This window comes from Erpetoichthys calabaricus, chromosome 1, assembly GCF_900747795.2.
Source record: "Erpetoichthys calabaricus chromosome 1, fErpCal1.3, whole genome shotgun sequence".
NCBI lineage: Eukaryota > Metazoa > Chordata > Cladistia > Polypteriformes > Polypteridae > Erpetoichthys > Erpetoichthys calabaricus.
This window is the reverse complement of record NC_041394.2, coordinates 235,108,519-235,180,607: the sequence shown is the minus strand read 5'-3', so window position 1 is coordinate 235,180,607 and position 72,089 is coordinate 235,108,519. Positions and strand designations below refer to the sequence as shown.

The 72,089-nt window shown below is 38.6% G+C and overlaps 1 protein-coding gene across 1 annotated transcript; it reads left to right on the top strand.

The window, feature by feature from the left end:
• Window positions 1-17,739: 17,739 nt before the first annotated feature.
• On the top strand, window positions 17,740-57,988 carry LOC114660163 (prosaposin receptor GPR37-like). Its single transcript, XM_028812676.2, has 2 exons — window positions 17,740-19,606; window positions 56,274-57,988. The coding sequence occupies exons 1-2, from the start codon at window positions 18,671-18,673 to the stop codon at window positions 57,087-57,089; spliced, it is 1,752 nt and encodes a 583-aa protein (XP_028668509.1). The 5' UTR covers window positions 17,740-18,670; the 3' UTR covers window positions 57,090-57,988.
• Window positions 57,989-72,089: the final 14,101 nt, after the last annotated feature.

The window sequence follows — 72,089 nt, the reverse complement described above, 5'->3', positions numbered from 1 at the left end:
AATTTTGGACAACTTGGGATTGAAAAAAAAATATATTTAGCTAGCCAAATTAGCTCTTAGAGATACAATTTACATCCCTCTAATTTTTTCTCCATAACAAAGGAAACAGAATCCTACTATGGTAGCATCTGACACAAGGAATGATGCAGTCAGTTCATGGCAGGTGACACTGACTCGCCCACTGACACTCATTCGTACTATTACAATGTAGAGCCATAACCTGTACATTTCTGGGATATGAGAGTGGAACACAGTGCCTGAAAAAGACCACAATGACCCAGCAAGAGCATGCAAACTTCAGACAGTCACCAGGTAGCTTTAAGAGGTAGGAGCATTAAACCCTGCGCCACTATTCTACCCTGTCATAATATAATATACATTTCCCAAATTCAGGGATAAAACACCACCTTCTCTGTTTAGGAACCATCCACTAGACACCTTTTGCTAGTCCACTGTGAGAAGTCTTTCATTTCAGTGCTAGTGGAGTAATTGCTTTCAATATGATGGATATGTTGATCCCTGGTGGTTCTTTAACTACACTGGCTTGCCATTTATCAGTGTGCTGTCCTCTTTTGTCTTTGCCCTGTGGCACTTCTGCTCCTCACAACCTATCACCGTATCAAATTCGCACATAAGGTAAATAGCAGACTTCAACACAATTGTGTGTGATCAGTTCAACAAAACCGTTATTTTATTCTAGTTAGTTTTTTTAATATTCAAAATTTAAATATTTCATAAAATACATATTTCAATGTGAGTACATCCTGTACAGAAAGCATTCAGTTTTGATTTATTAAATCAACATAAAAAGAGATTAAAGTGAGAGAATTATGGCACAATTCTGAGAAAGTGACAGTGCAGAAGGGCTTTGTTACAACAGTAGGGTTAATAAGAGCTCCGTGCTGGATATGGTCAACATTTGACTGATGGGGGGTACTGATCCATTATAGTTAATATTTAGAACCATTTAAATTGAGTTTTTTTTTTAAAGCATTTTTTTGTTTTTAAGTGCCCTTCCACTTATGCACTGTGTTCTACAATAATTACAAATATATTAAGACAAAAGTAGGTCAACATAAACACAAAGCATAATGTTATAATTTAAATGGAGAAACATCTGTGACAGCATGTCTCAAATTACATACAAATTTACAGACACGTATCACACACATTGTAAAAATAAGAAATGTAGAATGCAGGTTACTAATTGAACATTTCCTCCTCAGTAGCTTGTTGATTATTATCCATTAAACTGTACATAAGGAGTCCTCAAGTTTAGACCTTGACATCCACAGCAGCTACATGGTTTTTTGACAACCCAGTTTTTTAAGCAGAAGGCAATCCTTGCTGATAACAGGGCTTGTAATTTAATTATATGTCCTTCATAATGTCTCATCAGGTCAAACTTATATTATAGATTATTTTTCCCAGGATATTATCCAAGTAGTGCCCATAGAGCAGTTTCATAATTCTCAGCCCTTCACTTTTTTCCTCTTCCATTCCTTCCCAAATTGTTAATTGACCACTGGTTAATAAATGCCGCATTTTAAGACTAAAAGAAGCAATGAAGGGGTGGGAATCTTAACAAGTGAGTTAATGAGAACGAAGGCAGTAATTGGTTTCTCATTAAGAACTTGTGTTGAAATCAAAACATGCAGTCCTTGTAGCCCACCAGGACTGGGCTTTCATATAAAGCAGTGGTTCCCAAATTCAGTCCTGGGGACCCCCTGTGGCCGCAAGTTTTTGTTCCAACCAGATTCGCAATCAGAGATAATAATTGATAACAACTGATCTAATTTAATTAGCTGGTCTTTTTTCTCTTCATGGATTCTGCATTCAGAAAAGCACAGCAGTATGGTTTTTACATTTATAAGACATTTAAAAATATTTATATTTATTCTAAAGCTTTTAATGCTTAACTCTCTTTTGTTGTTTTCCTGCTATTTTCCCCTTTTTTGGTGTAGTTTCCTCCCTTCATTTGACTCTATCTATGACAATTAACAACCAGCAGAGCAGACAACTGGGGCCTCGTGTATAAACGGTGTGTACGCACAAAAATGTTGCATAAGCCCATTTCCACACTCAAATCACGATGTATAAAACCTAAACTTGGTGTAAAGCCATGCAAATTCTCACGGTAGCTAAATGCTTGGCGTACGCAAGTTCTCCGCTCGGTTTTGCAAACTGGCGGCACCCAGCATCAAAGCAGTGCTAATGTTCCAGTGTGGTTTCCCTTTCTTTTTAGGTCCACATCTTTGATGTGGCTTTATAAATACACTGAAATTAACTGCATATTGTTTATTAGTTTAATGCATCTGATTGTAATTAACCTGTACCAATATAATGGTCCACAGAATGGTCAAACTATTCTAAATAAAATAGCTGCTTTAGTGTTGTTACTCTCACTGCACCTTCTTCTTCTTCTTTCAGCTGCTCCCGTTAGGGCTTGCCACAGCAGATCATCTTTTTCCATATTACTCTCACTGCACCACTCGGAGTATTTATATCACTGTATCTGAGTGGGGAATCACAGCTCTACAGCAGCTGATTGGAAAGAGAATTATCAGTATACAGCATCAAGCACACGCTGCCTCAGCCATGCTGTCTATTGAACTGCTCTCATACGGCAAACGCTTCAGAGCCTTTCCTGTACGGACCTCACAGTTCAGAAACAGTTTCATCCCAAGAATTATAAACACACTCAATCAGTCCATCAAGTGCTCCTTGTAGAACTGTTTGTACTTAAAAGTACAATTACAGTAATCCCTCGCTATATCGTGCTTCGCCTTTCGCGGCTTCACTCCATCGCGGATTTTATATGTAAGCATATTTAAATATATATCGCAGATTTTTTGCTGGTTCACGGATTTCTGCGGACAATGGGTCTTTTAATTTCTGGTACATGCTTCCTCAGTTGGTTTGCCCAGTTCATTTCATACAAGGGACGCTATTGGCAGATGGCTGAGAAGCTACCCGGCTTACTTTTATGTCTCTCTTGCGCTGACTTTCTCTGATCCTGACGTAGGGGGATTGAGCAGGGGGGCTGTTCGCACACCTAGACGATAAGGACGCTCGTCTAAAAATGCTGAAAGATTATCTTCACGTTGCTATCTTTTGTGTAGCTGCTTCCTGAAACGACATGCTGCACGGTGCTTCGCATACTTAAAAGCTCGAAGGGCACGTATTGATTTTTGATTGAAAAACAAACTCTGTCTCTCTCTCCCTCTCCCTGCTCCTGACGGAGGGGGTGTGAGCTGCCGCCTTCAACAGCTTTGTGCCGCGGTGCTTCGCATACTTAAAAGCAAACAGCCCTATTGATTTGTTTGCTTTCCTCTGTCTTTCTGACAGACTCTGCTCCTGACGCGCACTCCTTTGAAGAGGAAAATATGTTTGCATTATTTTAATTGTGAGACGGAACTGTCATCTCTGTCTTGTCATGGAGCACAGTTTAAACTTTTGAAAAAGAGACAAATGTTTGTTTGCAGTGTTTGAATAACGTTCCTGTCTCTCTACAACCTCCTGTGTTTCTGCGCAAATCTGTGACCCAAGCATGACAATATAAAAATAACCATATAAACATATGGTTTCTACTTCGTGGATTTTCTTATTTCGCGGGTGGCTCCGGAACGCAACCCCCGCGATGGAGGAGGGATTACTGTACCTCACTGTAAACTTGCGATACAGTTATAATATTGCACAACCTGAGCCACTTTATAAAGCACGTATTTACATATGATGATGATATCATTTATAAGATGAAATGCAGCAAAATATGTTTATTATATTATACAGATAAAACTTTAACTTCATTTAAATAATCTATATTGTTAATAATTAAACATGTGAGGAAATGGTGCCGCAGTGCTAGTGAGGAGCTGGGGCTCCGTTCACGGATTGTTCCTGCCTCACGCTGTATTCTTACTGGGGCTGGTGTGACACTGGAAGGATAGATGGATAGAGTAATTAAACATGTACTACAAAGATATTTCAAAGTTCCTTAAAAGTTTTGAAGAATCTGCATTCTAAGCTTACAGATGGCTTAACGTCTATTACAGAGCTGATTGTGTGGCGATTGGGTATTTGGAGAAAGAAAAGTAAGGACAGGAATTGGGGGTTAGTCCATTTGAAAAAGACAGTACTGCTGCAATAAATTATTTCATCGAAGGTCGCACACGGCGCAGCAAACATCTTGCGTGAGGCATGAACAATCACTGTGCCACCATGTTCAGATGTTTAATAACATGCTTTAACTCCTACCATCATGAAAATTATATCAAGTATACATCTCAGTATTTTAATTATTCAGAGAGCTGTAATATCACAAATGTAATGGATTCTGTGTCCTGTCAGAGGAAGAGAAAGCCCATTTAAGAAGCACGTAGTGATTTACACAAATAGAGCACATAGAATATCAAATAAAAAACAAAGCATTTAACGTGCTACTTTAGTTACGATGGGATTTGAGAAACTAGTAAATTAAGCGATTTTAAGATGAAGTTTATGATGTTCTACTTTAATGACAAAATAAACAATGTGATTAAAGTGGAAATTTCGAGATTAAAGTTGACATTTCGAGCTTTTTTCCCACTGTGTCCCTATTTTTTTTTTCTTTTCTCTGCACCCTAATAAGACAGACAGACAGTGGGCTACGACTCGCCTTTTCATAGCAACTTTGATATCTGACAACTTCTTTTTTATTTCGGGCACTATGCGACTTTGTGAACTTGAGCTTTCGAGTTCCTCCAACACTCTATGTCACTCGATCAACTTCCTTCTGTTGTTTACACCACTGTTTAAACCAACAAATAGTTCGTTTTTCCTTGCCTCCACTTGGTATTTGCTGAAATTCTTCTATTTTCCTCCATGCTTTTGCCATTGCCTTTTCACAGAACACTGAGCTTAAGGGCTATTTATATTGATTTGCATATTCAAAGAGGCATAATTCTGGGAGGAGTTTGGGGAGTGGCAGCAGGTGCGTGCACGTGCGTTACTTTTCAAGCTGACTGGGATTTATGGAGCAGAAGAACGTGGAAGTTGGCGAACGCACAGATTTATGCATCTTGATTTTTTTGTGCGTATGCACATTTCTGTTTTTGCCCTTATGCCATGTTTTAATGTGAATTCTACACACGGCGTTATGCATGAGGCCCCAGGACACCTGGAAAAACAGAATGAAAATCTGGATGAAAATACTGTTAACAAGTTAAAAAAAATAACTACGTATTTCCCATATAACTGCTTAGTACATTTTTATAAAAAATTACCAAACTTAGTTTTGTAACTTCTACACTGACCCCAAAACACATAAACAGGGAAATAATGACTCATTTAATTAGGCTAGGAGTCCATTGAAAAACAGTGGTTGGTTGGAACAAAAACCTGCTGCCTCAGGGGGTCCCCAGGACCGAGTTTGGGAACCACTGATATAAATAATACAATTGTGTATATCTACTATACAGTACACAAACACAGATTTAGTATAGATCAATAAAGCACAGATTTTGTATTAGTATAAATATGTTGCAATGTCTGAGTCCCTGTCTTGCACCCCAAAACACAAGGCTGAGTCTCAGTACTTTAGCAAAACCAGCTTTATTCTGCTTGAATCAGGAACACCACAGTTATATATTGTAGTGGGATCTGCCACTCTCCTGTACACCATCACAGCAATCAGCTAGGGTCGTGGCCAAGTAATACTATTCCCTGCATTTATAATGTTCCTTACATCACCCATCGACAATGGGCACTTATAGCGTGACCACAGTCGGGTCAGATTTGCTTTCCAGTCCTGCGGTTTCCCCGGCAATGGAGAAGCTGTCTTCCATAGACGCGCTGATCACACTTCGGGTTGCCTTCAAAGACAGAAAGTATAAAACTGGACAGGAGGGAAGAATGTGCCTCAAAAATAATGCGAAAGTCTGAGAAGCAGGCTTTACGGGAAGAGGGAGCACAGGTGATGAGCGCATCAGACATATGTGAACACAGAGGAAAGGTGCAGAAAGTAAACGTAAGGCTAGAGATAGCAAATATTTTTTTAATTAATCTGTTACCTGTGTTTGACAGATACCATGGCTAGTGGCATATATATATATATTGTAGCAGTTATGAGTGTAGTCCACCTCTCGAACCCTCAGGTACCACTCTAGACACCAGGTAAAAGTATAACAACCTTTTATTTTGTTGTCACACAGTGCACCAAGCACCCTCCACTCCACACTCATATAACAATACTTCTCTCTCTCTAAACAAACCAATCCTCCTCGCCCAGACACTTTGCCACCCTACCTCCCAGCTCAGCTCAAATGTCTGGGCTCACCCAGAGTCCTTTTATAGCTCCTGACCCGGAAGTGGCCCCAAGCCAAACCCACAAGTCTGTTTTCCTTCCGGGTCAGGGCAAAGTCCTTTTCTTCATCCCGGGAGCACATAGCTTCTTCCAGTCACGTGACTGGGATGCACTCCCGGGTTATAGGGCAGAAAAGAGTCCATGAGGCCCTTCGCAGCGACTCCTGGCGGCCCCCAAGGTATCCAGCAGGGCTGTGTATAAAAACTACAGAGTCCATGAGGCCCTGCTGGAACTCGGGGCACCAATATGCTGTCCGGAGGGCTCCTCCTAGCGGCCTGGGGGTGAGGGCCGGACTGGAAAGCCGGCAATCCTCCACAGTTCCCCCCTCTCAGCGAAGCCAACTGGGGCGGAGCGTTGGTCCCCGCGAGGGACGTTCTCCTCCAAAAGGACGCGTCGTCCGGACCCTGGCGACGATGTCGAGACCCCCCAGCGAACCTTGGGGGAACAGTGTACCAGTTAACCCACCGCTCCCCTGTCCTCCGGGGACAACTTCGCCATAGATGGCCCGGTTGACGGCAGTTGTAACACCGCCGCCGTCCTCCTGGTCGCCTCTCCTCTTGGGACCTAAAACACCTTGGAAACTCCGTCAGGGTTAGCTCCGCCCTGTCCTCCGCCAAGGAGGGAATTATGGCCGCTTTGCTGCTCTCTGCCCTTTTCTTTATATTGTTAGGAGACCCGCATCTCTGTGTGGGGATCTCCTGCTTTCTCTGGGGCTTGTGCACAACGTGAGGCTCTCTATGGAAGAGAGAGAGCCTCTTTGCTGTTTGCACGCCCGTTGTCCTGTGTAAACTCGGAGGCGGCGTCATTAGTACCGTATCGCTCCGGGTAACGGCACTATTCAGCTGTCCCGGGACGATCGGTGCTTCCCCCGCCTCACCGGTAACCAACGGCAACCCCTTTTCCACGCGGGTCGAGCTTTTACGGTCCGCGTTATCCCGGAGCGGCGTCTGATATCGCCGCCCCGGTTCTATCGGATCGCTGCCCAACCACTCCGTCATGGTACCACATTCTATTGTCGGAGACACAGCGCTTTGGCAACCGCAACTTATTAAACGCGGTGCCGATTCACACTGCGTCCCCTTATCATATACGGCGCAGAGTTCACTCACCTGCACCGCCGAATCAATCGAGGCCGGGGCTTCACGGCCTAACCGCCGAAGGTATTCCATCAGTCCCTTCAACGGCGCTTCGGCTGCAGCTCCCAGCTCTTCGACACGCTCCTTCACCTCCTGTAGTCCCTGGAAGAAAGCGTAAAGGGGCGCGAGACATTTCTCGAGCTCCTGTAAGTTTATAAAGTTTTTTGTTTCGGTCGGCAGTAAGGCTACTTCCTTATTTAGGTCACCTGCCGACCGGGAACCAATGAGCACGTCCACTCCTGGCACGTGCTCTGCTGGGCTTCGCGAAGGCTTCTGGGACTTGGAGTCTTCTGAGGGACGGGTGGCTGCAACAAGCCGACTGAGGTCTGCCTTATTTTCTTTAACGGCAGATCCTTCAGTCACATCCCGCCCCTCTTTGCCTTTATATAATTGTGGCGCTGCTTCGCTCGCCGTCCCCTTCCCTTTCAGGAAGTTCGGATCCGTCAGGGAACGAATGATCTCGCCTAGGGACCCAAACTGACCGTCACCTTCCTGGCGTCCATTGCACGCGATCACGCGACGTGGGGCGGCGAATAGGCAGGTCCCTTCCTGGTCAGGTGACTTCATAATTTCCTTACGTTGGTCCCAGCCTGCACCAGGACGGCCCACGTGATCGTTCTCTGCGAATAGGCTCCCCAGGTGTACATCCACAGACTCCTCGCCCTCGCGGCCATCTTGCCAAGGTATGAGGCATGCATCTTCCTTATACGACGTCCCGAACCGCTCGGTTTCTGCAAAACAAGATAACACAGTCCCTTGCGCTTCGGGCTTTATCGCAACACATACCTCTGACTTATGAGGGATTGCTTCAGGCTCCAGCACAGTCCTTTCTTCACTGCTTTGCTGTTGCCTTAGCTGGTGCTCTCTCACAGCGCCGATTTCTTCCCTGGCTTCCGTAGGACCCGTCAGGTAAGACCACAGCGTCTCGACGTCCTCCGGTGGCCACATTTCTGCGAGGGTCTGTATGTTCTGGGCTCGCCCATTCTTTCTTTTGGATTTTTTGCCCATCACGGTCCGATGGCTTGCAGTTGCAGCGTTCTCTATAGTGGGGGTTTGTTGCACCTCCGCGGATACTAGAGGGACCTTCTTAGGGTTCTCTGCCACAACAATTTGAATTATTAAAGCAGATCCTCTGCCAACAGACGGCCAGAGACTCCTGCCGACTACGCCAGTGTAGCAGTTATGAGTGTAGTCCACCTCTCGAACCCTCAGGTACCACTCTAGACACCAGGTAAAAGTATAACAACCTTTTATTTTGTTGTCACACAGTGCACCAAGCACCCTCCACTCCACACTCATATAACAATACTTCTCTCTCTCTAAACAAACCAATCCTCCTCGCCCAGACACTTTGCCACCCTACCTCCCAGCTCAGCTCAAATGTCTGGGCTCACCCAGAGTCCTTTTATAGCTCCTGACCCGGAAGTGGCCCCAAGCCAAACCCACAAGTCTGTTTTCCTTCCGGGTCAGGGCAAAGTCCTTTTCTTCATCCCGGGAGCACATCGCTTCTTCCAGTCACGTGACTGGGATGCACTCCCGGGTTATAGGGCAGAAAAGAGTCCATGAGGCCCTTCGCAGCGACTCCTGGCGGCCCCCAAGGTATCCAGCAGGGCTGTGTATAAAAACTACAGAGTCCATGAGGCCCTGCTGGAACTCGGGGCACCAATATGCTGTCCGGAGGGCTCCTCCTAGCGGCCTGGGGGTGAGGGCCGGACTGGAAAGCCGGCAATCCTCCACAATATATATATATATATATATATATATATATATATATATATATATATATATATATATATATATATATACGTAAAAAGATATTTACACAATGAGCAAAATGTAATACAATGTATTGTTAAAAAGTTTTCAAACAGATAAATGCATATGCATTTCAATTTAATCAGTATTTTAGCTTCCAATATTGTTTAAATGTGCAAGAATATTTTATGTCGACATAGGCTCACGATGACACTGCATTACAACACAATGATTGACATACTGAAGAAAGTAGTTTTTCTACACTGCAGTCTCTCTTAAATTAATTTAAGTCAAATTATCATTTTTGCTGATCTTCTGTAGCAGCTCCTAACAATATTGACATAAATCTCTTGGATGTCACATTTAGCAATGTTAAAACAGAAGATTGTATTCTTTTAAATAGGGGTAATATTAGTCTTTGGGGTCTGTTGCCTTCATTCACCTACCCTTAAGTTAATTTTACTCCACCTCACTATTTTACAGTCAGAAAATGCTATGGCTGTTTTACTAATACAGTTACATTAAGTTCCTTTAACGTTAAATGAACAGGTCTTTGCCCCAAACTGATTATTTTTGAGTATTGTCCACTGGAGACAAATACATTTGAGTGATTTGTCATTTTTGTTCAGAACTGTTTCTATATTTTCTGGAGTATTTTTCTTGGCAGAGAATTACATATTTACCTAAAGTGATTTGCATATAGGAACTCCTCTTTTGTGGGTAAGATTATGCAAAGGGTCCCTAAGGATCCTCACACCTTTACACAGCTAGAAAGAAAGATAAAGACGATTATTAAACTTGTTTTTTTCTCCAAGTGCTGCAAGTTTTGTTATTGTAGAAGCCAATCTATTGCACCTTCTTTTGTTAAACTGGTAAACCTGTTGCACACCCTAAATCCCAAGAGAAACTCCTCTTACTCCTGGAGACAACATGGGTAAAGAAATTTGACCATTACATTATTTTCATTGTACTAATGTTTATAGTTTACAGCTGTAAAACACTAAAAACATATTTTTAATATTATATATATAATGATTTTATCATTAATGTTAAAATGTAAGCAAATAATACTTACAAAACTACATTACACAGACAATTATTTAGAGGTTCCTTGTTCTTGAATAATTGTAAAATGCATTTTATTTACAGAGTCAAATAGTTCTATCTAATATAAATGATGGTAGAATTTAATTGTTTACTGCATTTATTTTACTGTTACAAATATCACAGTGGTCTTTGCTTCTGGCTTCTTCATGATGGTTAAATAACTGGCTGTTTAGTCTTTGCAGCTTCTCTTCAGGAAACCCACAGGACCACAGGATGAACACACAGAATCCACATTGGTGCTCCTCCAAATTATTTTGAATGTAATATAAAGAACATTCAGAGTTAAATATCCTAACTTAGATTTACATAACAAAGAAGCAGATGTCTATTTGCACATCATAAGCTCTCCCAGACTTGATATAACTTACTTGCATCTTCCAAATAGGAACATAAAAATATCCAGATTTAAACAAACATAACAGTCTCAACCCCAGTTAATCCAGTTTTGGGTCATGGGGGCTCACAGCCTATCGTTGGAGCACTGGGCAAAAGGCAGGAAATAGTCCCATAAAGGGAACCAGTCCAATGTATGGCAGGCACACACACACACAATTTGAGGCCTCTAATTAACCTGTCATGTCGTTGTGGATGTGAGAGGAAAACTCACAAGGAGAACATGCCGAATCCATACAGACAATGACCAGGAGATGAATTTAAATACAGGACACTGAATCTTTGAGAAAACAGCAGAATCCAATGGGCACATGGCAGGAACTAAACTTGAGTAAGATCTGAGTCCACTGGAGAAGATATATATTTAAACATCTGCACAAGGCCAGTTCAGAGACACCAATTAATCCACAAAATGGAGTCCCCCAAAGCAATAACACAGAACATTGAAACAGGTATCTAAAGATAAACTAGCTGGGAACATAAGCAGGGTCCAAGTGATGTGAAGCAATAAATCTGCCACTACCCTACACATTTCTAAGGAATTTTTAATTAACATACTATGTAATGCTGTGCCACATTTCTTGAAAATTAAACAATCTTGAGATAATAGTTATACAATGAAATCCTGAAATGTCCTTGAAAGCTGATATTATGGTTGATGAGTTTTCCAGTGCTAAACATTATTATTTGTTTCCATGTACGTATAGTAAGCTGCAAGCAATTTACAGTATGTAATAATTTCTTGGACTTGCTCTTGATACAATATTCTTCCCACTAATATCTGATTATTCACATTTGGTTGCTAGTGTTGTGTCTCATTACATTTTTAAGCAACAATCTTCTTCCACTGCTATATCAGTTTATGCCTTCAGGTTTTAATGGAGAGGGTGGCGCATCATCACTGCTCAGAGACACAATAGCTATGTAAAATTTTTAATCTGGTGATTATGGAACTGTCCTGGAAACCATGAGTTTAAATTGTGACTCACTCTGTATCTCCTTGCACCTCCTCTGACCTGCTTCTGTGCCCATTGTTGAAGAAAGGTAATGTGCTGATTATTCTAATTTACTTGAAGCATTGCCTGTTGAAGTCTGCCCCCACTCTCTCTACCATGTCATATCTTTAAGGATTAAGTATTTATATTAATGCAAATATATTTTCAACTGTATTCCTGCACAGAATATTTACTATACACATATGTTGTTTCTACTCTTCAAAGGAGCAAATTCAACATAGTGCTTCTTGAGTCATGACTCAAATTAGACATAATGGACACACCATTCCTCAGTTGGTCCTTCTGCACTGCCATAGTGTGTGATATTGTACTATCATCCAAAGTCATCAACTGACAAAGCTTTTAATTACCTGTGACTTTTGCTTACCTTATATCAACATTTCAGCCATCTATTATCTTCTGGTGCTGTATGGTTAACATACACATCTCGGGCAACGTTCATTTAGATTTATGGTTTCTACTTAGTGTGTTTTTGAAAAGCTCCATTAGTGTACACATTCAGAATGAAATTCTCCAAGCTTGAGCACTCCTCTCCTGAATTAAAAGTCGGCTAGCCCTGTGTACTGCTTTGATGCTGCCTCTTCAATGTTGTTTACCAAGTCTTACTCTCATTCTATCACATTTTTTACTTTGTATTTGGTCATCTCTCACTGCTTGATTATGTAGGTTATTTACATGACTCTGACATGTACTTTGTTATCTTGGTGCTTTGGATTTTCTTTTAGTTTTCTTTCTAAAGTACCTTGTGATATTGTTTTTCATAAAAGGCTCAGTTTATAATAAAATTATCTCTCAATTGTAAAAGACAATGTTGAGACGAGACTATTGCCAAGAGATTTTTTCAAGTCCCACCCTCCTCTCAACCATTTTCAACCATGCCCACGATCCTTTCATCTCTCATTCATGTGAATGCTTTTGCCAGACACAGTTCCTGCGCTCTCAGTTCTTATAAATTTTTACGTTTTCCTCACTTTAAGTTCCCAATAAAAGGAGACTTATTATGTCCAAATCTTATTGAAGAATTTTCAAGAGTTATCAACAGAAGAAATGAGTACATGGGCAATCCTAGCACCGAGAAACGATGAATTCAAACAAATTAACAAGAAAACTGTCGATCGATTAAGGGCAATGACATGTAAATTTTTAACAGGCGACAAGAAAGGTAATGTAGTACATCTTCCGCGGATAACCTTAGACACCAAAGGAGATCTTGATATGCCATTCGTATTAAAACATTTACAGTTTCTCGTTACAATAGCTTTTTCTATGACAATTAACAAATTACAGGGACAAACATTTGAAAAAGTCATTTTATTCATTAGAGAGAAAGAAACGATATTCACTCACGGGCAGTTATACGTTGCGTTGTCATGATGTAAGTCCAAACATGGAATCAAAATTCAATGCGATATTCATAAAAAGTTAATTCAAAAAATTGTTTTTACTGAAGTTTTACAGTAAAAGTGTACGTTTAAAAAGTATTTGTGTGTTAATTTCAAAGCCAAACAGGATGAAAAACGTATAACGCAATGAATACCTCTAACGCAACATGACACACAATTTTCTTTCAATTTATTACGTTTTACTATTTTTTACTATGGTTAATTACTCACTGTAATGTAAAATAGTTAGTTCTATTATGCATATGTAACAATTCCCATGAAAATAACAATCTGTTAAAATTGTACATCTGCTTACCCATACGCGAGCAGCAGATCCATGAAGTGGCTAGTGTGTAGTTCCCACCCAGGGTTGGCGAGCAAAGTGAGCATGGGCAGAGCACCTTAGTATTTTTATACTTTGGGAAGTCATCATCTTTATCATTGTTAAAAAAAAATAATAATATTAAAAATTCAGTATTTCAGTCCCATGTAATTTTTACACAGCACCTTTCATTTTTTTATATAGTCATTGATATTTTGAAAAATTGTAACAAATAAAAAGTCAGAATTAGAGTAAACCATCCTAATTCAGGGTGTTCATAAGAAATGTAAAGATTTGCTTCATGAGGTAGAAGTACATAATAAACAAGAATGTCAAATGTTTGAAATATAAAAATGTGCTTCGATCTAAATGTTTAAAGTCTAAATATTCTTAATTGTAATATAAATTCATAATTTTACACCCTCTGATAGAGGTCCATCGAGGCTTTGATTCCTAGTAAAGGATCAAAAATCATAAATAACATCATATTCATAATCACTGACCTTTAAATAGTACGATACCCACATAACTTACTGTATATTTGAAATTTAACATTTATAACCTTGTGGGAGTAGGACTAGGACAACTGGTAATGAATCAAATATATTAAAAAATCATATTAGTGATCAGCAACTTAAAAACAGCATAAAATTACACTCCTTGTGCCTGTATTACTGCTTCCATTTTTCTCAAAGTTTTGTGAATAACAACAATGTTGAACCCTTCTATTCCATTAGGGGGTGAACCTTTGGAGTCGGTTGATCATTTCCTGTGACCAACAAGGTATCCATTCTAACAACCAATTATGTGACGCCTTGTAATAAAGTGTCCATTACACTATGAAATATATATGGGGCTGACAAAACTCCATAAGACAGCCTATTATATTGACACAAATCTCTAAGAGTGTTTATTGCATTGTACTTCTTGGAGTTCTTGTGTAACTTTAGTTGCTCATAGGCTAGAGATATGTATATCTAATTTTGAGAACCTTTCCCCACCACCTATCACTGACTATAGATCCTCAGTTTTTGGAATACAATAGTCATCAATTTGATTTATCATGACCTTGTAGACCCCACATACCCTTATTTACTAGTCCCATTTTATCAAGAGGACAATTGCAGCAGACCATTCTAAGAATTTTATTGGCTCAATAATGCCTTCCATCTATAATCATTTCAATTATATTTCAACTTTATCCTTCAAAGTATATGGGATGGACCTGGCATTTGAACATGAAATTTTGCCATTGCTCCCAGTTGTGTGCCTACTTCACCACTGAATGCTTCTCCCCTGTACCACAACAAAGGCAGCTGTTTCTCATGAGTTTTGTAACTGATCCATACTTTGAGTTCTGAGTTCCCCTATTAGTTTATCCTTGTTCACCTATATATGCTTCCAGACTAATCTTGCTGCTGTGGAGTTTTGATCCCTTAATGTTTCTATAATTTTATTAATTCACTAATGTTGCACACACTCCTGTATCCACTTTCATCTGCACTGTCTGCCCAAAAATGTTTAGCTTCACTTTGTAAGGTCTCAATTTATCTGCATGAACTTCAAAAAGGGACTAGGTATATTCTACCTCTCCTTCCTCTTCCTCTAAAGAATGGGCTCCAGACACACTTTTGCCTCTGAATTGTTGCTACCCTCTGTATCCTGATGAATCACTGCAACATCTTCTAACCAAATTTCCAGTCTTATGTCAAGAATGACGTACTGCATTAGTAAACCTGCACTTTGCAGGAATATGATTTCCTCCACATCAATAACTTTCCTCCTTTGTCTGGTGTCCCTCCTTAGATATTTGAATTTTTTATACTGGAACTTCAGATCTTGCCCAGGAATGTAGCACTTATTAGGGGCTTAGACCCCATTCGATAATCCAATTAATTATGTTACATGGAAAAACTTGCCCCACTTGGGTTTTCACATAGTCAAAGAGCTGATTTCCCGTAGAAGATTTGCACAGTAGAAGATTGCCCCCTACGGAGTTTGCCATAACCATCCTTGAATACGCTTATTGTTTATCCCACACGTCAGTCTGTCTTCAATCATTTCATCCAGCACTGCATGAAAATTGTAAAATTCTGTCAGTCTCTACAGCTCAGCTACAAATGCTGGAATTGTCTGGCCATGTTTGCGCACTTTTGAATGAAATTTGTATCTCTGAACTATGATGTTTGATGTTGGGGTATCAGGGGCAGATCTACTATCAGGGAATTCTAGGTGTATTCCCAGTGTCTTGTGACAGCAAGGGGTCTTTATACCAATAATCCAACCCACCCAATCAATTAAATCAAAGTGATACAATATCCATGACCTAACCAAAGCAATCAAAGGGACCCACCTCCACTCGCTTGATGAAAAGAATGAGTATCTGCAAATCAAGTTGACCAATGGGGAAACTGACTATAGATCCAGAAATCATGAATGAGAATACACTGCATTTAATGACCCAGTGTCCAAATGCTGCATTTTTAAAAATATTATAAACTCTCTGTTAAGGAGCTAAGTCACCCAGGGGCATAGTGATTATTTAATTTATGTAATCATTCAGACAGAGAAAATTCTTGAGAGTCTTTTCAATTGGCATAAATCTTGCATGACTGCATATACTTATTCCCAGAACACACAGAAAAAAAACACTCTCTTTTGTTTATCCCAATCATTGTCATTGGTTTTAAAGTAAAACTCCAAACATTGTCCATACTGGGTTGATGTGTATATCTGAATTAAATATGCTGATTTTTCCATACAGTATGTCATCATCCTTGTTGCCAATGTAATGTATTCTCAAAAATTACTCTTTGAAGCTACTGATAACTTTTATATTGTTCAACTTTCATTTGCGACCAACCACCCCTTAGCAATCACTTTGCAGAATTCTGATGTTCATCCCAGGCCGCCCCAGCTTGTTTATCATACCTCCCCTTTTTGGTGCCCAGCACAAATGCTTGTACCAAACAATACATCTTAAATACTAAAACAGTATCCATGAGACCTCATTTGGGCATCTTTATTTTATGTTAAGTCAAAATACCTTTTAAAACCAAACTGTTATGCTAACTTTCAAGAACTTCAAACAGTATTTCATCATTCACCTTTTACTACTCGCAGTATAAATAAGCAACAGGCATTTTATTCATGGGAGTTATTTCCCCAGCTGTTACTATATAATGCAGTAGTACTGAACATTGAAATCATTCTTATTTCCCCAATCTCATTATCGTTCTGTTTTAGCAAAAATGCGGATGTAAAAATAATCTGTTTTGCCTGTCGTGGCTTTATTTTTAACAATTTGCTGCATGCATATTTTTTTCAGTTGTTGCATTGAGATTTTTCTTTTTAACGACGTCTCATCATAATACAAATCTTGATTATACTGTACATCTAAAATGTCGGAGGTCTTCCAAATTACGTTCTTTGTTTTGTAAATTCTACTAGGTAATAATAAATATTATTATTATTATTATTATTATTATTATTATTATTATTATTATTAATAATAATAATAAGAAGAAGAAGTAGAAAATCTCAAGGAACTGCCAGCATACAGCCCACGAAGTACAGAAAACTGCACTGATGGGAACCGCTTACATTCTTCATAAAGTACGGGGTTAAACCTTAGTTCCGTAGTTGGGACACCGACACCGCAGCAGCCGACGTTAAATTGCTGTGATAAACAAACAACAACAACAATAATTATTGTTAATTAATAATGTTAATTAATAATATTGTTCATTTTCCAATAGGCTGGTATTGCGTGTTAAACGTCTATCAATGTAACAAGACCAAGTTATTCCCGGCAGCCGCCCTCTTTACTCTATTCAGACTCACCAGCGAGCGCAGAGCTTGACAAAATGGGCGTGGTTACGGTGCTTACAAGAAGGCGCGACTTTCTAGTGGGTGTATCTTTATGCTAATTGTGGTTTAGGCGCGGACTATTGTATATGTTTTCTTTACCAAAAACGAATTTTGGAAATCATTAGATTGTGTCTTCTGTGTTTTTTTTAGTAATTCCTTACTATTTTCCTACTGTATTCCCCCCAAACAGACAACCTGAAGCAGTTCCGCGTAAGTCTGCCTGGTTGTTTGTTTGCCTGCAGTGCAGAGTGTACAAAGCGACTTAAAATGAGGGCGTGGTTTACTTTTACACTTCCATTCGGACACAATATCTGAAAGTGAAGCTCAGTTTCTCACCCATTTTGCTTACACGACTCCATGTGATAAAAGCCTATTAATTTGAGGGAGTACAATATGGAATCCAAAAAGCCCTGATTCCAAAGAAAGAGAGAAAGTAAATATTATTGGGAAGGGGGTGTAGAGTAAATGCCTATTCATGGTCACTGTCGATGCCCACTTGTAGACAGGTTAACATCCAACAGTGACATTTGTCAAAGATGGATGTGTTGTGCAGATGGAATGTACCCGTATAAGGAAAAGGAAGGAGGCTGCTGCTGCTTGAGTCCGAAAGACTGATCCTGATGGATTTGCTGTGACAGATCCGGGTTAGCCGCCAGGGGAACAGTTTTCTTCACGGTATCTCTCAGTGAGACACACACACAACACGCGCGCGCGCGGTCATGGGCGCGCGCAGACAAACACACATACACGCAAGCTTAAGCTCAAATTCGCGAGGAGATGGCAAGTGAAGCGGAATCGGGGAGCAATTCTGAGCAGCTCTTCTGTTGTATTTATGAGATCCACTTTGTCGCTTAAAGCGCACATGATCATAAACAAGTTCGCAGACTGGCTTCGTGCCGTGCCGCACCCTCGCGGTGGAACTTCAATCGCAAATTCCAGGCTACTTCAAAATGCACAAAATTCAAGACAGGCCACCCAGTGTGCTTCACCTGCGTTTTAAAGGTTCGTGAAAACACCTACAAAAATGTCAACAACGAAAGGAACTACTTGTAAACGATGTCTGTAATGTTATTGGGAGTATAATTAGGGCGCTGTATCCGTGGTTGACCACTGAAGCGGCTAACTACACCGTTTAGTGCACTTGATTTTCTTTTGCAAAGATCGGAGTGCAGCAATGCCAGGCTGAAGGTACAAAACAGCAGGACCACATCCTTGCGCGCTTGGAACAGGATTTTCTGCACAAAATCTCTTAATGCTCTTAAGTACTTGGCGCTACACTAGCCTGCTTTCTATGGGAGGGCAATCTCGGATTTCAGTCCAACTTTAAAGGAACTGTTGCTTTCACCATGCTGCCCTCGCTGTTTCTCGGGTTACTTTTGCCACTTCTGAGCCTGGATGCAACAGACAAGCTGAGAACGGGTGTCACCCGGAGCGACTTGGATGCGGACGTCGTGGTGACCGGCTGGAATTTACTGAGCTCGCCGAAGCGGCACGCGGCACACGCGGAGAAGCATAGTAGACGCGCCACAGGTGGTTCTACATATGGAAACGCAACGGCTTTTCTTCGAGATGCCCTACAGAGAGGTGCAGCAGGGCGCGGGGCTCACGGCCCCCACAAGGCGCAGCATCGAGGGGCAGACAAGTGGGGCTCCGCTGCCATGGAAACGCGAGGAGGCGACGCGCTCTCTTGGAGATTGCGACTGGAAAGCCAAAGACTTAAGAGGGGCACCGGCAACCGCGGCAGCGACTTTAAAAGGGACAAAACCAGGACGAGAAAGCCTTCAAACAGTGCACTCGCCATCATGGGGCATTTCAATGGCTCGATCGGGGTGCCCCCTACTTCTTGGGAAGTTGTACCAAAACCTTTACCCCTTAACCAATCCCTAGAGGTGACCAATGAGCACACTCGAAATTACGGACTTCACACGCTTACCGAGGAGCTGGCACACGTTACCCCACCCGTGCTGCCCCTTGATCCAAAGGGAAGAAAAAGTGATCTGAAGAACCCCTTTTATCCGCTCACCGATGAATCGTACGGCGCGTATGCCATCATGTGTCTTTCCGTGATTATCTTTGTGGTGGGCATCATAGGAAACATCGCGATTATGTGCATAGTGTGCCACAACTACTACATGCGGAGCATTTCTAATTCCCTTTTAGCCAACCTGGCCTTTTGGGATTTCACCAACATTTTCTTTTGCTTGCCACTTGTCATTTTTCACGAACTTACCAAAAAATGGCTTCTGGGGGAGCTTTCCTGCAAAATAATTCCATATGTTGAGGTAATTTCCCTTTTGGCTTTTTGCTTAATTGTTTTAAACCAGTTTTTGCGCAAAGTTTATTCTAGTTCATGATGATCAATAAATTCCTTTTATTTCATAGAGTGCCTTATCACATTTTTCTTTACAGAAGAGTTTATATAACAAATGTGCTGTAGATTTGCTTTTGCTCATAGACCTCCAAAGGCCACACCTTATGCTTTGGAGGCCCCCCCCCCCCCCATCATAATACTGTCATGTAGAATAGAATAGAATGCCTTTTTTATCATTGCACAGATGTACAACAGAAGTTTAGTGTGTCCCCTGTATAGTACCTATAATATAATAAAAATGGAATCTTTAACAGATTCAACATTTGTTCAGCATTTTAAGTTACACACATATATTAATATAAACCAATAAAACATTGAAGGTGGGAAATATAAGTAGTAAATAGTGGAATAATTTTATTTTACAGTGACTGCAATGAGCCTCAGAAATGTTGAACTTTTATCCCACTGATGCCATGGGTGGCAGTGAAAGATATAAGATCAAAAGTACTTAGATGCAGTAAACAATTATTTAACAAAATTTAGTTCTCTAATAGCGCTTGGGTAGAAGCTTTTCAGTAGTCTGGAAGCGCACATCTTAATAGAACTAGAACACCTTACAGAAGGCAGCAGAGTAAAAAGGTGATGGCCTGGGTGAGATGGGTCCCTAATGATTTTTTTTTCGGCCTTTGTGAACATCAAGTTCTGTATATGATGATATACAGATAACTGGGTGCTGGTAATTTTTGTTCTGATTTGATGACTCTCTGGAGAGCCTTCTTGTCAGCCATGGAGCAGCCAGCATAACATACCAGGATGCCACTGCTAAGTATGCTTTCCACAAAGCAGGAATAGAAGGGCACCAACAGGTGCCTGCACAGCATCCTTAAGACGTAGAGCCATATCTGTGCCTTCTTCACCATAGAAGTTGTGTTAACAGGCCATGTGAGCTCCTGGGAGATGTGAGTGGGAAGGAATTTAAAGCTAGGCACTCTCTCCACTATGTTTCCTCTGATGTATAGAGGAGCAGGTTCCTCATAATCAGCTTTTGGAGGTGTTGAGTGCCAAGCTGCTAATGTAGCACTATTGAGACAGTTTGCGGAGTGTTTCCACTTTTTGATCAGGACAACCCTCAATTTTAACAATGGAGCTACTACTGTTAATTTTAATATCTGGGTAATGTGACAAGACAAAAAAATGTTAACCATTCTAAAAGTAGTTGTGGAGACAAAAGATGAAAGTACTGTACATTTACATCTTTCACAAAGTTGTTCCAAAGAAGTAAATAACTTCTGCTTGACAATTCACTCATTCAGTATATAATATTGCCCACTGTAATGGTGAAATGCGTTAACACAAAGATTAGAGATACGTATGTGAGAAGAAAGTCCTCAGTTCAGATAAAGAATAGATTCACTAGGGAGGAAAATTAAAATTTCAGCTCCACTTAGTGGAAGGTTCAGTGACTATAAAAACATATTGCATATTGCATGAGAAAAGGTTAGTATAAGAGAGGATTACATGCATGAAAGATGACTATGGGAGGAAAAAAAAATACACATATGACAGCTCTGTTTAAGGCTTCTGTCCTTGCAAAAGATTTTTGCTATTAAATGTGCTTCTGACCAGTGCTGTGTAGATGAGTAATTCAAAGGTTCTGATGCGGACTGATGTGCATGAATGCCTTTCGCTGACAAATGAGATCTAGAAGAGATGTAAGATGGTTTATGGAGACTAATGACCCAAACAGGTATCCAAACTCATACCTGTGTACACAATAACATGGTTTGACATGGCATCACAGGCTGTGCATACAAAAAGCTTACTGAAAGTAAGAGCTCAGACACTAACGCCATGTGTGTTTTATACTATCTACTTGACAAATCCTCATTCAGTCTCCTTCCTGTGGATTTTATTATTGAATGCATTTGATGTCTCTAAAGAAAATTTAAATTGGGCAAACTCATATTAAATAATTTTACATTATTTTACTTGTGGCCATCCTCACAACTCCAGGGACCAGTGTCCAGTTCTTAGCTCTTTCAGTTTCTGTCTGTGCATTCTGTTGAATTGTCTAGTGTGTAAGTTCATCCATTTTTTTCTACCACAACCTAAAGTGTGGACTCTGAATTGTTCAGGGTGAGGGGAGCGCCCACAGAGATGAACAAGCATTTCATACCTTGTACCTCATTCCAGCTAAAGAGAGTTCTTGAAACAGATAGATGAATATTTTAGCTGTGATTAAAGGAATTGCAAACTGATTTTGAAAACGTGCTCAGAAGTACAGCCAGTGATTATAAAAGACACCTTGCTACTAAAGCAGAGCCCATTTATTAAGTCAATAAATTAATTAGTCAGTCTTTATTTTTATAGCTCATTTCATAGTCACTGCCATTATAAGGTGCTCTATTTAACATATTACAAGATATACAAATCAGTGGATTAGTAACATCAGCATAACCATGTTTGTAGCTCCTTTATTTAATACCGTGATGATAAGTAGTTTATGGGAGATTTTGAAAACCATTAATCTGTGAAAATGCATCCTTTTCTACAAGCAGCAAAAATAAAAAAAAAGCATAGCAGTTAATCCTTATGTCATTCCCTAGTATGTCTTTATCTCCTACAGTATATAAAGCCTGTTCTTTGCTATCTTATTATCTTATCAGTTCAATGCTCTGAGCCTGCACGCAGTGAAGAGCAGTATACAAAAATAAACTGAACTGAAGCTGAATTATCACAATGTTGAACATCCTAGTTTTAATACACAGACATGATAAATGAGTGGTATCGTTTGTCATCTCATTTTTGTAAACCTTTGAAAAATAAAGATTCTTGAGCCTCTCCAGTCCCTCATCCCTAAATCCTGCCCAGGGTGAGCATTACGTGTGAAACATTATACATTGTATTAACATGACTAAACCAGTATCTGGTCAAGAGAGTTATATGGTTGTGTGTCTAAATCTGAAATCAGTCAAGACTGGCAGCTATAAGTATTTCCAGTTCAAGAGACAGTCCAGTATTTCCAGTCCTACGGTAATGCATCCATTTATCACTAAAAGCTAAAAGTGCATCTATTCCAAAATCTTATTAAATCTGAACAGAACTTTTTAGGGTTGGTACAGAAACGCAAATGTCTTAGATTTGAGTGAATAAATGAAACAAACAGAAATAGGTTTATTTTATACAGTGCCTTTCGTAGATCACATCTTCACAAGGAACAGAGTTCAAAGCAACAAGTACTTATATGACATATTTAAAATGCCACCCTTCTTTATCAAACAAAAAGCCAGTAGGCCTGCTATGTTTTAAGATTCTTTATTTAGGAAATAGATTTACCCAAGATGATTTGCAATAAATAAATAGTTAAGCAGACAGGTAGCCCCAAGGTACACTAACACAGCAGCCAATTTTCTGTATCACTCTGTGGACTGATCACTTTGGGATTTACAAATAGTGCTTTCTCGTTGCCATGTCGTGGAGAATTCATACTTCTCTGACCCCCTTGCAGCTGTGTATCACATTTTATGATTTTTTTTCCATTGTGCCTTTTAAAGAATCACCTCTCCAAGGACAGAGCTTTCAAAGTGATTAGGGCCTAACGTCTTCATTCTGCTGGTTTTGTTCTATGTTTTTCAAGTACAGGTCACAGCAACTTTGCTTTTGGTCTCAGTGCTGCAGTAGCTCAATTGCATGTGGTTTTATTAAGTGTGATATCTGCCAATTTTGCGTGCTTAGATTGCTTTTACAGATCTCATGTAAAAACCATCTACTTAAAGAAGATAGCAATTGAGTATAAGCTAGCAGTATAGCTACCTTTTTGATGACATGCCCACTGTTCTTCCCTATTTAAGTAATTTCTAAAAGCAAAATAGGAAAGGAGATAGCAGTTTTAAATTAAGACAAATGCTATTATACAACTGCTATGTATGCCATTACATATTAATCAAGTTATTAGTATCTGTCTATTTCAAGTACAATAGCAGCTAGCAGGAATTGTGTTCCAATTTCAGTTGCCAGCGGCTGCATAATATGCCACAGGTGTTGAGAAAAATCAAACGTGATACTACATTGCTATAGATCATTAAGCACATATTAGTTTCTCTCTTTGGCAATCATGCTTTCTTTATTTGTCCGTGTCTAAAATTAAACTATTGCTAGAAGTGTCCTGAAATGAATAGTGCAATTGAATCTCCTTTTCTGTATCAATACACTGTAATATATAATACAATGTAATATGATATAAATTTACAGTGTGTAACATTTATTTAAAAAAAAATACATTTATATGTAATTTTATATATTTAAATTATATATAGCAATGCGCAAATAAAGCATAAACACTCTAAAAGTGTACAGTGAAAATACAAAGCACTGTAATAGAATCCTGAATGTGTAAACTGCATTCTTAAAGCCATGAGGACACAAAGTTCTGCAAACAAAAAACTACCATGATTATTTATGCAGAAAATATACATTTAATAGAAAAATTAAATAAATGCAAATAATGTTCAGTCCAAATACAAATTCTCATTCATTCATTTTCCAAATCTGCTTGTTTCAATATAGCAGTTCTGGGAGCTGGGGAGGTGGTCTTTGCCAGCAACAAACGTAGTATTAGGTAAAAGCACACCCTGGACAAGTCTCCAGCCCATCCAGAGTTTCACTCTGTTGGCCACCCACATTCATTCACTTTGGGTCAATTTAAAGTTGCTAATCACTCTAATTTGCATATCTTTTGGAGGAAACTGCTGCATGAGGAGAAGAAATACCTCAAAGACAAAAGTAGAATGTGGTGAAACTGCTCAGACAAATACTGAGCGAGGTTTCGAACTCAAAGCCCTGGAACTGTGTGACAGCAGGACTAACCCCTGTCCCACATAAGCAGTGACTTGATAAACTAAAAATGTATTCGCCTGCTATGTAAGTTATGTTGGGTTATTTATGTGGACCTATGTTGATGTCAGTTACTAAGGAATATAAAAATACCACTTTATTTCTGATTAGGGAATGTAGTACAGTATAAGCAAACTATTGCGTGCAGTTAGGTTGCCTTACCAATGTCTATCAAAATTGAACACATTTACGATTTATAATTATAAAATGGGTTCTTTATGAAAGATTATGTTTCCTGTTGTTTATATTTCCATAGTTTTCCTTTCTTTCTCTCCTTAGAAACAGCAATACTGTTTCTAGGTTATTAGTGTTGAAGACATGCAGATTATAAGAGATTAAGCCCTTGTTTGGTAGTAAGAGGTCTTATATGACTAATGTCCAATAGCAAGGGCTGTTCACAATAAATCAGCCTACCAAACCCCTTTACATTCCTATCTAGTATAATCAGTGTCTTGAAGTACTTTTCTTTTTGGACACAGATTCCGGAATATGGCTTTTGGTGGGTTGGGGTATAAATGATGATGATGTTGCCTGATAGCTTCAGCCTTCACCACACAAACTATCCCTATCTGCCAAGATTGTCGTCTGTTAAACTGTATTGGCACTCTTTTCACATTAGGCCCTTCATTAACCAATAGCATAATTATCCAAAATCTTGAAGTTTATTTTAATTAAAGGTATAGCTTCCTTAAGTACAACTGCCTGATAGACATAAAATCAATTCAGTGGAAGCGTTTCCATTTTTTATTAAAAGTTATATTAAAGGTTGAATCCTTTCAGTTTGATAAGAAGTTTAGTACATTTTAAGATACAGAAATACAAAAAATAAATATATTTATTTCATGCTATCAAGAAAAAATATGTATTTAGTTTTATACCACTCTTCATAGAGCTTCTGGATTTTTGCTGATAAAAAGAACTGGAAGGAAAAGAATTCTAAACAAAAGTTTCATTATGTGTTACACAATGAAGAATCTTCGTTACTAAAAAAGCTGTTTTTGAGCTGTTCTGTATCTGTTGGTGGGTAGTTTATGTAACTGTTATTTGGAGTAATAATAGAGTTCAAATAAGAACCTGCTTTTATAAATTTGCATCTCTACAAAGAAACAATTTGGGCTTCCCAGAGCTATCTTGGATATGATGTAAAGTGTGTGTTTCATTTCCTATAATATAACATTATTATTATTTCACCTTTCAGCTGACAGTTTACTACTATTTAGAACCATTTTTCAATTTATCTGAGATAAAACATGCTTAGCTTTCATTGAAGTTATCCCTAGATTACATGTTTATTTTATAGCCTTCAAATGTTTAGTGTACCATAGATATTTTCCTTAATTAAAATAAAAAAGAGCAAATTTGGTTGTTTACTAATAATTACCTGTAGGTTCTATAAATCAAAGTAATCTGGTTGTATCTATAAAAATCCTACAGTAAGAGCTGAATTTTGAGGAAATTTTAATGATTTTTTTTTCATGAGTTTTATAAGCACATTTCAAGAGGAAGGATAACGCAGTCATAACAAACCCACAACCCTTTAATCCAATTCTATCTAAGCCATACTGCATGGAAAGCAGGAATGCAGACCTGGATGGGATGCCAGGCGATTGCAGAGCCCACTCTCATACATACCCACACGAACACAGAGAAAGCTTAAAGTCTCCAGTTACATTTACAGGTACAACTTTGGGATGTAGGAGGAAACTGGAGTACTAGGGGAAAACCACACACAGACACTGGGAAATTATGCATACTTGGTACAGGCAGCAAACAAACATGAGATTCAAACCAGCAATGATGGATTTGTGAGAGCGCAGCCCCAACCACTGCTCCACCCTAGTACCAAACTTACAGTCATTTAAATTCAGTTTTTTAAACAAAACATTACTATAGATTTAAGTTTATATTAGCCTAAACATTTGAAGTTACGTGCACCTTGTGAGTGTAACCAGACTTGTGACTATTTACAATCTCATGTACAGTAAATGTGGTTGAAATTTAGACTTCTTTTTATTGTTTGTTTGGGCAAATATACAGCAGGTAAGCCTTATCAAGCATTGGTAATTCATAAGGAAATTATTGGTATGATGTCTGTGTGGCTGTCACAAATGTTTCCATGTTATCTTTCTGTGGACCATATTATGAAAGCAAATGTAAGATTTAATTTGTGTTTGTGTCACAGAAACAGACTATAGCATTGTGTTACACTGCATATTAAATAGATGGCTTTTGTATCTCACTACCAGTCATCAGCACAGATGTCACAGTGTTCAAAAGACTGCAGAGTACTCAAAAATGAGCAAAAAGGCTACTTTCTGTCCAGTTGTTTAATACTTTGTTGACAAGGAAATCAGTTTTTAAAATATTTTTCTGAAGATTTAAAATTTGTATCCATAACTGCTTGCTCCAAAGCTTCAATTATACATTGTTAGATTCAGTGGTGCAGAGGACCTCAGTAGTGATTACAGTGGCTGGGCTTTCATTTGATTCCTATTTTGAGTGCTTTAATGTCCCGATGCTTTGTTTTCATCGTTGTGTTGAAAACATTTTCTGATGCAGTTTTCACATAAGCAGGCATGTGTCATAGATTGTTAGTGCTTGCACTTAAAAATGTCACTAAAAATGATTTTCTGGAATAGTGTATCTATATACATAAAATGCTAAGGATTGTATGTTAGTCACACAAAAACTTGCAAACAACTGCACCTTGAACCTTGATTTTGGTCTTAATTGAGAGCTTATGACATGATGCATGTTTGTGTAGCAAAAAACTGGAGGTAAAGGCAACTAATTGGGCCTTGGTTCCGTCTCATTGTAAACGATAGCACAGTTAAGTGCCGTGGCTGACAGAAGAAGAATAGCCATGCGGGAACATACTATGGCTGACAGCAGGAAAAGAGCAGCAGCGACATCTGCTGAGAGTGAAGCTCATTTCTCAGGACAATCAGATGTGTCAACTGCAGGATACAAAATGCAGGCACAACAAGCACAGACAGCTGCCTGTACAAATTGATGTCTGCTTGGGTCTTTACAGCAGCCTGCACAAGTTATCGAAACCATAAGTCATATACTCTGATTGCAAAACCAAGTCATACATACCGTAATGCCACTAAAACAACAAGATCTGTGACTTCAGTTGAATATAGGATCATCAAACAGCTCACTAACACTATGGCCGATCACCTTTCTGGTTAGCCTCCATGGGACAGAGTGCATTGCATGAATTTAAAGGGAACCTTTCTGAAGAACTCTTTAATAGTAAGGAAGACAAAGAAGCTCATGAATCACCTTTCTTTGAGGACAGGAAGTCCAGGTATTTCCTAGTTTATTTAAAAACCACTTATTTTTATAATTAAGGCAGGATCCTTTTTGTGGAGTTCATTTTTTCCCTATGTAGAAATGGCAATCATTTGGTGTCTCTGGTTTCATACTCAGTGTGTAACTCTTAAATTTCCCCAGTATAGATGTGTATGCCCTGAGGTGGACTGGAATTGGGTTCAAGCCTGGTTTCTTTACCCTATACTGAAAACTGAAGTATCAGAAAATTAATACAGTATAGCCATGGATGTTAAAATCAATCACATGAAAAATATTCTGGTATCTCACTGAACTTTATACCAATCAGTCACATCATTAAAACCACTGATAGATGAAGTGAATAATATTGATTATCTCATTACAGTAGCACCTGTCAAGGGTTGGGATATATTAGGCAGCAAGTGAACAGTCAGCTCCTGAGGATGATGTGTTGGAAGAAGGAAAAATGGGCAAACATCAGGATCTGAGTGACATTAGCAAGGGCTATATTGTAATGGCTAGACAACTGGGTTGGAGCATTTCCGAAATGGCAGGTCTTGTGTGTTGTGTTCCTGGTATAAAGTGGATAGTAGGCAGGTGGTTTAAATGCTATGACTGTTTGGTATGTACTGAGCTTCATATTTGGGTGTACTTAGGACCTAAAGTATTTAGTATGTACAAACTTGTTTTTGTGCAGTGTAAACACATTGTACAAATGATTACTGTTATTATGGACTTTAAAAAGATTGAACAAAAACACATCAAAGTGTTTAATTGCCAAAGGCAATGGGTGGAATGGAAAAAAATAGGAATGATCAGTAATTATTTAGCAGTCTGCAGCCATCTAAGTTGCTTTCTCTGGCAAGGTGGTCAAAACAAATGATGATCCACTTCTAGTCTCCTTTATCTTATTGTACCAGTAGGGGAGGGACTGGAGGTGGACATACTGTAAGTGATCTCACTGGATTTATTCTGATGCCTTCTTGTTCACTTTAGGAAGGAAAGTGGAGTTTCTGTTAAAGAATGCAATTTACCTTTCTAACGCTTCTAACACTGGATCCAATAACACATTCACCATACTCAAGTCTTTGACACAGCATACTTCAATTTATGTTGAATAATTTTAATAATGCTTTGATGATTATTTGCACTGTGTTTTTTCACTTGTTTCTGTTCATCTAAGGAATATATCCACATTTTATGAAATTTCATCTGTGGAAACTTATGGTCTGTGTAGTGCTATTCACATATTTTGACATTGTTTATGCCAATTGCTCCATGTCAAATGGGAATGGCTCACTGCACTGACAGAGACAGTAGTATATGCAATGTGGTCACCCATCACAAACTCTTCAGATGACAAGATCTGGTTGAAGGAAGGCAATGTACCACACTGTAAAGTGTAGCTTACCACATGCACCAAAACTATATTGCATCAATGAAGTGGACATGTTGATTAAATAAAACAGATTTATTTAAATGAATCCTTTAATCTATAAACAGAACAGAGACATAGGCAAGCAGACATACACATAAAGGTAATAGATACAGTATGAGGGTAAATCTAAAAAGACCAAATGCAAAGGCAAAATTTGAAAATAGCCAGAGAAAATAACAACAATCCAAGACAAAAGCAGGGAAATCACCCAGTCTACATATAAACCAGAAGAACAAAGCAAAGGTCAAAATCACAGGGAGAGTAGACAAAATTACAAGCCAGCTCAGGATGGGGACTGTTGCATAGTAATTACTGCTAATGCAGTAGAGACCCAGCCTATTCTGGACACAACTTTAGTAACACCTTTAAGGCCTATCATCAGGAAACTTCAGAATAGGTGGACTTAAGGTGAAGTAGATTATTTTTGAAACATAACATAACATTCTCAAGTATACTTAATTCAGATCAGGGCCTTGGAAGGCCTGTGCCTATACAGAAAGCACTAAGTGCATGTCAGAAAGCAGTCTTGGAGAGGGCGCTAGTATGTGTATTCATTCAGATTCCATTTTGGAATTGGTAATTATCCTAACATACATGACTTTAGGGATGTGGAAGAAAACAATAGTACCTAGAGGAAAATCCATACAGACCCAGCGAGGACACATAAACTCCACACGGACTGCCAGGTGTGAAATAAAAAGCAAGGACACTGAATCCATAAGGCAGCAGCACTTCTATCTGTGCCACACTTGTAGATTTATACATACTAAAATGTAAAACACTAATGACAATGTAGACAATTTTCTTTAAGTTTTGCTGTAAAGCAGCTCATCTTTATGGTGATTAATTTCTGCCGTACAGTCAGCAGGCCATTAAGAAAGCCAAAAGTTGTCTGGCTCTTTACAAAGCTTCTTATGCTTATAACAACATCAAAAGTGAAAAGAGAAAATAGGTCAGTTTTAAGTCAGAGCCATGGTGGCAGAGGGGCCACAGTTATCACAAAAAATCTTTATTATAAATATGTGCTTGGGAAGATATCACAGTACAAACAATGCTTCCATAGTATCTTGTCATCTGATCAGAGTTTATTTTTCTGTACCAAAGAGTAAAAAGGTGTCCTGCGGTGGGTTGGCACCCTGCCCAGGATTGGTTTCTGCCTTGTGCCCTGTGTTGGCTGGGATTGGCTCCAGCAGACCCCCGTGACCCTGTGTTCGGATTCAGCGGGTTGGGCAATGGATGGATGGATGGAAGAGAAAAAAGTGAACACTGTTGATCAGTAACCTACCTTGTTAACAGGTGTTAACTGCACCATTGAGTAGCAATTTTCAAAAACTCATTCAGTCTATGTTTGGTTATTTCTGATGGATGTTTGTTTTTGGACTATCTTCCCATTTCAGCATTTCAATCCCACTAAATCCAATTATAGAGTCAAGCAGGTGACCAGAAGCACTGAACACAAAGCAGGAACCATTGCATATGTTTAATAGGATATAAAAGAGTTGAGACAATAAGTCACCAGGTCTATAGATAATATAACTGAATTTACTTTTGAATAAATGTGTATATTTTCAAGATTCCTAAAACAAAAAGACATCAAATGTACAGTATCTTATTGAACTGAGGGAGTTTTAGAAATTGTTTCTTTAAATATAAGACTTCTTCTTCTTCCGCTGTATCTTTTCTCATTTCTGTGTGTGATCAATGTGCTTGATCAACCTTCTCCATACAGCTTGATCCTGCACCTCCTCCAGGGTCAAACCTTTTTGCTTCAGATCTTCTTTTACTTTATCCATCCACCTCTGCTTTGGCTTACCTCATTCTCTCTTCCTCTACACTTCCATTCCCATCACTCTTTTGCCAAAATATTCTTTGTTTCTCCTCATTATATACCCATACCACTTCAGTCTACTTTCTTATACTTTTTAAAATATCATTCCCACTTTTGTTGTACCTCTGATTATCTTGTTTCTTATTCCATCCTTTTTTGGAACTTCACACATCTATCTCAACATTCTCATTTCTGCTGCATCTAACGTTTTCTCACTTTTTCTCCTGTACTCCCTTTACTGCTCAGGTCTCAGCTCCATGCATCACCTTCACCTTAATTCTTTGATCACACAATAATCCTAACACCTTCTTCCAGTTGTTCAATCCACACTGCACTCTGTGGGTTAACCCTGCCACTGATCCTAGATATTTAAATTTATCCACCCTTTTCAAATTCTCTCCCCTCAGGCTAATGTCTTAGTAATGACCATCATTAAATCTTATATATTCTGTCTTCTTCCTATTTATCTTCAATCTTCTATCTTCCAAAGCCCTTCTCCATTCCTCCAACTTTCACTGCACTTCATCTTTTCTGGTGCTATACAACATAATGTCATCAGCAGAAAGTATTCACAAGAAGGATTGGTCGTGACATTTTAATCATTTTAATCATAAATACCAAATAAAGCGAGAAGGAAATAAAGATATGTTTAATGGAGTTCTGTTACATTTCATAAGTGTTGGGTGCTTGGATAAAATAAGTATAAGAGGAAAAAGGCTTATTATACAAGAGTAAAATGTAGTTATAGGGTACAGGGTATTGGAGACACAAGATACAAAATTTAACAGAAAATAAAATATCACTTAAAACATTCTTACATAAGCCCTGTGCTCTTTTTGACAGGTCGGATACACTTGCATAGAACTACTGTAATACAAATAATGTTTTTTTCCTATGGTCTCCTCCTGTTTTCATGTTCCTGTTCTTCCCTCTGACCTCTTTTTCTTCTTCCAGTTGGGTGCTTGCAACTAATTATACTCCTAATTTCACACTCATTGAACCCTAGGCCTTGGCCAGGAAACACCTTCAGCATCCTCAGACTAACCTCTGGGGTTAGGAATACGTTTTGGAACCTCTGCGTTCAATAGGTAAAATACAAGAAGAATAGCGATTCCTGCAGTCCTGAATACTCTCTCTTATTTAAAGGGCTAGGCAACCATCCATCCATTATCCAACCCGCTATACTACAGGGTCACGGGGCTCTGCTAGAGCTAATCCCAGCCAACACAGGGCACAAGGCAGGAAACAAACCCTGGGCAGGGCGTAAGCCCACCGCAGGGCGCGCGCACACACCCACCCACACACCAAGCACACTAGGGACAATTTAGGATCACCAATGCACCTAACCTGCATGTCTTTGGACTGTGGGAGGAAACCCACTCAGACATGGGGAGAACATGCAATCTCCACGCACGGAGGACCTGGGAAGGGAACCCGGGTCTCCTAACTATGAGGCAGCAGTGCTACCACTGCGGGCTAGGCAACCCCAAGGATCATTACAATGTGTTTTGGAGAGCCTTACATAAATTGAAAGCCCATTCTGCTTACCCTTTTGGACAAAGCGCCACCTAATATAAAGTACGTCTTTCCTATATCCCTCTGGCTTTCCTGTTTTCTTGTGCCCATTTCAAACTCAGTGGCTTCCTACGAAATGTTAGGGAATAGAGCCAGCCAGTGGTGTTGGCCCAATTGCACTAGCATGTTTCTTGTCTAAATGGCTTGCAATGCTGGTACTGACTATCTCCTCCACAATAATAGTCTGCATTTCCTGAGTCCTACTGTTTGTGTAACAAAGATGTCCAATAGACCATTACACTTATTAATTAATAACTCAGGTACTAGCATCTGGTTTCCCATCATCAATGAGTAATGTAAATAATTTCACATTAAAAGCATCCATTAGTTGATTCCATATGGATTCACTTTCAGACAGCTCTGCATAAAGTGTGTTGTTAGCATGCAAACCTTATAGTCACAAGGAGATTTTCATACAAATTCATTTAGCATTAGACAGATTTGAACAAAATGAAGCAGTAATATCTGCTTTCCTCAGGTCCTTTGTTTTCTAAAATGTGTAAGAGTGATGTGACTGTACATGAATGCAGCCTTATAAAGAGAAAATAGTTCAGGGACACGAGAGAAGCTTCTGTTTGAACAAAAGACAAACAAGAACATTTATCAAACCATTGTCAGCCTTTCACTTTCTCAAATCATAAAGTTTTATTTTTCTCCCAAAATTTCAGATGTCAGCAGGCCAGCTTAAAAGGTTTATTCTAAAAAACTACACACTTTGCTTTCCTTTGCAAACTTAAATCCCAAATCCACTGCAATGCAATTGTTAAGTGGCAGCCAGTCAGAGGCTTACCCTGATGTTTTAAACATTGCAATTGTCTTTGCAGTTTTAATGTGAAGTTTTAATTGGTAGCCAATATACCACCACTACAGGAGGAGTTCAGTTTCTTATTTTGAATAGCTTATCCAGTCTTTAGAATTTAGAACTCTAGTTTACTTTTCTCCAGTGTTACTGTCTTGCCACATACATTAAAAATGAATGCGGTTACTGAGTATGAATACTTACGATTACATTAGCTGTTGACTCGTGTTACACAAAGAGGTCATTTGGCAGTTGTGTCTGCATGCTAATTATAGAAGGTTACAGTAGCCAACACATCTTCGGTCTTAACTTAAGAATTAATAATGAAAGTGATTACTAATAGGTGACTTATTTTATATTGTTAACCATTTTTCCCAGGGCATGGTGGTGTGTTTTTTTTGGTTTTCACCAGGCATTCCCATTGTGTTGCATGTTTAGTGTTAGTAGTATTATATTATGAAATTTTTACTTTTACTTTTACTGAGTGAGCCTGGCAATATACTACTGTCCAGTCCAGGGACAATTTCTATCTTGTGTTGTGTGATACTGAGAAAAGACCCTGACCCCATCACCTCCTGTAAATGAATACATATGTTCAGAAAATAAGTGGTGTGGCACAGTGACTGAGGGGCTATGACTGCTCCTGTCTCCTGGCTTCCTATTGTGACTTAGTCAGTGACTATATAGAGTTGTACATTTTCTAGGAGCTTTTCTCTGGGTACCCCATGCCCCAAATGTATGCAGGCTTGCAACTATAAATTGTTCCTATGTGGGTGTGTACTGCATGTGAACTGTCTAGCACTGGTACCTGCCCTGCATCAGAATAGACTGCAGCATGGATTAGGTGGGTTTGAAAATGGATAAAAAAAAGAGTAAATGAGAGTTGCTTGTTAAATTCATATTGAAGCTGAACACTCTCTCCATTTCTTTTGCATGTAAAAACTAACATTCATGTTAAGTACCTGAACAAAATAATAATATTTTATTTGATTCTACATTACTTCTACTTGTAACTGTCTTGGTCAAATGCTTTTACCTATTTAAGAAACTTGCTTACTTCAGAAAGAATTTATGGGGGGCTCAGGCCTAATCCTGGTAACAATGGACAGAAGACAGCAGTGCCAGTCTATTGTAAGTCATTGTTACACTTACAAGGCCAATTTACAGTTGCCAGTTAAGGTAAAATGAGTGTCTTTAGTATTTAAGAAGGAAGGCGAGGACAACCACTTCACAACTGAACTGTTTCAAACCTAGTGGAAGTGTGAAGCAGCAGTGTTAACCACTGGAGTACTCCACTCATTTTCTGAACACATCTACTTATTTATAGGGTTGTCTAGAATGAGGTTCATTTATTTTTGTATTATGGTTCTGTTTCTTTCTGTCTAATTGTATTTCGTGGAGTTTTTTGGAGTTGAAATATCAAGTATACAGTTGGATAGGGTAGTATTAATGACTAATATGAAAAGAAGCAGGCAGCACACTGGCACAATGGTAGTGCTGCTGCCTTGCATCAAGAAGGCCAGGGTTTGCGTCCCCTGTCCTCCTTGTATAGAGATTGCATGCTGTCCCCATGGGTTTCCTCTAGGTGCTCCAGTTTCTTCATTCAGTCATCAAACATGCATGTTATTTGGATTGGTGATACTAAATTGGCCAAACTATGTGAGTGTGTCAGTGTGTTTGCCCCACGATGAACTGGCACAATGTCTGGAGGTTGTTCTTGCTTTGCCCCATGTATTTGCTAGGATAGGCTCCATCTCCTCTTTGACACTGTCCAGGATATAGCGGGTTTAGAAAATGGATGGATGGATTAAAATAAGTAGAGTGATGTAGCAGGAGTTTCACTAAAACATTATTATTATTATTATTATTATTATTATTATTATTATTATTAAAACTCAGATTGAAAGTTTAGGGTTCACATTTCTGTAAAAAAGAAGATTTTGCAAGTGCTTTCCGCTGGCAGGGTTTTTGCTCTGAACACTCAAGGTTTCATGCGCAGACATGATGTTAATTTAAGTGAACAACTGATAATGGTAACTGTGTGTATGGAAGGGTGTGTTCCTACCACATTATGGATGTTATTGTTAATATATGTTTTGGCATTAATGTAGATGCCAGCTCTATCCCCAAAGTGTTCCCACTTTAAATAGAGTACATTTAAGAAGTGAATAAAATGAGCTACTGAATTTGAAAAGCAACACACTCTAAGCTGGTTAATATGTACTTAAAGTTGAATCTATGAATTGTTGCAATTTCTTTTGAGTACATTTTATAAGAAACAACTCTTGCTGTTTTCCAGTTTAAACCGTTTTTTCTAATTTTGTTGTGCAAAGTGGTAGTACAATGGAGCAATACTGCCTGATGGATCCTACTTCTTAGGAACATGCATGTTCTCTTCATGTCTGTTTGGATTTTCCTCTGTGTCGTTTTCCTTGCAAATCCACAAAAATATGTGTGTTGGGTTCCAGATTGGGCCAATGTGGGCGTCTGTGCAAGGGGCAGCTGTGATGGGCTGCTGCCTCATCTCAAGTTTGTTCCTGTCTTGTGTCCAATGTCACCAATGTAGGTTTCAGTCCCACCCAACAATGAATTGTGTTAAATGGGTTAGAGAATGCTTGGTTTATTTACAAAGTATCTTTATTTAGATAGAACAGTAAAATAGAAAGACATATTTTGCTCACAGAACAGGAGTAGCTAATCCAGTGTTAAATCCATTCCAGTGTTATGATCCATTCATATCTTAATGGCTGTGTTAGTGTTTTTTAACCACTGCTTAGCTGTAGTTCTGTTACCAGATTGTCCCAAATACCAAGCTGAATCACATCTGAGAGCATACCCTTCTTCAATTTTGCCAACACAGTAGCTAAATCATAGCATTACAGGACACTTTTGACATTTTCCCAAACCTTTAAGCAAAGTGATGTATTTTTACACTTAGGTGAAGAAGTTAAATTCATTTGAAGCTTCAATATAAATGAATATACCAATGCCCATGTACATGCATTCATAAAACAGATAGATGAATAAATCCATAAATAAAAACCCTAAATATTACCCATATAATTTCCTGCTTAGCATCAAGAGGAATCTTTTAGACAAGGAATTAACTGTGTGCCCTCTACTCTATGCACATTGCAAATTTGCAGGCTAGCACAAGGTCACTTTTAGCTTCATTCTTTGGATGATAAGAGAAAGGGCTAAAGCGCCTGCTTTGTGTCAGTTGGTTTGTTTGATTGCTATTGTTCCTAGTCAGCAGTATACCATACATCAAAAGGATTCGTTTCCAGCAGTGTAACTGAGAAGCTCATCTCTGAATGTCCTTTTGAAAAAGATTTCTCTGTTTTGAAAAACAGAACAAGAAATTTAATTTATTTTGCAAAATGATAGTTTAGGTGCTTTGAGGCTTCTGAAGAATTGTATATTGTATCCTGGCACTGGGCTGGCACAATGCTTATTATTGCCAAGTAATCCACTGCCTGTTACACCAATAAGGTTGAAATTTACTTTCCTCTTTTATGAAAATGCTATTTATAATACGCTGTCCTTGAACTGCTTGACTTTTTCCTAATAGATTGATATTGTTCCCCACAACTGAATACAATTTATTTTGAACACAAATATTAGGTGAGACATGCTTGCTGATGCTTCATAAAGAACACAAAGGATCAGTAAACTGGTCTACTTTCCCATGTACTATATATATTTAACTAGAAATAAAAACTGCGTTACATTTGAAAATTCTTTCTACTCTGCAAAGATAAAAACATCCAAAAACTTTACATTTGCTTTATAATCCCTATTGGAAAGTTCATACTGAGTACATAAGATAGATAGATAGATAGATAGATAGATAGATAGATAGATAGATAGATAGATAGATAGATAGATAGATAGATAGATAGATAGATAGATAGATAGATAGATAGATAGATAGATAGATAGATAGATAGATAGATAGATAGATAGATAGATAGTACCTTATTTATTGAAAAGGGAAATTTAGCTTTTACAGAAGCTCAAGAAGTATAGAGTATTATCTCTATATTATATAGTATTAGCAAACAACATCCTTCCTGAAAAATACAAGTATTACAAAAAAAAGAAGAAAAACAACTGACTTGGCTAATGATAAGAGAATAGTCACAATGAGGTATTATAAAGGTATATTGCTGAGAATATAAAGGAGCACCAGTTTCTTGACACACTTCTGAGGAATAATTTTTTGGCTGAAAGTACTCAATGAGGGCGGCACGGTGGCACAGTGGGTAGCGCTGCTGCCTCGCAGTTGGGAGACCTGGCGACCTGGGTTCACTTCCCGGGTCCTCCCTGCATGGAGTTTGCATGTTCTCCCCGTGTCTGCATGGGTTTCCTGTGGGCACTCCAGTTTCCTCTCACAGTCCAAAGACATGCAGGTTAGGTGGATTGGCGATTCTAAATTGGCCCTAGTGTATGCTTGGTGTGTGGGTGGGTGTGTTTGTGTGTGTCCTGCGGTGGGTTGGCACCCTGCCCAGGATTGCTTCCTGCCTTGTGCCCTGTGTTGGCTAGGATTGGCTCCAGCAGACCCCCGTGACCCTGTGTTCGGATTCAGCGGGTTGGATAATGGATGGATGGAAGTACTCAATGATTGTGTGTCACAGAGAGGGTGTGCAGCATTGTTCATAATGGACCTCAGTTTTGTTTTCTTTCTCTCCTCCTCTACTGCCTCCAGCATGTTGAGAATTCATCCCAAACCTGTCCTCTTTTTCAGCTTGTTGATTCAGTGGGCCTCTAGAAGTGATGATACTGGTCCAGCACACCAAAGTGCAGAAAATCAAACTAGCTCTCACAGAATGATAGAACATGTAAAGGATGTCCCTACTCACATTAAAGAATAAGTTTAGTATTTTATTAAGTCAAAGGTATTTCTTCACAATCGTGGTATATATTAGTTTACAGGTTGAAATTGCATATTTTACATTTTTTTAAAAATAGCTAGCCTGCATTTTGTAATAGAGCCAATGGGTAATGGGGTCCCATTATGAAGAAAATCCTGTAAACTTACTGAATACATTCTTTTTTCAAGCCAAAAATGATACTGAGTATTGATGTGTGTCTTAACCTTATTTACATATTTACCAAGCAATGTATTCATGTTGTTTAAAGAGGGGAAAAAGCAAAAAGCAAGCAATTGTGAGATTCAGCCATTTTAAAAGAGATCGGCTGTGCTCTTTACTTTGCCACTCATCTTTTTCTGCAGACTGTCCTTGCTGCAGTGAGGCGTCCTTGCCTTTCATGACCAGGTGTGTGTCATTGCCAAGCGCTGTTATTGACAACAAATGTTAATGTCTAGATGTGAATTGTTGTCTCTATTCTTAGATAACTAGACAATGATAACTGAAAAAGTCACATGCTCGCTTATTGTATTCTTTCACTATATGAAAGCTAATTTCATTATTTTGCAAAGATATATTTTCTTCTGCTGTTGGATTGGTAATGCAAGTTTCTTGTTCAGTAACAGAGAATATTGAGCACATGCTTAGCATGCAATCAAGTGAGAAGACCTGACCATAATATATATATATATATATATATATATATATATATATATATATATATATATATATATATATATATATATATATATAATATTTCACCCATCTTGCTAACCTGCTTATCTGGGGCAAGGTCAGGAAGAAGCTTGATTCTATTCCAGCAAGCATTAGGTGCAAGGCAGGAAGAATCCTCAGACAGCGTGCCAGTCCACCTCAGGGCAAACAAACACCCACTTTGGCAATGCCAGTTAATCTAAGTTTAATCAGGGTGAAGTTTAGTAAGTTTAGAACAGACTCTTTAACATTAGTAGAGTGGTATGGCAGAGCTGTCATTCCTGCTTCCCAGTGCCAGATTCTACATGGAGTTTGCATGTTTTTTCTGTGTATTTACAAATTGATTGGCAAGTTTCAGTGTGTTTTCATTCAATACTGTCCTCAGTTCTTTTATTATAATATACTCAGCAAGAAAAAAATGTAAAAATTTAAAGATGGGTTTATAACCTTCAGTCACCTCTATCGCACACAACGTTTTTTATTTTCAAAGTATTTTTTTATTTAGTGTTTACAGAGCACCCCATAGAAAATATGGCTTGGCTGTTTAAAAAATATAAGGCTTTCATTAAAAATACAATGCAGTGTTATCAGTTCAGTTCAGATGTATTGTTATGTGTGCAAAGTACAATGAAGCTCATGTGTATACATTTCACCACGCCAGCATCTTGTTTTGAGGACTTTGTAAAATAATAACAAAGAATGTAATTGGGGGAATTTTGTTTTTACTCCACCCACAACAGCTGATGCAAGCAGAGAAGTGAGCGAGAAATGTATCCTTAACCTCAGGAAAATAGTACTAACAATCTTTGATAAAATGTGTTATTTCCAGTTTACTTTTGCTGTCACAGGCATGCCTCAGAAAGATAAAAGGTATGTTAACTTGAAACAATTGCTACTTTAAAGTGGTCGCATTCAGTGAGATTTAAGGCTTTTCTTCACAGTTCGACCCCGGTACCCATTAGCTTCATTATAAAATGAAAGAGCGCGATAGTTATTTTTTAAAATGTATAAAATATGCTTCACTTTCTAATGCAGTTTCATGTGGCAAACTGATATATACCGTGATTGTGAAGAAATAACTGACTTCAAAAATTCTGAAGTTATCCATTAATGGCTTGCAGTCTTCCAAGAAAAAAAAGTCTACTTTGCCATTTCTTATAAAGTTCCTCTGTGTTACTAGACCAGTTCGGCTTGTCATCGATGTGGGCCCCCCAAGCACATGTAACAATGCACCCTCACCACATTCACCCCCTGAATAATGACCAAGTATAGATGCAGTTTGGTGCACTAAAAGCCAATAACCAGTTCCTTGGATTTGCTGATGTTGAGTGGCAGACAATTTTACTTGCACCAGGAAAACAATGTTCTCCACTGAAGTCCTACACTCTGTCTCATCCCCTTTCTCAATATATCCTATTGGTGCAGAATCATCTGAGAATTTCTGCAAGTGACATGACCTGGTGTTATATTTCACAGTCTGAGATCTAAACAGAAAAGGTGACAGAATGATTCCTTCTTCCACAACAGTGTTGCTTACATCCACAGCTGAGACACAGTCCTTGAGCTTCGCAAACTGTAGCCTGTCAGAGAGGTAGTCCATTATTCAGGACACAATAGGCTCATCCACCTTCATAACTCTGAGCTTACCCTTTAACAGGGATGGCTGGATGGTACAGAAGGTACTGGGGAAATCCTCACAGTGCTGCCAGCTGTGTCCAGATGGTCTTGTGGAGCAGAGAGATAATTACCTCCTCCTCTCCAATCTATGTCCGATAGGCAGACTGCAGTGGGTTCAAGTGGTCTTTCACAAGAGGACTTCTATTGTCCAGGTCGAGCTTCTCAATGTGGGATGTAAAGGCCACAGGTCAATAATAATTACGTGAAAAGATGTCTACTTTCTTTGGAACGTAAACAATACAGGATACTTTCCACAACAGTGACTGATCAGGTGACAAAGGATACCACAAAGTTGGTCAGCACAGGCCTCAAGTAATAAAATGAAATGCCAGTATTAGCTTAGGTTTCCAAAGATTGTATGGCATTTACTTTCCAGTGGGAGAAGATACCTAAACATTAGATACAGTAGGTTTTTGTAACAAATATGACCAATGTAGTACTTTGGGCAGGGTTGATTGGATTTTACATTTAATCTGTTCTTCATTGAAGTTTAGAACAGATTAAGAAAGTGTACTATGACTCTTCAAATCTATTGGACTCTGTTCTTATCCCAGCCTCATAAAGCAGGAACAAATGCAAGGTTGGAGTTGGAAGCAGTACACAAAGTGCAGGAAAAAATCCTCCAAGTGTGGAGGATGAAAGCTAATCATTTCATGTGAGAGAGGTTAGGAGCACACACTGATAGAGTGCATTGCTGCATCCACCACATGACAAGAATGTCAGTTTATTTATTTATTTAACTGTTAATATAGTATGTGAAATCAAGTGCCTTTCTCTGTACAGACCATGCTTTATGAGGTCAGAGGCAAAATTTAAAGATGGTTGGATGAAGGTGAATTGCTGTCCTGAAACAACCACTTTCTTATCATTCCAGTAACAGCAGAGACTCAGTGATATCACGTATACAGTCCGTAGTCCATAACTGAGAAAATCCCATGCAGAAATGGAAAAAACAAGCAAACTCTATAAACAGTCACATGTGGACATAGCAGCCCTGGAAAAAGTCCAGAGAAGAGCGCTGATTCTAGGGCTGCAGGGGATGAGTTATGAGGAAACATAAAAAGAGCTGAGTCTTTTCAGTTTAAATAAAAGAGGATCAAGACTGTTATTTTAAAATGAGTTCATCAAGAATATGGGGTCACAGTTGGAAACTTGTTAAGGATAAATTTTACACAAACATTAGGAAATGTTTCTTAACAATGAGAACCTTATACACTTGAAATAAGCTACCAAGTAGTGTGGTAGACAGTAGGACTTCAGGGACTTTCAAAACTAGATGATGTTATTTTAGAAGAATTAAGTAGATAGGACTGGCAAGCTTTGTTAGGCTGTTCTCATCTAGATTTTTCTAATATTCCCATATGCCACATGTTTTTTTTATCAGTTAACAAGATAATTGCCTATAAAATTGGATTGGACTATCAAATGTGTAAGCTATGTCTGCATGGGATATTTTTTGCCACCGCCTCTGTGCCAACAGCAGTTTGAGGATCAGGGTGGCTTTTGTGATGTCAGATCTGCTTGCTGAAAGGGGATTTTCTGTTTCCGTATCAGAAGTCATCTCAAGGTGGAGGAGATGACAAGATTGATCAGGATTTTAAAAATCCTAAGGGATTCCACATTTGGGCAGTCTTTGGAACCAAAAATGAGAAGCAATTACATGATCTTAAGGTAAAATTCTAAAATTTTAGCTGCACATCATTTTTTTCTAGTACATGAAGGATGCATTTTATGTTTGGGAATACTGTATACTGTAGGGAAATAAATATGTTGAACCAGTGCTTGTCTTTTGTGACTAGTAGAACACTGTGGAACAACTGTTTTTAAAGTTTCCTTTTATTCTCTTAACTCTGATAAAAGGTTTCTAATGTAGTACATTGAAGGTTCTGTTATTTTAAGCACTAGGATTCAGTTTGATTCATGGTGACATTTCTAGTCCTGGACTGATGAAACATTACATCCCTTGCTTTGCTATTCAGCTCTGCATCTTAATTACTGAAGGCTTACTGTAGTTTCTTTCACCGAAATAGGAAATGATTTAATTCACACAATTGATTTGACATTACAGAATAAAAAATCAGATGTACCCAGCAGAAAGAGCACAGCTTGAATTAGCCTCAGTGCTTACTGTATAAAGCAGACTCTGAATAAGATGTTGCATTCACTGAAATAAGAGGGTGGTGTTTGTGGGTGGGCAAGCATAGAGAGCAGGAAGATGATGATGTTGATTGAGCATTAAAATTAATCAAAATTTGTTACATAACCTGCTTAAAAGCAAAATTAAAACTTAAAGTTGTATCAGTTCAAACTAAAGAAAGGGAATTATTCTGTGATTAATGACAGAGCTAAAATAAAAAGCACACTCTAGTGGCTAATGCCCACTATTGTCTCATTGACTTGTTATATATTAACATAAGTTATTAATATATAATATAAAATACATAGTGTTTGCTGGTCTGATGAGGTAGCACATTGCTACAGTGATAATTGCTTCAGTTTAAACTCCATAGGATCCCATCTGTAAATTATGGCCCAGTTGCTGCCTGAACTTTGCTTTCTGAACTGCTCTTCCTACATTTGTATGAGTTGCTCCAGTTGGCTTGCACATCCCAAAGATGTTCATATTAGGATAACCAGTGTCTCTAAATGGGTTCTGTGTGAGTGAGTGCACCCTGCAGTTACTGATGATCATGTTCAGCTATGGTTCCTGCCTTGCACCAGATGTTGAGATAGTTTTTGGCTCTCTAATGTTCTCTAACAGAGTAATAGCTTTCAAAAAAATGACAGTATGAGATTTCAAAACCCACTTAAACAATAGACAGATGCAGCTGGAATGCTTCAGTTTCACATAGTCACTGTCTTACCACTATGGTCATACTGACATACACTATTTACTAATATCTTAAGTTCTTTTGGGTCTCCATCTCCTCTCAATCTGTTTTACATGATAATATTATTTTTAGACTTTTATACACAAAAATGTATACATACGGTAACTTTCATTGAATATTTACTTTGTTGTCAGATTGAAAAATGTTTTTGCTACCATTGCAAAAGAAGGTCAGTCTTTATTTGTATTGCAAGTACCAAGCAACTCAAAAATTATACAGAGAGTCTAGTAAAAAATAAATAAAAAGACTAGGATATTTTATCAATTGGGTAAAAGTTCACAATTATTCCACCCTTTGCTATACAGCAAAAGCAAGAAAAGCGTTTTTAAATGAATAAGAGGGAACTGGCACTGCAAGTAAACATTTGAAGTGCAGCAGCATAGAGTAGGGACCACAAAAATGAATGGGTAGTTAATCAAAGATGCATGGTTGTGGAATTTAAAGCTTTGTAAGGTGGCAGAAGAGTTTATATCAGATGACAAGCCAGTGTAGTTGCTCCATCTGTATGACTCAGTCATCACTTGCTTTGGTCCAAGTCAAAATTTCACGCACAGCATTTTGAAACTTTTATTAAGAATTAAGAAATAAGGAAAGTCTTTGTTGGTCCTCATAATCACTTAGGCAATAAGTTTTAGACCAAATCTTCAAATGAACAAAGTATGCAATTTTCAGGTTTTGCTGGATTTTGATTGTTTTTTCATTCAGTTTATAAATTAAATATTCAAAGCTGATTTCTTTGGATGTACAGCTTAAAAAGAGTATAACCATAATTGGAGAAATGTGTGAATTTTTAGGAAGAAAACATTTTAGTGCAGTAAAATTAGTGTTAATGAAGCAATCAGATTGAAGACACTGAATAAAAATGACACCTGATGACAAGGAGGATGGGTTTGTGATGTGTTTTTGGCTACTCAGTTAATAAGGTCATTCATTTTCTCAGCTGTCTAAGGCTCCTGGGATCAAGAGACTGGCAATGTCATGTTCTTGATTGATCGGTATTTATTTTATATAACATCACCCCAAAGTCCACTCAGGTATCTGACAAGCATACATGTTTATTCACTTGAAGCGAAGGCAGGTTATAATCATGTGTTACAGAGGTAAAGATATGAATTTCTAATCTTGTAAATTCAAGCTACTAAACCACAATATTAGCCTTATTGTGGCCTTATGTTGAGTGAGGCTTTATATTAGTTTGAATAAAAAATAATGACTAGTGCCTGGGCATAGTGGCAAGCTTGAATATGGTGGCTTTTTTGTTTAGTTTATACCGTCTTCCAGTGTTCATATTGCTTTCTGATCACTTCCCATCCACATGCTTTGAGGCTGACTGGTCATTATAAAATGGTTTTGTATTCATGAATGTACAGTGGTACCTCAATTTGCAATAATAATTCGTTCCGGAAACATGCTTATAATCCAAAGCACTCATATATCAAACCTAATTTCCCCAAAAGAAATAATGGAAACTCAGATGATTTGTTCCACAGCCCAAAAATATTCATATGAAAATGATTAATACAAAATATAAAGTAAAAATAGATAAAACAAATTAACCTGCACTGTACCTTTGAAAACAATCGTGGCTGGTGTGAGGGAGACGAGAGGAGGAGGAGGAGGGTTATTGTGTAGGACGACTTTTACTCTAACGGAATTACTGCTGTCTGTTGGCTCACTGGAATCTTTTTCTTTTTTTGCGACTTTAACAAGGAACCTATCCAATGACAGCTGCTTTTGCCTCCTTTTGAGGATTTCACGGAAATGTGACATTTCAATTTTGCTTAAAAAGATCCATTGCTCGCAGACAAAATAAAAAATGCTGTACACACACACACACGTGGTCACAGTGCGGTAGTAAACAGTATACTCTCATACGGATGTTGACTATATGAGTGAGCATGGGAGATGATTACCCGCAATCCCGCAGCGAGAGAGAGAGAAGAACCATCAGCTCAGTTGTGATCATGTGACGCTCAGCAGACAGAGCGTATATGTACTACTCGTATTGCAAGACCTCACTCCTTTATCAAGTTAAAATGTATTAAAAAGTGTTGCTCGTCTTGCAAAACACTCGCAGACCAAGTTACTCGCAATTCAAGGTTTTACTGTACCCACTAATGAATCTACTGTTTATAACTGTGATGGTGCAGGTAAGCTCCACACTCCCTGTTGCCTTCTGGAGCCTCTCGGCCCCGGATCGTCAATAGTCAAATGAAGGGCAAATGAAAACACACACAGGTAGCAAGGGTTTGGTGCAAAAAGGTGATAAGTGCTTTTATTAAAAAAAAAATTCCAAAAAATCAATGTGCAAACAAATTGTGTAATGAGTCAAATAGTATTCAATAAATAAATAGTCCAATAAAAGCCAAGGTACACGTGGAGGTTAAAATAAGTTAATAAATAATCCTTCAAAAATGAGGTTAAAAGCACAGAGATGGCTCTTTTTACCACAAACTCACGAGCCCATATGCTGCCTTTTAAATGCCAACATCTTCTCAGCTTCTCCTGTATAGGATCCAGCAACCGAGGAGACGGCCAGCTGACAAGTGCAGTCAACCTTCTCATCTATGCTTGGGTCCCAACTGCAAGGCAACACTGGGGTGGTGTGCCGAACCTCCAGTCCCTTAGCATCTGAACACCGCATATTGGGCCACTCCTACTCCCCGGCAATCTCTTAGGAGGAGTGTACCTTCCTCATCCTCAGGCTGCAGCACTGCTGAGGCTCACTCCCATCAACTTGCTTCCATTCCCTTCAGCATGGCTGTCCCTGTCTCTTCTTTAACCATTGTCTTCATCTGATCTCTCTTTCTTTTCTATCCTGGTTCCCATTTTCTGCTGTGCTGACTCCTTTTATCTTTCGTGCTTTCTAATTGGATGCAGGTGCAACACCTCTACCTCAGAGGCACAATTGAGGCACCTGAACTATCTGCCAACCTCTGCACGTGTATGTGGCAAGATCGGCCAAGTGACTATGTTAGCCACTTAGCAAAGCGTGCCTGTACACACCCACACCCAACTGGAGCCCCGCACACGATTATTTATTTAAAATTAGCACAGCACCATGGACCACTTATCACAATAACATTACCGCTGGGTCATGTCATGTGTCTACTGATATTGGAATAGGCTTTGGCCTATGAATAAAATGAACATGGGAAATCTACAATCAGCGACTTGGCTAATTAAAGACATCATTTTAAACCTAGAAATAGTCATATTTTATTGTGTTTGTGGATCTTTAATGTTTTTATTCAACTTGTGTCTGTTGTTTACTGATCTGGCAATAAGAGATTGCCTCCTCCTACTGTTCGCCTCCTTTATATCTCTAAAAGCAAAAACACTTTGGAAAAAATACATGGTAGACACATTTGGAAATTACAAAACTATCAATCAATTACATACAATATGTCTTCTTTCTTTTAAGATGCCGTCTTTATTATGGTCTATATTTTTCATGTGTGCTAAACAGAAAACTGCAGTACAATACAGTAGATCAGTGATTGACAGTACTTTCAGACAAAAACCTCTAGAGAACTACATGTAAATTGTTAATTAGGAAAGAGATTAAAAAGGTAGGAATGGAAAGCTGGGTACTCTGGTTTTCTCTCCAATCCCAAAATATGCAGATAAAGTTGATAGTCAACTCCAGGTTGGTTGTGTATGAGAGATTTTGTCAGCTTGAGTATGCCCTAGAATAGACAGGCACCCCAGCCAGAGACAGTTTTGGTTTGATGTTACCAGGATGTAATACCCTATAATACAGAAAGCAAGTTAATAAAAATAAATGGAAAGATGGATGGAGTTGTTTCTATGATTTCCACAATTAGAACACCAAAGGAATCTCAGAATTGACAAATATAAATTAGTTTCAGTTGTAAACATGGGCATCTGGATATCAGAGGAGGATCATTACAACATTTTTGAATCCCATTGTGCTTCTGTGACTTTGTGTATAAATGTATGCATCATAGGTGTCCAGCACCCACACTTCAGTAAAGCATATGGTTTAGCTAGCTGCATGAAACTAATCAAAGTAACTAACATCAGGAACCACAAAAACATCCAAAATACAATGTTAATTTCACAATTCAGGGAACAACAATATCCCATTGATTGTTTTGAATCTGAACAGCCACTTTTCAGGAGCATATATACTGTACGCTGTGCCTCAAATGATAGTTTCTTCTGCTGTGGAACTTGCTGATCATTAGAAGGACGCAAAGACTGATTTCCAAGGACTGCAGGTGATAACATGGCTTTACAGACACTTTCCATTAAGCTATGTTGACTATGAAAGGAGCTCCATCAACTATTAGACAGTCCTCAACAACAGGACTGTCTCGGTATGCAAAACACCAAGCAATTCACAATCACATACTTCAGTGGGGATGTGCATCAGAGATGGAAATAACAGAAAAAGTACAGTTCCAAGTTAAAACTAATTGACTAGGTATGTTAGAATGTAAAGTCTTTTAGTTTGGTGAATTCCAGTGCTTTCAGTTACAAATTGTAGTTATGTATTTTTAATGATATCCATTTATTCATTAATTTTATGAATTTTATTTATGCCTAGGACTCCATGCTATTACTGAATATTTGCATGTGCAATTTGTGCAATTGCATAATGTCAATAAAAAGAATGCAAAGTACCATGTCAATATGGTTTGTGTTTTTGTAGGTGAGTAAATATACTTTCTTAGAGCAAAACTTTGTAAAAAAATCAAAATTCCAAAACAAAATCCAAAAAAAAAAAAAAAATGGAGAAGAATAGAAAAGATTTTATAGTACCCTAATGTAAAAGGTTATTGTGTTTTTAAAGTCCGATTCCATCTTTCACATCCTGTATTTAGGTATGACTGATTGCTTATGCACTGTGATAAGACGCATAATGTATCGACTCCAAATTGGGTGCATTATAATTATACTATAATGTGGAGAGGCTTTTTGAAAAGAGTGATGCAGAGGGGGCTATTTCTAAAATGATGAGTGGGTTCCTTTTATTGTGTTACTGCTGTGCATACTCCCACAGTTCATGAGTCATGCCAGACTAATGCACAAAGCGCAACACCCGTACAGTACAGTGAAGCACCCCAAAGAGTGGAAGAGATGCGAGTGACCCCTTACAGCAGAGCATTTTTTGTATATGTATGTTGTAAAAGAAAGAGATCGATAACATTCAGAATGGAATAAGATTTAATTAAATTCACCACAGCTTGCCAACACACACAGTACTCTAAATCACAGCAGTATGAACATTTTTTTTACATGTGTCAAATGTTCAATTAAAAAAAAATCAGTAATGACTTTGAGACTTTTGTTATCATAAATGTTTATACTTTTCAGAAACCGGTCCAGAAAATTATAGTGCAGTCTATCTAACTGAACACACTGCAAAAAATGCATATGCAAAAACTAAACAAAAAAATTTTAAATAGTGGTTGTTTTACTTTTATTTAGTAAAAAAATCTGCCAATGGGATAAGAAAAATTTACTTGAAAAGATTTTTTAATGTATGCTAAATAATTGTAAATATAAGTTTTTTGATAAATCAATAATTTTTACAATAAGGGAAACATTATTTAACATTATGATATAAATACTTTTCGCTTGCTTAGATTTCATTTTTTTGCAGTGCAGCTACTGATTTTCCTACAGCAACACAAATGTTGTGTCCAGTAGTTTGTTACAGAGTTTGAAGCATAATGTGCATGGATACCATCATAGACGTTTCATCTCTGGTTTTATAGTTCCCCCTGTCATGTTAACTTTAATTATAAATTACAGTCAATATGAAACACTGGAGCATTAGCTAAAACAATGGTTTCAATACCGATGGAATGCTATGAAGAGATGGCACTGTTTCCAGAAATGGATATGTCTTTGTGTAGTTCTGCTGCTAATAAGAAAGAAGTATATTTCATACAGATACAGCTGAGCATGAAACTTGTGAAAAGAAGAGGAGACCCAGTTTTCGCTATTGAGCCTCTGTATATTATGGTGCCTTTGGTCAAGCTGGTATTTATGATACATGGTTGAAGTGTTGCATGTTCAGGTTCACAGACTCAAATTCAAGCTGCTGTTACACTAATTGTTGAGAATTTGATTTGATAACGGTTATGCAAATAGAGTATTTGTACAAAAACACAAAATAAGAACAGCATTCCACAACAGCCTTCAAACATTACATTTAACAAATTACGTAATTACACAAATTACACCTCTTTCAAAGGATGTAATAATAATAATGTGGGTGACACAGCAGCTCAACAGTTAGTATTGCTGCTTCATATATCCGTTGTCCTGGGTTCAAATTCTGGTCATTGCCCATTAACCAGGTATTCCTGTCTTCAACCCATATCCCCAGAAATGTGCAAGTTGGGGAAATTGGTAACTGTAAATTGACCAGGATGTGGGTTGTTATGTGAATAGACTCTTCAGTGGACTAGTGCTCTGTATTTCCAGTTATGTGCCCTGTGCTGCTGGGATAGGCTAACATAGATTTTTATGTTGTAATAATAACAGTAATAATAGTCAACGGTGAATCCTATAGAGACAGTTGTGAAGATAGTACTGTAGTAGCAGTAGATCAAGACGAGACTTTGTAGTATGGTACTAAGAGGAGATGATCCTTTGGTCTAAGTGCTGTCTCAGTGAACAGCAGAACAAGATCAATACCCAGTTTAACTAATATGTAACTAATCTTGTGTTGTTTTTGTGTTTTTCCTCTGTTGTTCAGCGGGCCATCTGATTGCCAGCTAACAGCCGCACACTGGCAATTAATATCTCACCATATCTCAGTTAATGCTGTGGTACTACACATTCCTCACAATTTAAAGTGACAGATCACAGACAAAAAGGATATCCTCATGTGAACATATTAAAAATGAATTATACAGTAAGTGTTAAGCTACACTAGATTGGTTGTCATTATTGTAAATGTTATTCATTTTGTATGAAAGGCCCTGATATCCCTACATGGAAAAATGTCGATGAAAGGTACATGTTAGTAGAATCATATATAAAAAGCATAATTGTCTCTGTAACTCATGGGTGGGTCTACCTTCAGGGTGACCCAGGTGTGTGTCCTAGTGGCCCTGGTCATCAAGGGGCCTTTGCATTTGCAAGAAAAAAGTAATGCCAGCATTTTTCTGCTTTATTGTTACTTTATACTTTTCCATGCAACACATCTACTTGGTTACTTGCCCATTATATCGCCCCTCCCACGTTACATTTCTGAGAGAAACCACAATGTTATTTTTGTAGAACATTGTATGTGTTGTTCGTAGAGCGAAAAATATATGTATCTAACACCCTGTGGATATTGGGGGTCATAATCTGGTTTTGCTGTAACTCATTTCCCAATTGCATAGATAACATAGACAAGTTGATACTCATCATTCATTATGCACCCATCTTTTCCTAAAACCAAATCCAACTTTCACCAAAGAGTATGAAACACCTAGTCAGAGATAGGGCAGTATTCATAAAGAATGTCTCATCGCAGTGAAAACTTTACAGTAGAGCACAAGCTCTATATAATATATTTTATGGGAAATCTCATATCAGGTCTTGAGGACACTTGCAAAGATATCTCCACGACATTCTGAAGGAATACAGCATTAGAAGAAAATGGCAGTATCCTTTAATTCTCACTTCTCAAACTTGCAGTGAAGAAAATTCATAATTAGGGATACCAACTCTGCATCTTTTTACATGAGATTTACTGTTGCATTGAGGTAAATATACAGTATTTTATCCAGGATCACCCTACACTTCGGTCCAAATATACATATAGCTATGCTTTCCATATTTGAATGGCATGCCAGTAACAAGATGTTTTATGTGTGCAGAATTCATTTTATAACATTACCCACCGTACTATGCCCTTTGAACTGGCTCACGAGTCACTACACAAGTTTGTTCCCCTTCTTCAACTCCAAAGACATGCTGCAACTGCACTTTGCTTTATTCTGATTCGCTGTTAGTCTGTAGCTCTAAGGCACACTGCAGCAGTGTTAAGGCTGAAGCTAGTGTTGTAACCATAAATATGTACTAAGACCATATCATCACGAGATCATCCTGTGCTCATAGCACACCGTAACTGACCGTACTGCTTTAATACCTCATAATTCTAGTCTGGATAGACCTAAGTCATTAACTAGGCAGAAAAAGAGTGAACGTAGTGGTGGGTCAAATCTTAAAATTTTACCCTGGGAATGTAGAGCAAATTAAAAGTATGGAAGTGGGATTCCATGATATTAAATATATCCTTCACTATCTATAGCTGCTTCCTGTCCTCAATGGAGATACTTCTATATCACACACTGATGAGGAAGAGCCCAAAACTTCATATACCAGTCCAATAGACTATTCCTTAGCCTTGTAAATAGAACATTGCTTTCTGTGACACTAAAAACTTCATTACACACTTCAGAAAGAACAGCTCCTAATAAGATTTTTTGCCCATAACTGATGTGTTGACCTCCAGTGAGTACTTCAGATGGTGGTGTCCAGGAGCTTAACAGCTTTCACCACCTCTTTACCCTTCCTGCCTGGCTGTTAATAAAGATGAGAGACCTTTTCTTGTATTGACATTTAGTTCCATGTCACTCAAGCTAATCAGTTTATTTGCCCTCGGTTCAAAATGTGTGACTAGCCCTGCAAGAGTAATGTCTTCAGTAAATGTCTAACAGAATTCATCCATCCATCCATCCATTATCCAGCCCGCTATATCCTAACTACAGGGTCATGGGGGGTCTGCTGGAGCCAATCCCAGCCAACACAGGGCGCGTCTAACAGAATTCAAATGTGAAATTAAGATATTTGTGAATCATGAATAAGGGAGTAATAATAAGAGTGGGGCATCTGTCTTCCTATTGTATCCTTCAACATCCCCCTCAGCTTCCTGTCAGAAAGCAAATCATATACAGTAATCCCTCACTTATCGCGGGAGATAGGTTCCAAGGCCGACCGCGATAACTGAATTTCCGCGAAGTAGGGACACCATATTTATTTAATTATTTAACGTGTATTTGGACGTTTTTAAACCCTTCCTGTATTGTTTACAACCCACCCTTTACTCTATTAATAACAGGGACAACTGCTAAGCAATATGAAATCGGTAGATAAGTTTACACTTACTGTATAGCGAAGTACACGTAGCAGCTTGTAGGCGGTCATGACGTCGTCGACCTTGTTGCAAAGATTCCTAAAGCAGATTCCATCCAGACTACTGCCTTATCACGTCCACTTGCAACTCGTTTTGCGCCCTGGTTAAAGGACACTGCAGCCGTAGATCTTATATGCTTTTCCTCCTTTTTAAATAAAAAGAATCGTGGACTCATTGAAACTTTTATCTTTTCTGCAATCATTTGCATCTTCTGTTGGCGCTTGGACACGGCCCCTGAACCAGTAGCACGTTAATGGTGAATGAGTGAGATGAGACTTCCTGGTTAATGCAACACTCCGTCGCTAAGCCAATCAGCAGCACACAGGAACTTAACTGCGTGCTCTGATTGGGTAGCTTCTCAGTCATCGGCCAATAGCGTCCCTTGTATGAAATTAACTGGGCAAACCAACTGAGGAAGCAAGTACCAGAAGTAAAAAGACCCATTGTCCGCAGAAACCCGCGAAGCAGCAAAAAATCCGTGTTATATATTTAGATATGCTTACATATAAAATCCGCAAAGTCGTGAATCCGCGAAAAGTGAACCGCAAAGTAGCGAGGGATTACTGTACTGAGATACACAAGGACTACATATTCCTTATGTCTGTTAGTTTAATGGGCGGCACAGTGGTAGCGCTGCTGCCTCGCAGTAAGGAGACCCGGGTTCGCTTCCTGGGTCCTCCCTGCATGGAGTTTGCATGTTCTCTCTGTGTCTGCGTGGGCTTTCTCCCACAGTCCAAAGACATGCAGGTTAGGTGCATTGGCAATCCTAAATTGTCCCTAGTGTGTGCTGGGTGTGTGTGTGTGTGTGTGGGCCCTGCAGTGGGCTGGCCCCCTGCCCGGGATTTGTTCCTGCCTTGCGCCCTGTGTTGGCTGGGATTGGCTCCAGCAGACCCCCGTGACCCTGTGTTAGGATAAAGCGGGTTGGTAAATGACTGACTGTTACTTTAATAAGATACCTTACTCAAATGGTGCCTTTTATAGCTGTTTGCATGGGAGATGACACATTAGTAAGCTATAACAAGTGATCAAATAGTAAAAAAAAACTAATTTGATTTTTCACTACTAAGATGAAAGTGTGGCAAATAATATCACAAGTATGAGCAGTAAATCATTTGATATGGTGACTGGTAAATCAGCTGGGGCCTTCTATTGGTGTACTCACTTTATCACAAGGTGCTTGACTACAACCCTCTTCAGAAAATGAAGTGATGTATCACTATGCAACACAATCTTTTTCTCTTTTGACGTCAGTCGTTGCTAGAGAACAGTTTCTCATTTCAGTTGGATAAATTTATCTGGCTGTCATGAACCAGAGTGTTGATAAATGCCATATAAAATAGGCTATTTGGCCTGCATCATGAAGCAGTTATGCGCAAACTGTCACTTGATGAACAATAATGTAAATAACTATACTTAAGGTCTTAAAAAAACACCTGCTTAATAAACCATTGGATACAAACCTACAAAATTAAGCCTACAACTATAAAGAAATCTGCAATGATGAATTAAAGGAAAAACATGAATCATGAGAATTTTGTTTATTTAGAAAAAGAGTAAAAGAGAAGTAAAAAGAGCAGAACCTGGAGGGGACTATACAATTTCATTTAGGGTATCTTCAGAGAAAAAACCCATATTTTAACTATCCCATTAAATAAGTGACACTGTCCTTTAAATTAACATCCGTAAATACATTGTAGTTGACCACTTTTGTTATCTTCTGGCTTTTATGTAATATCTGGATTGCTTTCTGCTTTGTTTGCATTCTAATTTTATATGACTGCTTTTAAATTGTTTTAAAACTGCAAACAATGGAAGGTGTTGCGATATAAACTTATAAAGCCTTAATCTTTGTGTTTGTCCATCCTTTACACCATCATTTTTTGAGTCACTCATTCTTTTTAAGTCCTCCCTGCTCCATTTTAGTAAGGAGATGATGATCAATGGGCACTTTTGGTTTAGTTTGAACCCCAGCTTTGGCACTGTCAGTGTGATGTTTGCACATTCTCCACTTATCTGTCTGGGTTTTTTTCTTTGGGTATTTTGGATTTCCTATCAAAATGAATGGTGCTGGCTTAACTGGTAACTCCAAAGTGGTTTTGGAGGAGTGAGTTTAGACTGGTGAACCTACTGACCACTCTTTTATGTTTCTTCTTTAATTAGTCCAGCCACATAAGGAAAATCAACATATTAGATCAATCCTATTAGCTTGCTTTGTTACAGGATCATGAGAAACTGGAACATATTTGGGCATTTGTCCTCCAAACAGGATTGTATTTTATGGGCTAATTTGTGTTTTCTATTAAATAAAGTGGAATTACGTTGTTCATTACATTCTTCTTTATCATGGTGCTTGAGACTGCTGACGTGTTGCAAATGCTTGGACATACAGGTAAAGAATGTCACTGTACTGTGTACATGTAACAATACTACTTGTACTACTACTAGTACTGTGGTGATATCATTTTATGTATGTATTTGTAAGTAAAATGTGGAAATTTACAACAATGTACAGGCACGCTGGCCAGGGCCATTTCCTGTTTTGAATAGGCACAGTCTTCCCAGGATGGAATTTCTAGAACACAACCTCGAAATATCAGAATTTACAAAAATGATGGCAACTTACACAGTAGTTAATTGGAAATGTCCCACTTGCTAATGCATGTACTGCTGGTCTTCAAAATGCTTTAAACAGGCTATTATTGAATTTATCATATCGGAGAAGAAATTAGGGGTAAACGTCCATAGGTGGTTAAAAATGTGTATGCATATAAATTGGTAAACTGTGAAAGAGTGGCTATAATCACCCAATTCGGACTGCTTTAAAAAGAGGATCCATTCACTTGTGCCTCACTGGTGTAAGTTGCTGAAGTTGATGGAGATTATGTAGAAACACATACACAAAAACAATGGAAAGAGTGTTGCAAAATGTATAATGTCACAAACTCGACTCAGAGTCATAGAAAGGTTTGGGGCAGCCACCCGTATAATTGATTTCCTGGCTCCAAAGTCGTTTAAGTGACTACAGCACTGATGTGCACAAAAGTCCAAAACAGAACTGAGGGAATAGGGAAAAGGTGGAGGCTTTTAAAGGGAATGACAGGAAGTGAGGTCAAAGGGGTCGGGCTCATGAAGGTCTTCTGTCATTGGTGCGAGCCCGGACATGACGTCACAGGTGGCGGAGCCAGCAAGGTCTCCATCCATTGGCTCGGTCCCGGAAGTGACGTCAAGAGGGCCAGGTGGGATCTCCCGTGAATGGTCTACAGGAAAGGGAGAAAAAGAGTCAGTGCACTCTGCCACATCCCGGTATGCCTCGGTACTGCCCTTACTCAAGCTCTTTAGCTGCCTCCCATGCGCACATGTGTGACAATATATAATATATGTAAATGCAGTATATATATATACATTATGTAATTTATTTAAATGTCTTTTATATTTGTAATATCTATATCTTAATAACGCTTTTTTTTATCATGTGCTTTATTTCAGGTTGCCTCCCTTGGAGTTACAACGTTCACATTGTGTGCACTCTGCATAGATCGATTTCGTGCAGCAACAAATGTGCAGATGTACTATGAAATGATAGAAAATTGTACTTCAACCACTGCAAAACTGGCAGTTATATGGATTGGGGCGCTACTTCTGGCTCTCCCTGAGGTTGTTCTTCGTCAACTGGTTAAAGAAGACCCTGATCCATCTGGTTCTATTGCAGAGAGATGTGTGGTCAAAATTTCTCCTGACCTGCCTGACACAATTTATGTCCTTGCACTGACTTATGATGGAGCTAGACTGTGGTGGTATTTCGGGTGCTATTTTTGTTTGCCGACTCTTTTCACCATTGGCAGCTCCTTAATCACTGCCCGAAAAATCCGAAAAGCTGAAAAGGCCTGCCCAAGAGGAAACAAGAAGCAAATTCAGCTGGAAAGTCAGATGAACTGCACAGTGGTGGCCCTTACCATTTTGTATGGTTTTTGTATCATTCCTGAAAACATCTGCAACATTGTCACTGTCTACTTGTCCACAGGGGTGCCTAAGCAGACTATGGATCTTCTATATCTTATTAGTCAGTTTCTTTTGTTCTTCAAGTCAGGCGTGACCCCAGTTCTCCTTTTTTGCCTTTGCAAGCCATTCAGCAGAGCCTTTGTGGAGTGTTGCTGCTGCTGCTGCGATGAATGCGTCAAAAAATCTTCAACTGTGACGAGTGATGACAATGACAACGAGTACACTACAGAACTTGAACTGTCTCCTTTCAGCACAATAAGACGAGAAATGTCTGTTTATACCTCTGCGGGCACTCATTGTTGAATTGGTCACAGCTACTTTTTTTTTCCAGTTACGAAAAATAAAACTGAAGAGAATTCACTTTTTATGGATCAGATATTCAAATATGTTACAATGTGGTTTTTAATGCAAATATTCTTTTTTTTTGTACAAATAATTCTTTATAGCTACTTTATGCAGATAAAGCGGCATTTGAAGAAATAAATAACCCCTTAAGTACACATGCAGGCCTTGTGGAAGGGTAAAGTATTGCCCGGCTTTAAGGCACTGCAACATATATTTTGTTAAAGTATCCGCTGGAATAAACCCATTTTAGGAGTACATGCTGGGGAAACACATTCTGTATTTAATTAAGCAGGTCTCTGTAACATGAACATGTTTACTTCTCGATAGTTGTCTTATAACATGCTAAGCATAATGTTACACCACATGTTACTTGTGAAGTTTGTATTTGTTACACTGGCAAAAACACACAAGAAATCAAACAAAAATATTGCCTTATGTATTTAATACTGTGTGCTGAAAGTAATATATTGAAAAGTGACTGGCTGTACTGTAATGAACATGTTTTTGATAATGGTGAAGTACTTTTAATTCCCCTTTTGTGAGCCTTTTTTTCCCAATAAATATTTGGAAGTAACATGCAAATTCTTTTTAATAGCAGTCAAAACAGAGCAGGGCACTTTCAAGGGAACAGTTCCAGTTTGGTAAGATGTGTTGAGACTTGCTCTTGAGATTCTTGTGATTTTGTTTTGTTTTTTTTTTTTTGTAAAGTCTTACTGTACATTTGCTGAATTGCTTAAAAGTGGGCCAAGTGTATTTCTATCACAAAAGTGTGTGGTTATAGTAGCAGATGGAAATAAGTAAATGGGTAAGTCAAGAACAGGACTTTTTAATTTGAAATAAAGTCATCTGAAAAATAATTCTGAATGTTTCTCTTCTTGTCTTTATGATAGCACTTAGAGCTGGAACAAAATCTATTCAAGGTGAGTTTTTATTTATTTTTTTTCTGATTACCTAGAAATTATAAATTTGATGAATGATGAAGTGACTCTGCTTAGTCTCAACAAGATTGGCTTTATTATAGAACTAGAAAAACAGCCCGTTTTGACAACGTAAGATGAAACGGGCACGAGTGGAATAGTATAATATATAATAAGTATAAGCACCACAAACCTGATATAGGTGTATTGAATGAATGCGTAATTAGGCCTTGAGCTGTAGTCGAAATCGCCTTTCAGGCCTCTAGAGCTTTAATCGAAGTCACCTTTCTCTTTGAATTTTTGCGGCCATAATCCGCCGCCTCCCACGATGTTGGGGTTGGATGTCGGTCAAAGTCACCTTTCTCTTTGAATTTTCGCGCCGTAGTCGCCTTTCTCTTTGAATTTTCTTGGCCGTAAATCTGCCGCCTGCCGCAATGTCGGTCTCGTAACAGAAGCTGCGCAGAAGGCGACTGCGCATTCGGCTTCGGACAGACGAGAGTGAGTGAGTGAGTGAGTGAGTGAGTGAGTGAGTGAGTGAGTGAGTGAGTGAGTGAGTGAGTGAGTGAGTGAGTGAGTGAGTGAGTGAGGAGACTGGCGAATTATGTATTAAGATGTACATGCCTTGCACAATGTTTCCAGAGAGAATTCTATCCATGACACGTGCTAACAGATTGATTTGTCATTCAGAACTGCCTCTGCTTCTGTTTATATGCACCCCAAAAATTGCTCAAGATAAAATAGACATTTCATATAACTGCCCTCCATGAAATTTGAAAATTAAAAATGATGTGCCTAAAGTTATTGACAACCATATGGGGTTTACTCCTGCCTTGCACCTAGTGTGTCTAGGATAGACGCCTACTTCTGAATGACTTTAAATTAAAGGGTTTCAATAAATGTGTGGTGTATCAACAACAACATTTATTTATATAGAACACTAGGGGGTTCCACCCTGCTCGCTTCGCTCTTCAACCCCCTGGCCTGCGCTATGCGCCACCCACTTCACATCTCTGCTGCTCGCATTGTGAAGAGCGGAGCTGAATGCACACCAAGGAGATGCACTCGCTCCTCCAAAGCCCCCTCCTAAACGGTGATACAATGGGAAACAAATACAGTTTTTTTTTTACCTCCTCTTTGCTCGATCAGCTGCTGGATTGCTGCTGCCATGCCACATGGACATTTAAAAGCCAGTACAGCAGCTGTCTTTGTCATCTACTCTTTGTCTTTTGTTTCCAGCCCCGGGCATTGTTAAATGTCTTGTCTCGCGGGACATGAGTTCTTAATATTTTATAGTTTATAAATTAAAAACGGAATAAGAATCTGAAAATCTAACAACATCACATTAAAGTTTGATAAATTCTGAAAAGGATGATACCAAACATATATATGTAGGTTTTAAAATAAGCCCGAGTTAAAGCATGACAAAAAACATGACATAAAAACGTCGCATAAAATCATTGCACAAAATCGTTGCACTTTTAGGCTTAGGATTTTATATTTATATAGAGTAGATTTTCATATATGAAAGTAGCTCAAAATGCTTTACGATATTGATAGCTAAACATAGCTACAAAAAGAAAGTAACAACTGAAGAACCGTTATTTATGACAGTAGGGAGTCTTAATGTCCATCTTAATTACAAATTATGGTCAGATGGTTAGAGAGGACATGAATATGAAACCCCAGTTTGTGTGATATTGGATAAAATAAAACCTCTGGGGTTCAAAGGCAAGAAATACTGCACATACCATCCCAGACTTTCTACAGTCCATGAATGTCCCACCATTAGCAGCATTCTTGTACTGCTGTGCTGTTAACAGAACTCTTGTTGAGCTCTCTTCATTTTATGTCATCTCAGGTGGCTACTGCATAGGGGGCACTGGCACATAGTGTCACCCCGGTGTACCGAGAAAAAAAAAAGAAAACGCACAAAAGTCATGATTAGTGACCAGCCAATAAAATAGCAAATTGAAGTGCATTTTATGAAAAGAACCAATTTCCAGCTCAGCTGGTTGTTAAGCAAAGCACCTGCACCTACAAAGGTATAAAAGGAGAATAGATAGAGAGCTGGGATGGGGGTTCAAGAATGGAAAAAGAAAGAATAAAGAAGTAAAATCAAGGGAAATGATTGGAAAAAACAACAGGGCCAGGCTTTGAGCTTCCCAGCAGGTGAACGACTGAGGTGGCTGGGACGAAAGCTGTTCTGTTTGATGTGCATGCATGCCAGTGTGTCCTCCTTGCTTAGGAGACCCAATGGGTGAGCAGGGCAAAGACAAGGAGAAGAAAAGCACTGAGGCTTAGGGAAATATAGTAACTCGATTTCATCACTCTGGTTTTAGATTTGATTTTAACCCTTGTGTTGATTTAGTGATTTATTCATTCACTGATTTTACTCTCACAAAGAATGCTATTTTTTTAATGTGGATTATTTATTTATTTATTGATTGAAGACAGGACAGCACATTCATTTGGACACTGCTTTGTTTATTACTTGGAATAAAAATGCACTGAGCACATTTGCTTTAATTTTGTTGTTGTTGTTGTGTTCTCATTGTATTAATCCTTCCTTGATTTCATGACTATTAATGATCCAGATTCAAGGAAATGCCCAGACTGTGGGCAACACGGGCATCACATGCTTGAGAAAATAATTGCTTAGCCAACGCCTTTCTTTCCTTCCCACCGTGACTGAGTCAAATTAAAAGTTTAGCGGTATTGCCTCAGTAAGTTGTGCAGATCCATCAACACTGAGCCACGTTTCAGTCTTTTTTCCTGTCAGTAATATAAACCATTTTATTAGTTAATGCTCTAATATTAAATAACACCTTTTTAAGGATTTTGGAAAACGCTGGCTGCGCAGAAACTGTAGTACAGCTAGAGATTTGTATGAGGTTAATAACATTAATACCAAATTGTCTGTGCTCTTTAGCAAATCTATAACTCGTAATTATAGGCTTGACATAACGCAACTCTTTAGGTAGACTAATTGCATATTTATTACATTTTTACTACGAGGTCATGGCTATTGCCAAGGATAATGGAAGGTTGTCAGGAATATTTTATTACTTTAAATTTAAATTTTGCCGGAATGGATAATAGCTCTGAATCTACTGAAATACAGCCCATTCAAGCTAAAGAAGTGAGGTCTCTCCTAGAAAAGGTCCTAGTTGTTGATGAAGCTGATGTCGTCTCTCTCATTGAAGGACTGCAGCCAGTTATTCAAGGAGAGAAGTCTGCTGTAACCCTCATCAGATTTTCACATTATTGGTAGAGTTCTGGAGTTGAAGATTTTAGTGGCTGGGGTCTTCTCCTTGACGTCTTGAACGAGTATGCAAAGTCCTTCTTTGGCATTTCTGACTGACAATATTTGACATCATTTACACCGGCATGCAGCACAACAGTCTCTAAGGTTGATGCTTACTGAAGAACTGACAAGGCCTTCCTTGCAATTTTAAAAACATAGGCACCAGGCAAGGTGGATTCAAACATCTTGCAGGTGTTTGTCAGTAAGTTCAAGTTTCAGACAGTAAAGTCAGCAATAGCATGTTGGTGTTGACAGTCAGATAAGATGGGCGGAGAGCTGGATGGATCAGACATAATAGGCTGGGAAAATGCAGATGAACTTCATGATGTTTTGTGCTCCTTGTGCTTCTGCAGTCGATTTGCTTCATGGTTTGACCCAACTGATGACATGGCATCACCGGCTCACAAACTGTAGTAGATGCTGAGGCAGCAGATGTTTTTGAATCGCCTTCAAGCATTATCATCTTTTAGTTTCTTATGGTATGCAAGGAGGTTCTGAATCTTCTTTTCTACAACTTCAAGTTCTCTGCAAGCACACTTTACAGCATCCTCTTTCATTATCATATAGCTACACTTACTGTTTATTTTATTTACTGTTTACTCAATGTTAAAACATTCATTAATGCATTCATTCATTAAAATATAACACATTAGTTTTTCTTAATCAAATGTAACACATGTTCTGCTTCACACCCTTTCCTATCTAGAGTAGTCTGCTGAGCGACATGATGTTTTGTTGCTTTTGATTCGAAACTACCCCAGATGGATCAAAGGGAAAAAATGTCAATATTTGTAAACTTATTGCTTGCGATTTTAAATATTACAGGAATAAAATGTCTTTGGTGTATCTATTAAGAGCAAAACATTCCACTGTTAAAGAGTAATGCTTAATCATCAAAATCCGCATCAGACTACAATCCAAGTACAAGTGGATCCATGTCTATGAATGAAACCCAATCTAAACTATTAATTACCGCTATGACAGACTCTAAAATAGAGCTGAGAGATGCCTTTCATATACTGAGTTCTTACAGTTGTTAAACACTACCTTCATGTGGAAGTTGTGTCACATAGCGACGATTTATGTAAAAGTCTTTACAGTTTGAGCAACCAAGAGGTTGTAAGGCGGTGAAATTCGCTGGAGACCACCAGACATGACTGAACAACCAAACCCACCTCGAATTACACATGCCATTAATCAAAACTAACTGAATGTAATTTCACAATTCATCATGATTAAAAATGTAATTGTTGACAGCGCTAATAGTTAGGCAGTAAGGTGGCCCAGTAGCTCTTGCTGATTCCTCCTATAGATTATATATATAAGGGGAATTCTGTGCATGTCTGCTTTAGTTTTTTTTACAGGTAGTATGGTTTCTTCTCAAACCCCAAAGATGTGCAGATTAAGTTAACTAATGACTCCAAACTAGTCTAGCATAAGTGAACATAAACTGAAACAGCCTGACGTCCCATCCAGGTTTGGTTCCCAACTTTACGGCCAATCTGAACTTAATGAATGGGTTAAAAAATGGATTGCATTAGACAGTGTACAAAACATTTAACATTTTTTGCATGCAATATTTTTCCATGCAGTATGACATGTATTCCAAAAAATGCTGCAATTTATATTTATACTATACTTTATAATCAAAAATATGAAAGACAGTAGGAGATAAAATGGTACGTTTTCACCTAGTAAAGTAATTTAGAGGAAAATGATACGCCAGAAACCAGATGTCCAATTATTCTCATTTGGCAAGTCTTTGAAACAGTTTCTAATATTCACATTTTGCCTTTTGATAGCCAGAAGTACCTAAAGTAGCTGCAGTTGTGTCTTTTGTAAATATAGTCTGCCGACTTCCTCTTCAGATTCAACGCAGTACGAAAAACGAGAGGAAACACATTATTAATTGTCCCAATGAGTACAAGAATGAATAACAGATGCATTCATTATTATTAATATATTCTTAAATTCTTTCCACAAGTCTACATTCTGGACTACTTAATCCCATACACATTCAAGGAGAGGGGCGCTGTAGTCTAACTGAGCTTCGGCAGGCAGCAGTCTGGCAACAGTCCAGTCCATCCCAAGACAAAAACACACAAGCTGTGGCAATTTAGTTTCACTAATTAACTTGAAAACATGTCTATGGAATGGACAAAGAAAGCAGGATTCCCAGGGAAAACAAACACAAATCTTACAGTACGAAGCCAATTTTGCACCGTACCAATACTAATTGCTGCACTTTCATGCTGTCAGTATTCTACAGTTACAGTTTTATAATGCCGTTTCTAAATTTAAAAGGACATGGCTATATTATTTAAAAATACAGTTTTTATATTTTTAATTTTAATGTGATCAGTGAAAAAGAAACAAGCTTTCTTGGCATTACTTTCAATGTGAGCAAAAGATACACATTTGTAGAAGCGCTGGCAGCAAGGAAAGAAGGAGTGCAGCTTTGTCAAACTTTAATTTGTCTAAAGAGGAAAAGCATCAACTATTTCCACTGATACCATTAAAACATAAAGAGAAGAGAGCAGTGTGGGTTTGTCTGGAATGATTTTAATCTTCAAGAACAGAGGGCTGCATTTTTGATATCTGGTTCTGTCTTGAAGGTTGCAAGTGTACTTAAAATTCTGCACTGTGCTCTTTTCTTTTGAACAGTACTCATGTCGGCTCTGTGCCGTCTCCCATACAGCTAGATGCATATAAAATAAGTTAATTAAAAGTATGACTAATCTGGTGCCTACTCCATTCTGGCTTTTGCTGCGCAGATCCATTCATCTGTGAGTAACTGCACTCTTCTAGGTTTGACATCCACCCACAGCACAGCAGGAGTCATTTGCATGAGTATGAGTAAAGACTCCCCGGCAACCACAACAAGACAACTTTAAATTTCAAAGTAAGCCTCTGTATGGCACGTCCCTATACAATGCAGACATTTACTCAGCATAATTTACTGCTGAATCCACTTATAAAGTTCAGAGCTTCTGGAATATTATCATTGTCTGCCGCAGCACTGGAATATTTCACACATTCAAACTAATACATTTTCATTGAAGGAGGCACAAGCAATTAACCACAATTCGTGTAATTTCCTATTAATTCACACAGAACTGATAAGAAAACGAATGCATCATTGTAAGAGCCACAATAATAATTATGATGCAAATTGTAAAATCACATTTTGATTAAGTAAGCGATTCAGAATTTTGTAAACTTCTGCACCGTTTTGCTTGAAAGTGATATTTACCCTGAACTCTTCTGGTAACCATTTGTATTTTCACTAGTGTGCTGGGTATTGTCAAAGGTCAGAAACTTTTTGTAGCAGCCCTTGATTTAATTGAATTGACATGCAGAGAGTCTCAGACTGGTGCCTTTATCTTTATTCACACCTCAAACTTTATGTCCTTTATTAACGTTGTTGTACCGTCACAGGCATCGTGAAAACTATAAACAAAAAAATATAAGCAAACGTGTTTTAACATTTTACAAAGAAACAATAAATGAGTAAATGAAACAACATATGGTTAATTGTGTACCTCACTCCGCTTACCAAGGGTGCAACAATTTTAAAGATTACCATTTTAGAGATCAGTGTTTGCTTTCCATTATTTCCTCACAGTTTCTCCACACTTCTACTGTTCTATGTCATTACGTCCCCTACATGCGGAATGATTTCGCAGTCATTTACACTTGTACCGTCCTTAGGATGTGTAAACTGCCTTTATCTGGCATTAGACAAAATTTTCACTCTTATTCCTTCCACGTCCCAAAGACATTATATTGGGAGCACGCGCATTATGGCACCCACCACACAATGAACCATTTGGATTGGGACCTGAGTGCATTGGGTGACAATGCATTAGCTTTAGATTTAATGAAGGAGTCTTTGTTGACCATTTTGAGTATGGCTATAAGTTTGTTGGTACCAGACTATCACACCTATATAAGCTTCTTGGACAACCCATTCCAAAACTATGGTCATTAACATGGTGTTATCCAAGAGCTTTAACACTCTTCTGGGAAGGCCTTTCATGAGATTTTAGAGTGTGTCTGTGGAAATTTGTACCCATTCAATCAAAAGAACATTTGTGAGGTCAGCTACTGAGCTTGGTCAAGTTGTCCTTTTTCGCAATTCATCCCAAAGGTTGTTGAATAGGGCTGAGGTCAGATCTTTCTGTATGCCCCTTGAGCTCCTCCACACCAAACTCATCGAAATAGGCATTCATGGATCTGGCTTTGTACACTGGGGCACAGTCATGCTGGAACAGAAAAGGTCCATTTCCCAAACTGTTGCAATAAAGTTGGACAGCATAATTTTCTAAAATGTCTTGTTTTTGTACAGCATTAACAGTACCCTTTACTGGATCCAAGGGTCTTAACCCAAACCATGAAAACCAGCTCCAGACCATTAACCCTCGTCCACCATGCTTTACAGTAGGCACTGTGCAATCCGAAAGGCAGTATTCTCCTGGCATCTACCAAACACAGATTCATCCGTCAGACTGCCAGATAACAAAGTGTGATTCATCACTCCAGAGGACACATTTCCACTGATCCAGAGTCCAATGATGGCATGCTTCACGCCAGTACAGCTGACATCTGCCATTTTGTAACATGACCTCAGGCTTGTGTGCAGCTGCTTAGCCATGGAAACCCATTTAATGAAACCTTCAATGCACAGTTCTTGTGCAGATGTTCCTTCCAGAGGCAGCCTGCAAGTCAGTTGTGAGTGATGCAGCACAGGGTAGGCCAATTTTTTTGTGGTTCAGCACTCACTCATCCTGCTCTGTAAGCTTGCATGGTCCACCATTTTGTGGCTGAGCTGTTGTTGGTCCTGGACACTTTCACTTCACAATGACAGAACTTGCACTTGACTGGGGCACATCTAGCAGAGCAGAAATTCCAGTCACTAACTTGTGGAAAAGGTGGTTTCCTATAACAGTGCTACGTTTAATGTCAATGAGTTTCTCAGTATGACCCCTTCTAAGGCCAATGTCTGACAATGGAGATTGTATGACTATGTGCTTGATTTTATGCTTCTGTTTAACCAAGGGTGAGGCTGAAACACTGAAGCTCAATAATCTGGAAGCGTGTCATATACTGTCAGCTATATATTGAGTATGTGAATAACTTGTTCAGAATTAGCTCCCACTTTACACCTGACACCCATGATATTGTAAATGAGTAGATAAGACTGTTATCAACAGAACCTCATGTACAAATGGTGCGTACGCCTAAAACAGTTGCCTACGCCCTTTTCCATGCTCACTTTTATATTTACAAAAAGTAAACTTGGCATAAAGCCATGCACATTTTCACGGCAGGCTCACACCATGTGTACGCAAGTTTCTGCTTGGTTTTGCAAATGGGTGTCAACCAGCATCAAAGCAGTGCTACGGATTCTGTGTGGTGTCCTTTTCTTTGTCAGACTCTCATCCATGACACAGGATTTATGAAATATAACAAAATTAATTGCATGTCGTTCACACATTTAAGGCACTTGACTGTAATTATTCTTTAACAATATAATAGTGTACTGAATGGCCAAACTATTCCAACTACTATAGCTGCTTTAGCATTTTTAGAAGACATTGCAAATGGAAGAATTAGAAGAGAGCGCATATTTATAGATGATGATGACTGGCTTCTAAGTCGATTTTGATTTCCAAGAGCAATCCTCTTGGAGTTGTGTACTGAACTGGCACCTTGAGGAATTGTGCTCTACCTGCTCCTTTGTAAGTTATGTCCATTCTTGGGTTTTTTGCCACAGGTGATTTTTAATGTGAACTGGCTCACCGATCAGGTATTTCACAAACATCACTCGCCATACCAGCCCTATAGGATGGTATAATCCACTTCTCATCCAGATATATAAGATTTCCTTACACTGTGGTTGAACTGGCAAACATCAAAGCACAATTTGCAGCAATATCTGGTTTTCCAAATGTAATCAGAGCAGTCAACGAACATTGCTTTTGCTATATGGAATCTATTAATCAAAATATTCTGTTCTAATTTTTCATATAATATACATTTTAAATATGAGCAAAGGTCCCATTTATTTAATACTCCTTAAAATCCACAGTCTGAGCCGGTTTTTGTCCCGAAAGCCTAATCACTGAATAAACAATTTTTGTAAAATATTGTGCTAATCAAAAAAATAGCTAAGATCAAATCAGGAATAAAGGAAGGCAAAGGGGATACAACTGCTAGACTGGAAAGAGGGATTTTGTAAAGAAAGGTGCATACAATCAAGAGATAGTGTGTGTGTGTGTGTGTAGAAGGTGTCTGCTTAAACTATCACAGAGGAATGGCAGTCTACCACTTTTGTTTATCTCTAAATGGGTTTGCTTGCAGCCAGAGCCTATCCCAGAAGTACATAAAATGTCAGTGCATTGCAGCACATACCATAACACCAATTAATCTGAGCAGCTTTTTTTAGAACCATGACGGTCCCCTTAGTTTATGTGTCTCTTCAACTGGTCATATCAGGAATTTTCATGACAGTTGATATTGGCCAGTCCCAGATCCCTTAAACGGGGAAGCATGAAAACAAAAACTAACAAATAATAAATATATTTCCTCAGAAAAATATGTATAAGCTTCAGGGAGATGTAGTAGAATCCTCTTAAATGAAACTAGATTATGACATAAGCAGTAACTTTGCATCTCTGAGACACATATCTGGGAGCACAGATGAAATGCAATCCATTTAGCTATGAAATATCCAGGGATTTCACACATGAAAACCTCCAGAAGGTTTTACCCCCCACACTCTCCTGTGTGTTAATGAGGCAGTCGAGCAGAAAAACATCTGGGCACAGGTGACCCACGTGACACGTCCTTGTTCTTCATTGTCTTGGCTACTAGATTTGAACTGACTTGAAACAGAGAATATTACATTGAAGAAATATCTTGCAAAGAATGAAAAAGCAATCAAGTGTCAAAGTGTGTCATTTTATTTTTATTCCTTGTTAACACATATTTATACATACAATTGAATGGGTAAAGCAGTTTGCTGATGGGTTAATATTGCTTTACTTATGAATTAGAGAATATTTGTTTTGAGAGGTTTTTGAGTTCAAAGACAAAGGGGTAATTTCAATAGTACTGAAGATAGGACTTTAGAGTTTAATGGCATTATAAAAAGAAAAATGATAAAGCAGTATTACAGCACTCTGCACAATGCTCATGGGTTTACTGCATGTGCTACTACTATGTGATACATATTATCTACTGATGGGCCAGAAAAAGGTAATAATATTTTCAGCCAGCTTTGAGTGTTTTATATTGAATAGGAGACAAAAATAAAATAAGCACATGTCATGATAAACTGACCATTGGTTCAATTTCAAGCATAGATTAGATCTCAGGGGCTTATGTTACCTTCAGCCTATTTATGCACCCTCTACCTTCTCTTCCCATTTTTCCTTCCTTTTGTTCTTGTTTTAAATATTTAATTCACTTATTATACAACTAGAGTGGCACGGTGGTGCAGTGGTAGCGCTGCTGCCTCGCAGTAAGGAGACCTGGGTTTGTTTCCCGGGTACTCCCTGTGTGGAGTTTGCATGTTCTCCCCAGTACTCCGGTTTCGTCCCACAGTCCAAAGACATGTAAGTGTGTGCTTGGTGTGTGTGTGTCCTGCGGTGGGTTAGCGCCCTGCCCGGGATTGGTTCCTGCCTTGTGCCCTGTGTTGGCTGGGACTGGCTCCAGCAGACCCCCGTGACCCTGCATTCGGATTCAGCGGGTTGGAAAATGGATGGATGGATTATTATACAAATAAGATAAGGGCATAAACAGGGAAGACATTAACCTAAAAAGGTGTGTGTTAAAGGTAGGCTTTGAGTTCAGACTAAAGCTCAGATCCTAAAAGTGTAACTTTAAGCAGCAAGTTGCACTTTATTATCAAAAGGAACATTTTACATTTAGGATCAACCTTTCAAAAAAGTAATCAGATAGATGATACATTTCTTTAAGAACTGGAAGAATCCCAGGGGTGTTTTAGGCATGAACGTTCTGGTGCAGCCATAACAGAATTATTCTTTACTCTTCCAACATTAACTTTAACTTACCTAATTAATAATATTTGCCACAGTTTTGCTAATGACTAGCAAGACATACATAAGATCACTCACAAATTGTGTCACAAAAAATCAATCAAACAATGGGATGTTGCTGCCTAGCCTGCCTCAACTGGCATCAGATCCTTGTCATACAACCTGACGCACAGCCATATAGATTTAAACCTTAAGCAAACTGGGAGACTAGCAACCACCATAACATATATTGGGTATGGATGGCCTGAATTAAAAGGGCAACACCTCAAGTTTAGAATCAAGCAGCTTTAATGGTAAAAAAAAAAACAAGCTACAATAAAACAGAAAAAGCACACAGAATAATGGAAAGTCGAGCACAAAGTTCCAAGCCTGTCTGGTAAGACCACTAACCAGCAAGTTTGCAGGATGGGCAAACAATTGAAAAAAAAGGTTTTCTGTAAATAGGAAAAGATAAATAGAAAAAGGTTTGGGGATCCACTCCGTATATTATGAAAAAATGCAGCAAAACAAGGTTCATGAGAGAAATCACAAAGGACTGAGTCTGAACAGAACTAAAACTAGGGAGGAGAGGTGTTGGGCTTTTACAGGTGATGTACAGGAAGAGGCGGGTCTGTGAGGTCAGTAGGGGGGCGTGGCCTGGACAGAGATGTGGAAGTTACTGCCGGTTTAGCTGGGTTTCCCTTCTGATGATCCGACTCGACATCGTACCCTCAGGTAAGCCTCCTATGACTGCCTCCTATGCACATACCTGTTTATTACACACTAGAACTCTGCACTTGTTTGAAACAGGAAAGTCTTATTGGTACTCTCTGCCTCTGGCTCATTCAACCCACAATGGTAGCTTTTTCAAACTTAATGCCATTAGCCAGTCCTTCTTGGGAGTAGAAGAAGATCAAAATGTCACCAGCCTCATCAATGCAATGTTGTGTGCTCGATGCATTCCTTATATTGATCAGCTTTTTTGTTGGTTTTTTTTTTGTTTACTGTGGCTACCTTTAAGGAAACAAAAGGTACTGGATTTTTGTGTACCTCTCCACTGGCATGTGCTGTGGCTGCATGGCTATGGCTTGGGAAAAAACTACAACAAACAATATATTCTTTACATAAACATTTGAGCAAAATTACTGGCCCCTGGTGTAGAAACGGCCGAATAGATACATACTGTTTAAGTCAATAAGTAACATAAAAACTGAAAAAGTTCTCTAAAGCTAAAAATTCAACATAGTTTTGTTGCCCTGGAGGCTTTCATATACTATGATGAGGTCTTCACATAAACACTTTCAGTAGTACTGAACAACTGAGGAACAACTGCACATTATAAGGGTGCTTAGACATTCCACCAACTGCAGAGCAACAAGCATATTGTTCTTACAAGGGATTCTACTGAACACGTTCCCAGACAATGTTTCCACAAGTTTACACTTCAATCACATGCACCTCTAAAGGATAATAAAGAAACCTAGGCCTGGGGAGCACATGCTTTGTTCACTGCCTGACCATGGAAGGCAAAAGACAGCAGGTACAATGTTAAAGAAAGACTGCAGTTAGAAGAATCATTGGAATGTATTTTAAAACGAAGAACTCCAAGGCAGGTGGCTGAGCCTGTTTTTCATTTAATGGCTATTGAACTACAGTCACTGGGCCAAGGATTTTATGAGATTCGTGACCTAGGGTCATTCCTTGCATTACTATGACAGTTAAAAAGCTGCCCTTGGGCACATTTCTGTCTTGCCTGCTATTACGAGAACAGCAAAAGGATTAATTAACCATTGGGGAGAGATATTAAGTAAAGAACATGTAATATGCATATACAATAAATTCACAGTTTCAATTGTTTTTTCTTTACTGTGGGCATCATTATGTTTGTTTAACTTCTGTCTGGATGTTCATATGTCCTTCCAAGCTTTTGAATACAATATATATTTTCTTGTATTGCTATTTGCTACCTTACATTAAGTAGAATTCCAATGTGTTTTTTCTGTGAAAGGTACATGATGAACATTATCTTGCTTTCAAAAAATTTCACTATGCCAAAAAATGAACATGCCCTTTTCTCTTATTTTCTACTTCTAACAAAAAGATCATCATCTTATTTTCTAAAGAGCCTACTAAAAATGAAAGTAATTGGATTGCATAACTATAAGAGATGAGCTTAAAACACAGCAAGAACAAATCCATCTGAGACGTGAGGCATAGAGTCATGAAAGACTATTGTTACGGATAATCAAAAAGCTCACCAATGTTAATAAGAAAACATTACTTTAGAAAAACAAAAAAAACTTTAATACCTAGTCTTTAAAGATGATGTTCAATGCTATGCTATGAGTTTTTGTGTCATTGCTCTGAGTTCAATTGGAGGACATTTCTTGTGTTGGAGTGCACTCTTTGTCTTTGCTACACAGTCCATGGTCCCACTTTGTCCTACACCCTCACATTATATGATCTATAAAGACATTAGACATACATAATTCCATTTGATCATATTGTCAAAGGCAGCTCATTCAGGGCTGATTCATGTCTTGCTGCTAATTCATCTGGGACATGATCTGGCCTCTGATGGCCATGCATTGGATTAAGCAGGTTAGAAAATTTTATGTATGAGAAAGACATTATTTTATGGGAATATTGCAATTAATAGAGTGAGGCAGGCAGTGTGGTGCACTGGTTAAGACTT

Excerpts from the sequence above, each read along its gene's own strand:
- LOC114660163 (XM_028812676.2), top strand. The coding sequence starts at position 18,671 with ATGCTGCCCTCGCTGTTTCTCGGGTTACTTTTGCCACTTCTGAGCCTG. Across the intron at positions 19,607-56,273 it reads AAATAATTCCATATGTTGAG|GTTGCCTCCCTTGGAGTTAC; the intron begins GTAATTTCCCTT and ends GCTTTATTTCAG.